Here is a 56,539-nt window from a genome sequence, read left to right on the forward strand (position 1 = left end):
CTGACAGGAGCTCTGTGAGAAGAACCCCACTACTCCACTGTGGGAGGTATCGCCAGCTATAACTGGAGCTGTCCAGATGTTGCTCTTGGCACCTGTCCAGAGCCAGGGGTTCCACAGGAGCTACCCCTGGGGGTAGGAGCCAGTACACCCTGCCAGGCTTCTTTCTCTCTGGACATCCAGAAGGAACCAGGGTGAGGGTGAGGAGAATCCTGCCTGCAGACCTCCTGTCAGCCACTCACTGCAGGCTCTGTCCTTGCGTAGCACTTTGGCTGAGCTGGGAGTCCTGAGCAGACCCCATGCCATCCTGCTTCAGGGCCTTGCCATCTGTGGTGGTCCTTTGACCTGGGGAGCCCCACCCATCCCTTTTACACTTGTTAAAACCTATCCTAAGATCAAGGCCTCCCTCAGAGTAACATTTCCTTTATCACAACCTTCCTGATTTCTCCCTCTCTGTTCCAGTCCTTAAAGTGTTGGGAGAGCTGTCATTGTTGGCGGCCCTCCCCACAATCTGGGTGATCTCCTGAGCCTCTTGGGGATTTATGAGCTCTTTGAGAGGAATCAAGGGTGTATGCCGAACACAAACTCAGGTCCAGGCCCCGCTCACCTCAGCTTTGAAGTGGTTGGTGTGGAATCAGACCTTTTTCATTGCACCATTTTTGTACAGCTTGAGGAATTTTCTAGTAGTCGTCATGTCGTAGTTGGACTCTCACTGTCATACCTGCTTTGGTAAGGTTACAGATGATTTCTCACTTCAAGCCCACCTTTGTGGATTGTAGCATTTCAGGATTAATGTTTCAGAATTACTCCTCATCCTGTAATTTTCTTAACTTTATCCTATTTCCCCCCCCTCACAGGAAATGACTTAGAGGCCTTACAAATACATCTGCGCATTCTTGCTTCAGACTTTACAACTGAGGGCCAGCCCAGTCTCGGAAGCACCTCTTATTACTGTTACAAGGAAACTGCTACCTCAGCAAACAGAAGGAAAGGAGGAGAAGACTTAGAATAACAAATGGCATTTTTGGGAAAAACACTTGTTTTCAGAAAACAGTAAAGGAAATTTGGAAATTTTTCGCATTGAGAAGATTTGCGGGTGAATGGATTTGGCAGGCAGGCTCTGTCAAACTAACGCAGTGTTTGATCTTCCCTCCCAAGGACTTCATGTGAAGTCACCATACTGCTTTTTAAATCGCTGTTGATCAGCTTGTGGGTTTTGGGGCTCTAATTTTTCTGGTATATTGAAGATACATTATATTACATTTTTTAAAGTTAAGTTATTTTTCTGCCATTGTAAATACAAGTATCGAAATATTCTTTTGCAAAGCAATGATAGGTAAACATTTTTCTCTGCAAGCATATCTTTTTATTGAGAGAGTGGAATGCTAACAGTTCTTACACAGCATTTCGGACACACTTTTATTTTTTGGTCAGAGGTCCTCCTGCCTACCCTGAAAACATTCATCGTATAAACCTGTTGTTCTCCCACTGACGTTGGATCACATGGGCTCCTGTCTCATGGAAATGCCTTTTTCAAAACTTAGATTTGCAGAACTCCACTATTTTTATACCTAGCTACGGTCTCGGGGGGAAAAAGAGGAATCCGAACCCTGCCCCGCCCGCGGTCCCTGGGACAGCTCCCGCTCCCGCATGTATTGCTGCAGCGCCCAGGACAGTAAAATGGACTACAAGCGGCGCTTCCTGCTTGGCGGGTCCAAGCAGAAGGTGCAGCAGCACCAGCAGTACCCGCTGCCTGAGCTGGGCCGAGCGCTGAGTGCTCCCCTGGCGTCGGCGGCCCCCGCGGCCCCCCTGGGCAGTCTGAGCGCCGCAGGCAGCTGCCACCATGCCGTGCCCCACTCCACTCCCATCGCCGACATCCAGCAGGGCATCTCCAAGTACCTGGACGCCCTCAATGTCTTCTGCCGGGCCAGCACCTTCCTCACGGATCTCTTCAGCACTGTGTTCAGGAACTCGCACTACTCCAAGGCCGCCATGCAGCTTAAAGACGTGCAGGAGCATGTCATGGAAGCGGCCAGTCGGCTGACTTCCGCCATAAAGCCCGAGATCGCCAAGATGCTGATGGAACTCAGTGCCGGGGCGGCAAACTTCACAGACCAGAAGGAGTTCAGCCTCCAGGATATTGAGGTAGAGTATCTTGTCTGTGATACTTGGGTAGGAGAATGTGTCCCAGAGGTAAGTGAGAGTGTCACCTTCATGGCTTCCCAAATGACCGCAATGATGATCTCCATCTTCTCTCTGTCGTTACTCTGTCCTTGGTGAGAAATGGGTGCACGCCACGTTCTGAATTGCTCTCGACTCAAGTGAAGTAGGTTCAAAGACTGTGAAACAAACAAGCAAATCAGCCTGTACTTTATGTTCTTTACATTTTGAAAGTGAAACTTTATTTCCAAATAACATCTTGCTAAAAGTATCTAGTGGGGACTGAGATTTCGAAATATGATTATGAGCTTTGTGAATTGGCATTCTCTAGAACCACTGGTTTAATGTAGAAAGTTCACACATATTTACAGGATAAATTATTTTTCCAGTTCTGCATTCACAGTTGTTCCCATTTGGTTGAGTCTGATTCTTCCTCAGTACATTTCTTAGGGTCTTTCATAATCAAAATGAAATATCCTCCCTCTTTCAGGGCTCTAGGTTAGAATGTAAGATTAGAATATTGATTTCATTCAGAATAAAGTTGACCTTTTCCCTTCCTTCATTTAGGAAATCATTTATTCAACTGCCAACTAATCTGCTGCTAGATTAGTGTCACTGGTGTAACTGCTAAATTTTAAAAATTATTGTTATCTTCTCAAAGAGTTCTTCTGAGTTTCATGTCTTGAGTCCTTGTACATTTTAGCAGCACATCAGAGGTTAAGTTCCTGGATGCTAGGAGAGAGAATGTCTCTTTCCCATCCTGGGGCTGAATTTGATTTTAGGAAGTCATGTCTGAGCCAACTCTGATGGCCTGGGTAGCTAAGCAAGCTAATTTATACTGCTGTGGGTTTAAGGGGGGGAATAGGTAAGCTGTTAAGTAACATGACTAATTTTTATTGTGTTTAAAAGTGATTTTAAAGGTATTTCCAAGAGAATTTAGAACTATATTTGAGGGGCACCTGGTTGGCTCAGTCAGTAGAGCATGTAGTTCTCCATCCCAAGGTCATGAGTTCAAGCCCAATGCTGGGCACAGAGCCTGCTTTAAAAAAAAAAAGACCCACTGGGTGGCTCAGTGGGTTAGGGCCTCTGCTTTCGGCTCAGGTCATGATCCCAGGGTCCTGGGATCGAGTCCCGCATTGGGCTCTCTGCTCAACAGGGAACCTGCTTCCTCCTCTCTCTCTGCCTGCCTCTCTGCCTACTTGTGATCTCTGTCTGTCAAATAAATAAATAAAATCTTTAAAAAAAAAAAAAAAAGAACCATACTTGAAAAGACACAGTATTATTGGTGTAAATTGGGGATCACCAAACTTTTTCTGTTTAGAGCAAATAGTAAATTCTAGAAATTGTGGACCACATGTGGTCTCCGTCACATCTTCTTCTTTTTTTTAAATAATCCTTTAAAAATGTAAAAACCAAGGGCGCCTGGGTGGCTCAGTGGGTTAAAGTCTCTGCCTTCGGTTCAGGTCATGATCCCAGGGTCCTGGGATCCAGCCCCGCATCCCATCCCGCTCTCTGCTCAATGGGGAGCCTGCTTCCTCTTCTCTCTGTGATGTCTGTCTGTCAAATAAATTTTAAAAATCTTAAAAAAAAAAAAAAAAGTAAAAACCAGTCTTACCTTGTGGACCTGTCTGTTGAACTGGATTTGGCCCATGGGCTGTTGTTTGCTGAACCTGCTGGTAGAAATATATAATAGCCTCCTTGGGTCATTCTGTTTTGAATCTATCCCAAGTATATTTTATTTTTTTTTTAAGATTTTATTTATTTATTTGACAGATAGAGATCACAAGTATGCAGAGAGGCAGGCAGAGAGAGAGAGGAGGAAGCAGGCTACCGGCTGAGCAGAGAGCCCGATGCGGGGCTCGATCCCAGGACCCTGAGATCATGACCTGAGCCGAAGGCAGAGGCTTAACCCACTGAGCCACCCAGGCGCCCCCCAAGTATATTTTAAATTTCTGATTATTTCTATTATCACATTTTGTATTTAGAGAAATTACCATTTTGAAGTGCTTTTAAAATGGCTGTGTAAAGTGTTTTTGGAGTTAACACATGTAAAGCATACATAAAGCAAAAATTTTTTTTTAATGCACTTCTCAAAAGAAATTCAAAGGGTGAAACGTGAAACTGCTGACTTTCTCTCCCATCTTGTCCTATTTCCCAAAACTGCTGATTTACTTTCCCATCCCTTTCTGTTTCCCAGAAGTGGCAGCCGTTAGTTAGCTGGCCGGCGTGTGCCGTTCCAGACTACCGTCTGGATACACACGTGCGCATGCACAAGTGGACAGCTTTCGCTTCTGTTTGCTTTACAGAAAGGACTACATTGTTCAGCCACCAGTGTGCCTGCCTGCTGCTTTGCAGAGATGTAGCAAGACAGCAGTTAGGGACTCTGCCCTCTCAGAAAGGGTTATACACTATTAGATCCAGCCTGTTAACAGCTCTCGTCCTGTCGTGACGTCAGCGCTTTCAGTTTTATTTAAAATTTCAAGCAAGAGTAGTTTGAAAAATAAGGCCAAATGCTTTTATTTTAACCTGAACATCGTTGAGCTCTTTTTCAGGCCATGCCTCCAGGTGCTGGTGGAGACAGAGCTAGACATGCATGGCCCTTTGTGCTCCAGCCCTGCTGGAGGGACCACTAGAGCAGGATGAACCGACCCTGAGGACTGGGGGTTTAGGAAGCCACTGGGCTGAAGTTTCCCCTCTCTTGGCCTTTCTGCTTTCTTGAGACCAGCATGGACCACTTGAGCTGAGAAGGAGAAATATTTCTAATTGATGTGGTTTGGAACTTTGACTTGGCTTTCGCCATTGAAATGCGATTAGGATAGCTGGAATACTACCATGTTTTTGTACATAATAGGCTAAACAGGCTTTGGAGGCTAGACTGGAAACTAAGTGCTGTTGATGGGTTTTAGAATCTATGGGTGTATTCTGAGTTTCAAACAGCTGACTTATAAGTAAATTCTAAAATGTGATTGCCAATTGTAGGCCTGCTTGCCTTTTCCACAAAGCAGTGTTTGTTGTTTCTGGAATTTATGTGCTGCCATGGGCCAATAAGGGTCTCACTCTCAGAATATTCACCAGTTCAGATGGAATGGCTGGCCATTTGGGTTTTTCCCTGTTGGTTTTTTTAGGGTTTTATCAGAAGGGCCCTGAGAAACTCTAATGTTCATCCCTGGGGCCTAACAATGCTTAACTTGACTGGCTAGGTACGGACCTCTGCTGAGGACCTTAGTCCAGGGCTGTGAGTGAGGAAAGCCCTGAACTCAGTGTTCAAATATGTGAAAACCCCCCCCCTTTTTTTTTAAGATTTTATGTATTTATTAGAGAGAGAGAGAGAGCAGAGCAGGGGCAGGGGCAGAGGGAGAGGGAGAAGCAGACTCCCTGCTGAGCAGGGAGCCTGACATGGGGCTCAACGCCCCACCAAAGGTAGACGTTTAACCAACTGAGCCACCCACGTGAGCCTCAAATGCTTGACCATTTTAAACCTAAAAGAAAGCACTGATCCTACTGGCCCACCTCTCGTGGGGGAGGGGCCAAAGATGCTTTTCATGTTCCCTTACTTAGAGCCAGGTTTGGGATGTGCTTATTGATCCCAGTGCATATCTCTAGGAATTCCGGTTGCTCACTCCATGCTCTGGAAAAGGCAGGTGTACATGGGTCCTGTCTTGTCTGTACTTGTCAGTGACTTTACCCCTTACCCTGCTGCTTCACCCTCACAATCTCACTGTCAGAATTAAACTTTCAGAGAGATGAGCTGTGACCATGGTGTTTCACTAGGTAATGGGCACCTGTGACACTGTTACAGGACATGGAGTCAGAAGATCTGGGTTTAGAAAATGACTCTATACTTCTTACCATCTGTCTGGCCTTGAGCAAATCTCCCAACATCTCTAAGCCTCACTTTGCCCATCTATAAAATGGAATTATCAGGGCTCCTGGCTGTCTCAGTTGGAAGAGCATAAGACTCTTGATTTTGGGATTGTGGGTTCGAGGCCCATGATGGGGGTAGATATTACTTTAAAAAAAAATATTTAAGAAATGAAATAAAATCAGGCACCTGGGTGGCTCAGTCGGATAAGTGTCTGCCGTCGGCTTAGGTCATGATCCCAGGGTTCTGGGATCCAGCCTGACATAGAGCTCCCTGCTTAGCAGAGATGCTACTCCTCCTTCTTCCTCTGCCACTCCTGCTTGTGTACGCACTCTCTCGCTCTCTCAAATAAATAAGTAAAATCTTTAAAAAATATATTAAATTAAATAAAATGGAATTGCCACCCACTGTCCAAGTTCTTGTGATAATCTGATGTGGTTAGTGTGTCTGAAAGGCTGTACCCAGTTAGTTGCCATCAACATTCTTATTGCTTCCAACATGGCTTGAAAGTGCTGTGAGCCCTTCTTTGAAGTACAGAGCACAATTATGTATAAACCCAACATCAGAGAGAGATGTTGGGCAAGTTATTTATTTATTTTTTAAGTGAGAGCGTGCTAGTGCAGGGTGGTGAGGGTGGGGCAGAAAGAGGCGAGAATCTCAAGCAGACTCTGTGCTGAGCCTAGAGCAGGAAGCAGGGTTCAATCTCACGACCCTGAGTTCATGACCTCAGCTGAAATCAAGAGTCAGATGTCTAACCTCCTGAGCCACCCAGGCACCCCAGCAAGTTATTCTTGTAACTGAAACCCTTTTAGGTGGAAAAAGTTACCACTCCCAGAACATTTGCTCTGCTCATTTCTTTCCTGGTTCTTGAAATAGGCACCTCCCTTGTAAGGCAGCAGCAGTATTTCCTGCCTAATGTAGGAACTGCCAGGGCCTTTTCATCATAAAAGCCAAGGGGACCTCTTTTACCAGCAGTCATTGCTGTTTGCCTTGTGCCTGGAATGGGACATCAGAGTAGGGAGTGGGGTATCCAGCAAATACACTTGGAGTAACGAAGAACCTTTGGGTAAGCCAGGTGACAGTTTAGGTAGGATTTGTCCTACTCTGGATTTATAGAAATTATATGGGGGCATCTGGGTGGTGCAGTCAGTGAAGCGTCTTGAGTCTTGGTTTCTGCTTGTCTCATGATCTTGGGGTCCTGGGATCAAGCCCCACATCGGGCTTCACTCTCAGCATGGAATCTGCTGGAGATTCTCCCTCTCCCTCTGCCCCTCCCACCTATCCGCTTGCTTGATCTCTCTCTCTCTCTCTCTCTCTGTAATAAATAAGTAAATCTTCACAAAAAATACACAGTTTATTTGTATATGAACTGGGATTTTGTCAAAATAGGAAATGTGATCACAATTGCTTCATGGGAATTCCTTTGTATAAGTCTCAAACTGTCAGTCCAGCCAGAATGTGCATTCAGGAAAAATATGGTTTCCCATACTGAATTCGTTCTTTATACAAAGCTTTGAATACTCCACCCACACATTTTTTTAGAAGTAGACTGCATGGGACCTGCTGTCTTTTCTCTGAGTCTAGGAGCATTTCCACTGGTCGTTGTTAGGTGATTGTTAATTCCAGTGCCTGTAAAATGCCAGGCTGGATAAATTGAGTGGCTGATTTCTCTTTGATTTTTATCTACCTCAGTATCATTTGTCAGAGAAATCTGTTATCCTTTTCAATTAAACCATGTAGTTTGTTTTAAAGCAGTATAGACAGCCCTGTAACGTGGTTTTCTATTCATTAGAAAGTCACAGATGTCCACCTCTTTTCACAAGCATCTGTCACTTGTCTTAAATGAAATTCTTTTTCAGTAGAAATGTAAGTAAAAGAATCAGCCTGGCTCATATCCTTGCCTTCATTCCACGGATAGTCATTGCACACTTTATTTGTACCAGGTACTGTCCCAGGTACAAAGGCTACAGTAGTGAGCAAGATGGAAATTCCTCTCTTCCGGTAGATGAAAGAGGACTACAGTCTCATCACTCAGGGCACCTGGGTGCCTCTGTCATTGGGTGGCTGCTTTCGGCTCAGGTCATGATCCCAGAGTCCTGGGATCGAGCCCCACATCGGGCTCCCTGCTCCGCAGGAGGCCTGCTTCTCCCTCTCCCGCTCCCCCTGCTTGTGTTCCCTCTCTCTCACTCTCTCTCTATCAAATAAATAGGTAAAATTAAAAAAAAAAAAAGAAAGAAAGAAAGAAAAGGAAGAGGCATCACTCAGGTGACATTTGAATTGTTAAAAAACAAAATTCAACTGAGTAAATGTTAAAGATTTTATTGGCTCTCTTCAGCTGTTCATGAGTCGGGCAGCATCCCATCTAGCAGACAGAAAGGAGTTCCAAAGAGCTGTTCAGAATAAAAGGCCTTTATAGGCAAAAAGCAGGAAAAGAAAGTTTCAAGCGGAGTGGATTGGTTTGGTGAAGACCACCTTCCTGTAGGAGAGGGAAGGCGTCTCTCCAGCGGATTACCTGACTAGGTCTTTCCAGTTGACAGGTTACAGGTTTCATTCCTGGGGGAGGCTGAAATTGCAGTTCGGTTGAGTGTTAAGTCTTGGTTTGCTGATGTGGGGCTTAGCAGAAGAGACTCCTCTGGAACTCCTTGTTTCTGTTTTTGAATGAAGACCTGAAGGAGGTCAAGGAGTAAAGCCTGTTGATAACCGGGAGCAGGAGCCCAGGCAGAGGAAAGAACTACTGCCGACTTTCTGAGGCCAGATGAACTGAGTGTTTAGAGAGCAGAGAGGATCTGTTGTGGCTGAAGCCGCAAAGGGGAGAGTACTGGGGGTGGGCTCAGCCTTTGTGGAGGGCGGACAGCAGGACAGGATCCCTGTGCAGTGAGTGGTGCTGTCACTTCTCCCGGTGGCCTCCTTCACCCCCTGACTGCTCTGGGCTCTGGTCTCATGCTGGGGCCTCAGGGTTGGAAGGGTGTGGCCCTCTGGGCAATTGCTTTGCCTTCCAGAAGCCCAGGGCAGCTATAGGGATCCCAGGAGTTGTAGTTCTTTAAGGGGACTATATTTTATATGTTCTGGCAAACTCAGTGGCTTTTCAAGTATCATCACCTTGTAAATGGGCAGGCAGAGTTTAAATCATATCTTCATGTAGTTGAACCTTGGCTTCCAGTTTGATGCACTAACAGATGTCTTTTGTGTACCTTGTGATTACCCGAGAATCTGTTTGAAATAACTGATTTGTGACCACTGACTGACTTTTAAGAACCTTAGTTCATAAGAACCAAATAATTTATTTGGGGTAGATATATGCCAGAAATACTGTAAAGCAACAGTAATGGAAAATATTAGGGATGGATTCAAAATATGATTTTCATTAACCTGAATGGAATTAAATTAGCATGTTCCTTTTTTTTTTTTTTTTTTTTTTTTTTTTGCCTAAAGGTAAAATTCAGTGTTACTTCTTTCTTTCCTTTCTTGTTTTGACTCGTAGATCTTCCATAATAGATTGTGGAGTAAATATTTCCTAACTGTATGTGCCAAATGAAAATCCAAGTTGCTATTAATCAGAAACTGAAGTTCACTTCATAAAAAGCTTATATAGTTGTAGTTTTCAGGCTGTTGCTAATTTCTAGCCACTCTTTTTGGCTTATTCTTTTATTGAGGTGGCTCTTCAATTATCTAAATTGTCTTCAGATTTTAGCCTTTAGAAGAACCTATAATTTAAGCAGTTGGAATTTGCGTGATTTTGTAAACTTCATTGTGGAACAACAAGATTTACTGCCTGCCCAGCCCATTCTGTGTGGGTGGAAGCCACTGTGGCCAGAGGGCATCTGCCACTCTGGAGGCACTGGATCCTTTGATTTTGACTGGCCAAGACACACTGTGCAACCACCTCATTATTCTGAAAATTGCTAATTAAAAGAAAAATAAGGAATTAAGTGAATTTCCTGCTTCTCTAGTACAACTGTTTTTCAGGGTAACCAAATAGCCCTAATGGATGGGGGAAGTTTCTTCTGCTTAAAAGAAACTCAGTATTCTTCTGTGTAGAAGGGATGATACAATTAGGAAAATCACCATTTTGCACACCATAATGAATTAACTGACTCAGGCAAGTAGTCAACCATGGAGGATAAAACCAGTTGATAAAAGGTCATTGGGGAAACAAGATGGGATATGGAGAGAGACAAACCATAAGAGACTCTTAATCTCATGAAACAAACTGAGGGTTGCTGGGGTTGGGGGAGGTATAGAGTGGCTGGGTTATGGACATTGGAGAAGGTATGTGCTAGGGTGAGTGCTGTGAAATGTGTAAGCCTGGTGATTCACAGACTTGCACCCCTGGGGCAAGTAATACATTATATGTTAATAAAAAAATTAACATTAGGGATCAGGGAAAAAAATGTCATTGGGGAACTTCATAAGGGAAAGATCAGGCGTTTTCCACCCAAATCCATTGGTCTACCTCAGCATCACGGAAAGTGAGGCCACCAGTTAGTTGATCATGAATCCTAGGAACCACACAGTACCCCATAGTATATTCTTCTATTTCTCCCCTCTCCCCAGGGTGGGAGGGGACCTGAAATAATCTCATTGATCCTCTAGAACAAATTCCCAGTCTAAATGACGTAAGGGGTGTAGTGGAGCAATCATAGAATACCACAAGGAAGCCATTAGACAAATCAGAATGTAGCAGATTCTATAGGCAGTTGACCTTGATTTGTTTAATAAAGTCAAGTAGCATGAGGAAAAGGAAAAAGAGAGAGAGAGAGAGAATGCAGTAGAAGGCATCTAAAAACAGAGTTAAGAGATATGACAACCAGGGGTGCCTGGCTGGCTCTGGCTGGCTCAGTCAGAAGAGCGTGCAACTGGATCTCAAGGTCCTAAGTTTGAGCCCCATGTTGGGTATAGAGATTACTTAAAAAAATAAATATTAAAAAAATATATATGTATATATGTAAAGAGATATGACAATCAAATAAGATGAGCTTTTGGGGATTGAAATTCAAACAAACAAAAGTACATAAAAAAAATACATTTTAAAAAATAGTTTGGGGGGGTGCCTGGGTGGCTCGGGGGGTTAAAGTCTCTGTCTTCAGCTCAGGTCATGATCCTGGGATGGAGCCCCGCATTGGGCTATATTCCCAGCAGGGAGCTTGCTTCCCTGTCTCTCTCTCTGCCTGCCTCTCTGCCTACTTGTGATCTCTGTCTGTCAAATAAATAAATAAAATCTTTAAAAAAAATAATTTGGGAAGTTTGAACATGTACTAGGTCTTGATTGATTGGGATTTGCTTCAAAACATTCCAGGGGTGCCTGGGTGGCTCAGTGGGTTAAAGCCTCTGCCTTTGGCTCAGGTCATGATCTCAGGGTCCTGGGATAGAGCCCCACATCAGGTCTCTGCTCAGCGGAGAGCCTGCTTCCTCCTCTCTCTCTCTGCCTGCCTCTCTGCCTACTTGTAATCTCTGTCAAATAAATAAAATCTTAAAAAAAAAAAAATTCCAGCAATAAAAGGTAGTGTTGAGGAGAAGGGTGAAAAAAAACATGGCAAATGTTAGTGGTTATTGAAGCTTTTTGATTGGTATATGAGGGTTTGTTATACTCCTTTTGTGTTTGGATATTTTCCAAGTTTAAAAAAAAGGAGCGAGAAACTTTTTTAGGAGGAGTGTATCAGAAATACCCCGTAAATGATTCCGTCCCGTGGAGGATTTGTGCATATGAAGTGGTCTTGTAACAGAACTCGGAGTGTTTAGGAAGACTCTTCTGTTTTCTGTCTACTCACAGAATAGTCCACTTCTGGCACTTCTGATCACCAAATGTGTGATGGGGGGTAAGGGTGGTTCTCATGTCAGGCAGTTCTGGGTCTGTTTTGACGCTGTTTCCCTGAAGCTAGGATCAGACCCCACAGCTTAAGGGCTCAGTCCCAAAGGAGTGTCCTCCTCACCTTTAGACACGAATTTCAAGGCCAGGGTGTTTATTACCTGTGCTTCTTACCAACTGGCTATAAAGCAGAGTATCTCATGACCCCCACCATGGGTTCCCTTAATTTGCTAGAGCAGCTCACAGAACTCAGGAAAACACTTTACTTACTGAATTATAAAAGGATATAACTCAGGAACAGCCAGGTAAAAGAGATGCGTAGGGCAAGGTATATGCGAAGGGGCAGCAGCTTCTGTGCCTTCCAGATACACGGCTTGTTCCTCGCACCTCCGTGTGTTCACCCACCCAGAAGTTCTCTGAACCCTACTTTGGGCTTTCTTGAGGCTTCATTCTATGGCTGTGATTGATTAGATTGTTGGCCATTGGTGAATGATTGGACCTCTAACCCCTCCCGTTCCCAAAGGGGTGGGGCTGAAAGTTCTAAATCTCTAATCGGTGGTTGGTTCCCCTGACAACTAGCGCTCCTTCTTAGGGGCTTTTCTCAAAAGTCACCTCATTGACATAAACTCAGGTCTGGTTTAGAGAGGCTTGTTATGAATAACAAAACACATTTTATTGCTCTTTTTTTTTTTTAAGATTTTATTTATTCGACAGAGAGAGACACAGTGAGAAGGAACACAAGCAGGGGGAGTGGGAGAGGGAAAAGCAGGCTTCCTGCCCAGCAGGGAGCCCGATGCTGGGGCTCAGTGCCAGGGCTCAATGCCAGGGCTCGATGCGGGTCTCGATGCGGGTCTCGATCCCAGGACCCTGGAATCAGGGCCGGAGCCAAAGGCAGATGCTTAACCAGTGAACCACCCAGGCGCCCCACACTTTATCTCTCTTATCACACAGAAAATTCCAAGGATTTTAGGAGCTCTGTGCCAGGAACCTTGGAAGAAGACCGAAATAGGTATTTCTTGCTGTAAATCACAATATCACAGAAGTATTATTGAGTAAGTTGTAGTGATGAAAAGAAAAGCAGGTATATTTCAGAAAAACTAAGAAAATAAAAGTGAATCAAGGAAAAAAATGAGAACAGAGAACCCACCCCATCCCCCGGGCAGGACCCCAACAAGCAGGTAGGAGTGCTCCTAATTTTGGTAACTGAAATGGCAATGTTGTTTTCCTTTAGGAAGAGAAGATTTAAAATTTCATATTTGCTAAAAAGATTTGAGTGGCCGTAAGGGAAGTACTGGGTTTGGTGGGTGAATTAGAAGGAGACAGAAACAAAAGAGCTCATGGAGTATAATTTACATAGAACTAGGTTTCCTGAATTATTCTTTACTCTAAATGTTTATGGTTACTGGTCAGCCTGTGAGATCTCACAGGATTGGATAATAGCCTGTTTTGGCAGCCTCCCTTGTCTTTACAAATCAAGATTCTGAATGTGTGTTAAGTGACATTTGCCTGCAGTCGAGGGACCAGCCTAGACAGGGCTTGTGTCTTCTGCCCCTCCACTGCCTCAGGCCCGTGCGCTCACTTGCCGTGTCCATTCCTCTGTGAGACTGCATCTCCTGGCCCTCCAGCTAATGCTGACATACCCAGAGCCAGAAAAGTAGAAAGAGTCTGATGTGAAGGAACCCCCATGAGTTCCTACTCACTGCAGGACCCCTCCTGAGGCCTCACCAGCCCCTGGAGAAGGTCTCAGTCCCTTGGTCGGCTTTCCTCTTCACCTAGCTGCTGCCACTCCCCCCTTCCTGGAGAAAACACCCAAGAGCTGGCTGCGAGCTGGCAGAGATGAGTGAGGACAGTCCAAAGTGCTCCAGGCTGGGGGCGCCAGGGTGGCTCATAGTCTTAATGTGTCGATGCAGATAACAGCAAGTAGATACGCACACAGAAACATACAGGGAAAATACATCTTTTATTCCCTTACGCATATCTCTAAACAGAATACCTACTCGTTACATACTGGCTCTTAGTTTGAAAGAATAAGAGTACAGGTATAACAAATGTTATACCTGATTGTTCATTCATGAGTGTTTTGCTTACAGGAAAGCCTTGCGTGGTTTGTAGACTTCCTTTCTCCACAGTAGTTGTGATCTCCCCTACGCCTGTTGGTGTTGTCACCCTTAAAGTCACCTCAGGGTTTGCAGCTGGTGTCTGTGGGCTGGTGGCAGAAGAGCTGTCCAGGGAAAGAAAGCAGGAAGAGTTTGGGGGGAAAGAATCAGATGTCATTTGCGCAAAAATACTGGCATTTTTGATGCCCTCAGCCCTGTAGTCACCATGCTGTTCCTGGCTTGGCTTGGCTTTTTTTTTTTTTTTTTTTTTTTTTAAGATTTATTTATTTATTTGAGAGATAGAAAGTGCATGTGAGCAGGAGGGAGAGAGAGCAAAACCTCAACCAGACTGCACTGAGCACAGAGCCCAACACAAGGCTCGATCCCAGGACCCCGAGATCATCATGACCTGAGCTGAAATCAAGAGTTGGACGCTCAACAGACTGAGCCACCCAGCGCCTCTTGACTTCGCGCTTTTATGTGGAGAGTAGCAACTGCTTCTTCAGCAAATACACAGGAGGGATTGTCTACTGTGCACCAGGCACTGAGAATGCAACAGAGAGCGAAACAAAGATCCTGCCTTCATCCAGCTTAGCCTCTAGGTGGGTAAATAGGCACAAAAAAACAAAACAACAACAACAACAAAAAACGTGCAAAGGTAATGTCAAGTAGTGGGGGGTGCTGTGAAGCAAAATGAAGGATAAGAGAAGAGAGAGAAAGAGGAAAGGATGGGACTCTTGAGCAAAGTCTATGAGAGCAACAGCTGTGTGAATTCCAGGGGAAAGTATGCTCCACATAGAGTAGTAGTTCATTCGCCACTGGGTCAGGGTAGGCTGTCCCTCAGAGGACACTTGGCAGTGTCTGGAAGTATTTTCAGTTGTCACAAAAATGACATCCCCCAGTTTTTTCCATGCTAGGGATAGGGTAAGAGGAGTCTTCCTCATTGAGAAGAACTTGACTGTTACCCCAGAGGGCCCAGAATGGTTTGAAGGAGCAGGTTTGAACTTGCATGCTAGGAAGTTAGAATTTTACTGACTCACTGTTATTTGGAGGACAACTTTTTGCCATCTCTGAAGACCTCAGTTTCCCTCTCTGCTTCTTTTTTTTGTTTTTAAGATGTTATTTATTTATTTGACAGACAGAGATCACAAGTAGGCAGAGAGGCAGGCAGAGAGAGAGAGAGAGGGAAGCAGGCTCCCGGCTGAGCAGAGAGCCCGATGCGGGGCTCCATCCCAGGACCCCGAGATCATGACCCAAGCCGAAGGCAGAGGCTCAACCCACTGAGCCACCCAGGCCCCCCTCCCTCTCTGCTTCTGACCAATATCCCAACCTTCTTATCCCACACAAGTACACCCATGGTGGGATGGTGTTTCTTGCAGGAAGTATAGAACAGTAGGTAACCAGACTCAGGCCCCAGCTCATGAAAGACATAAGTTTGCAGGAGCACAAAGCTCTTCAATTTGTCTGATTTTCAACTCAAATTTATTTGGAGAAGGCAGAATCTTGGTATTTCTCTCCTCATAGCCCGTCAGGTTGTATTTCAGTCCTGCAACGGAACAGAAGTGTGGCTGCTCAAAAGCTCCCCTCTGCTGCCCCATTTGTGCTCTCCTACAGCTCTTCGTCTCTCAGAAGTCACCCTAGGAGGAAGGGATTGCCCTCCTTTTGCTTTAACAAGATAAACAGTAACGATTTGAAAATGTATTCCAAACAGTATGATCTGAGAGGCTGTGGTTACTGCACCTCCCGCCAGTGCTGCTGGCGTCTCTACAAGACCAGGGATGCTGCTGACAATGCACAGCCTCAAGTAGGAACTCCCCTCTCCCCCGCCACAACACTGACATCTCTGGCTCCAAATGCCGATAATGTTGATGCGGAGAAACTCTGAGGTGGTGGGAACTGGCTTGTGCCAAGACATGAGGCAGGAGCCGTGCTCAGAATTTCTGAGGAACAGGAAGAAAGCAGAGTGGCCAGAGCTGAGGGGAGGATAGGAGATGAGTTCAGAGAACAGTCAGGGCCCAGCTCATGCAGGGTATTGTAGGACAGAACGAAGATTGTAGATTTTCCTCTGATCGCAGTGAAAAGCCACTGGACAATTTTGAGCAGGGGAATGCAATAACCTGATTTCTGTTTTATAATAATGCGTTTCCTGTGTGGAAAGTAGACTCTAGGGGAGAGAGGAGATGCTGCTGGTTGCCTCCCAAAATCCAGTCTCCCCTCCTTCCTTAGCAACAGAACTCCAGGTTTGTTTCTGTTTTGTTTTGTTTTGTTTTGTTTTCAGGCATACTGTGCCCGGAAAAGGGAGTATACTCCCAGCCTTCCTTACATCCAGGGGTCACTTGAATAAGTTCTGGTCTGTGAAGATGTAACTAGAGGTTTGGGATGAGTCTGCTGCCCTAGTTTGCTGCTGTCTAGGATGCAGGCGGATGGCCGAAGGTCATTTAGCCCTTTGACCTATGAGGCGGTGAAGAATGTCGGCCTGGCGAGAGGATGCAGAGCAGAAAGATGGGAACTGGGCTCCTTGTGGTACCCGGGAGTCCCCATCCCAGCTCTGGACGGCCGAACCCTAGGTTTATTTTTTACCTTAGAAAAAAGAAAGAAGTAAACATCACTCTTGCTTAAGCCACTGCATTTGTTGTTGTTGTGTATAGACAGACCTAATCCTAATTGAGTGGGACAGGAAGATCAGTTAAGAGGCTATTATAGTAATTAATCCAAGCAAGAGATGATCATAGCTCAGAACAGAATGCTAGCAGAGGAGGCGACTGGAAGCGGTTGGACTTGTTTTTCAGTGTCCGGCTCAGAGGCATTAGGCGTATTCACACTGGCGTGCGGCCCTCAGCGCCATCCGTCTCCAGAACGTCCTCATCTGCCCAGACTGAAACCCTGCTCCTTTAAGCAATACCCTCCATTCCCGCCTGCTCCCAACCCCAGAAAACCACCTTTGTTCTACCTTCTGTCTCTGTCAGTTCACCTGTTCTCGGTACCGCGTATCGGTGGGATGTACAGTATTTGTCTCTCTGTGCCGGCTGCTTTCATTTACCTTTATGTCTTTAAGGCTCACCCATGCTGTAGTAAGTGTCAGCGCTTCCCTCCTTGTTAAGGCTGATTGATATTCTAGCAGTTTTATTTGAACGTAGCACTATGGGACACTGTGTGTGCATGAGAGAGAGAAAGAGGGGTCGACGATGACTCCGGGGTTTACCACATGAGCACCTGGACCACTGGTCGTGCCCTTTACTGAAATGGGGCGAGAGTAGGTTGGAATAATAGGTCTGCAGTGCCTGTTAGACCTCTCAGGGGCAATGTCAAGTAGACAGTCGGGTATATAGATTTGGAGTTCAAGGCTGAGGTCCGGACAGGAGATAGGAACTTGGGAACAGTTGAGTCAACAGATGGTATTTAAAGCTGTAAAACTGGACCAGGTCATCAAGGGAGTGAATATAACCAGGGAACCCGAGGGAGAATTGAAGGATGAGTGAGCCCTGGGGCACTCCAGTATTTAGAGGGAAGAGATAACCCGGAGCAGCTGGAGAGTGAGGTAGAGATAGAGCAAGTGCAGTGTCTTGGAAGCTAAGAGAAGCAGGTGTTTCAGGAAGGGGGAAGGGGCCCCCTGTCTCAGATGCTGCTGGGAGGAGGTAGAGGACCCCCTTCCCTGCCTCAGCCTGAGACTTGCCACAGCGCTCACCAGTAGGAATACCACATGCATGCCAGAGCCTGTCAGTCACACGGGCATGGTGAACCCCAGCTCAGCGAAGGAGCACAGGGGAGGCCTGGCCTGCCACATCACCTGGGATGCAGAGGGCTTCTGCTCAGTGTTGTACGGTGGAGATGATGTTGATGGAGTGGATTTCCGCTTGTGAGTTCCCCATTTGTCTTTTTAATCATTTTTTCCATTGAGATAGTGTTGTTTTGGGTTTTTTTTAAAGATTTATTTATTTGAGAGAGAGACAGCATGAGGAAGGGGGGGCAGAGGGAGGAGAGAGAATCTCAAGCAGACTCCACACTGAGCGTAGAGCCCGACCCAGGACCGCAAAATCCTGACCTGAGCTGAAACCAAGAGTCGGATCCTTAACCGACTGAGCCCCCCAGGTGCCTCCAGTTGAGATAGTTTAGTATGTTCTTCTTCTTTTTTTTTTTTTTTAAGATTTTATTTATGTATTTGACAGACAGAGGTCACAAGCAGGAAGAGAGGCAGGCAGAGAGAGAGGGAGGAAGCAGGCTCCCTGCCGAGCAGAGGGCCCAATGCGGGGCTCCATCCCAGGACCCTGAGACCATGACCTGAGCCGAAGGCGGAGGCTTTAACCCACTGAGCCATCCAGGCGCCCCTAGTATTTTCTTCTTAAGTCAGTGCCTTAACCACTCAGATGTCACAGTGATAATATTTTCTTCTTGATTGAAGTGACAACTTTTTTTCTTAAAGATTTTACTTATTTATTTGTCGGGGGTGGGGGGGAGTGTGTGCACAAGCAGGGAGAGCGGCAGAAAGAGGGAGAAACAGGCTCCCCGCTGAGCAGGGAGCCCGATGCAGGACTCGATCCCAGGACCCTGGGATCTGACCTGAGCTAAAGTCAGATGCTTAACCACCCAGGCACCCCTGACATGTTAACTTTTAAAGAAAAATACACTCCTATCAACAAAAAGAATTTTCTGAATTCTGATAGGCTCCCAGGCCATAAGCTTGTCTGGGTAACTTAAATATATTTTATCTCTGCCTGTAGAAACCCATAATATTACTTTGCTTTATTTATGGAGGAAACTTGCATTTTCAATGGGAAAAATTACTGGAAGAGCAGTCCTTTGTTTACCATAATTAATGTGGACTTAGTTACCTTGAGTAGCCTTTCACGTTTTCATGTCCTGAGTGACATTTTATAATTATCCTTATTAGTTATGTTAAGATTTATAGCAATGTACGGTGCCTGGGTATAGCAATGTACAGTTGGTTAAGCAACCGCCTTCGGCTCAGGTCATGATCCTGGAGTCCTGGGACTGAGTCCTGCATCAGGCTCCCTGCTTAGCAGGGAGTCTTCTTCTCCCTCTAACCCTCCCCCTTCTCATGCTTTCTCTCTCTCTCTCTCTCTCTCAAATAAATAAATAAAATCTTAAAAAAAAGATTTATAGCAATGTAGCTAAAATATAAAACTTCCTATGTGTGTTGGCATCGCATTAAATTGTTGATATATTTTATTTTGGAAAGCAGGCTGTAAAAGAGAGTATATAAATATAGTTTTTGCAAAAAAAAATCCATCTATAGGTACAAACGTAGGCTGTAGAGGAAACATGTAATCAGTGGTTATATCTATTTAGTGATATTTAGTAGATTTTTATTTAGTTGATCTTTTTTCCCCTAATTTGTTTGCAGTGATTATGTATTACTGTTGTAAAAAAATTTTGTGCACCAGAGTGCTCAGCCCATAAAGTAGGAGTTCTGAAACTGTCTCTGTTGATATTTTCACCAGCAGGCAAGGGCAGCATGTCCAGAGGCAGAATATATATAATCTTGTGTGAATAATTAGCATTTGGTGTTGGTTCGGCCACCCTTGGGCACGCATTAGCTTTTCTTCCCTTTCTTCGTTCTCTCTCCTATACGTAGCATGGCAGCTTGCTCTAGGTTAATACTGACTGCAAAGAGATCTTTGTTGTTTTGTTAGTTGCCTGTTTTAAAATTTTTAAATATTTAAACACTCAACTGTAATTGGTTTTAGGTCAGACTATACATAGTTTCAGTAAGTTTGTTTTTTACATTTTTATACTGTAATCTAATCTTTGCAGAGCACTTTCCGTAGCCTGGCCATGGTCCGCTGCATTCTCTATTTCTCTGGAGACACATTTATGTCTCTATATCACATTCTGCTCTATTGGTTAGATCATTATGTAATAACTCTGGAATTATCATATGAACAAAAGAGCAAGGTTGAGGATACTTGGAACCAACTGTTGTGTTTAAGGTAAAAGTAAATATTGCAGAGAAAGAAATGATTGAATGACTTTGGAATTTCTAATAAAAACGGCCAATCCAGATCGACTCCATTTCATTCACTCTAGACTTTTAAACTGATCAGAAATAAATGTTAGAATTCCTGGAAATGTTTGACAGGGTGTGTTTGTGACAGTTTTATTTGTTCTTCACTCCGGGGATTTGAGAAAGACAGATTGTTAAGTGAGGTTGAGTAGGAAATGAACTGGGCGAGACACTGTGTGTTTTAATGTGAAAATCACAAGGCATGTTGGGAGATGGAGTAGATTTGGGTATTCCATCATCCCAACACAGGCGTGTGTTCAGGGCTGAGTCAGGTCTTGCTTGGCCTCGAACAGCCATAACTAAAACCAAATTTTGAAATATGTCTAGGAAGGTAGAGTTCCATTGATCCTCAGCATCAATGGGGGCGTAGGAAGCATGGTCTTTTGGGATTCAAAATAGGGTTACCTTAAACTAAAATCTGTTTTAATTAGTAAAATGTAAACATCACCAAAAAGAAAAGGTTTTCTGGTTCTGTCCATCAACACAACACCCTTAGCAGCAGATGTGGTATGTGTACGTGGATATGGGAACGTGAACTCCTACCCTTTCCCGCTGCCATCAGGGAGTTCCAGAAAACAAGGTTTCCTTTTGGTAGATCCTTAAAGGCTGATTATATCCAGAATGCTCCATGGACATTGAGAAGCAAGAGGGTCAAGGTCACTGATGGTCTCTATTCAGGAATTGGGCCTTTATGGGGAATTTAAGTCACATTGAAAGGTTTCTTTTAATGCAGAAGTCTGAAATTGGCCTGAAATTCCATCAACTTGGAATGCTTTGGATAGATAAATCTTTTTTTTTTTTTTACGTTTTATTTATTTAAGTAATCTCTACGCCCAACTTGGGGCTCAAACTCACGACCCTGAGATCTAGGGTCTCACGCTTCTCCGACAGAGCCAGCCAGGCACCCCTAGATTAATCTTTTAAAAATGCAAATGTCAATTAATTCCACTTCCTTTATTCATAATTCTTAAATGAGACTGATGTGCTAAAGGACTGAACAGATGTTTTTGGATTTGGAATTCCTCAGTAGGCGGGAGAAGCTGCTCTTTCTCCCAAGCCCCTTGCACCCTCTCCCAGTTTCAAATTGCTGTTTCCAGCCGGTCTTAGCAGCTGCTCTCTGCTGTGGAATCATTAACTTTTGAGACTCATGCCATCTAGGAGTGCCTGCCGCAGGCTATCCCGCTTGATACTTTTGTCCCAGTCCCTTTTCTACAGCCAGAGAAGACAGAGCCATGCCTCTCAGTCTCCGTGTGGAGAGTCCACCATGTGGGAGAAGTCATGGCTCCTGCACAGGGCTCCTCCCCTCTTCTTAGGAGCCACCACTATTGTGACTGCGTCCTGGATCGTATCCTAGGGAGACAGTGGCCTGGTGGTTAGGAACACAGCTTTTGGAGTTGAATATAACCTGGTGTCAGGTCTCTGCTCCACCTCTTATCACATACATGGCATTGAAGCAGGCTTCTTTCTTGAAGCTTCAGTGTTATCATCTGTAAAGTGGGTACATTTCTCTTACCCACAGAGTTGCTTCCCTGAAGTAAAGTGCTTGGTATGGGTTAGGCACTCAATAAACAGAACCTGCTATTGGAGCTGCAGGTGTCTGTCCGCTGACATTTTAAACTCCAGTGTCTCTGACCTCCCCACTCTCCTGTTTCCCCAATCCACAGTCCAGGCAGTGCTCTCCATGCGAAGGACAAAATACCTGCCCACGGCCCTGAGGTCACATGCTTTCGAATCCACAGCGTTAGAGTCTGTATTTCCTTCCAGGTTTGTCAGGAAGCCCCAAGGACTGGCCCAGGTCTGGGTAGAGGCCGGTGGGGTCTGTCACAGGAGGAAACCTGGACTGTGACAGGAGATGTACCAGTAGAGGCAAGCTGGAGGTTGAGCTGTGTCCTCTCTCAAGATATTTTGTTGCAGCTGTAATTGGGACTGATGCTGCATCTATCCTGGGGAAGGGCGGGGAGAAGGGGCAGGGAAGAGATTGCTGAGCTCTGGTTCTCATCATTCCTTGTTTACAGAGCAGAAATTTAAATTAAATGACTCATCCAAGGTCCAACATGTAAAAATGGTGGAGACAACATACCGAATGTCTGCCTTTTAAACTGTCCTGCATCTTCCCCCCTTATCCCTGCAGCAACAGCATCCTCCTCCCACAAGAGGAACGCACCCCAGCCCCCTCCTCCCATCAGGCAGCACGGGCCTATTCTGGACCTGGGGACCCCGCATCAGGCTATCCCCAGAATTTTCCCTTTTAGAAGGGGGAAAAGTAGTTTCCTGTTCCCTTAGTCCTTCCCTCAGAGAGCTTTTTCCTTTCCACCTCGCCCCTTTGTTTTCCATCTCCAGCAGCCCCCGACATACAATATTGACTTAGCAGTTTGTTCCCCACCATTAGAAAGTACGATTGAGCCTCCGACTCTTGATTTCAGCTCAGGTGGTGATCTCAGGGTCCAGAGATCGAGTCCTGCATGGAGTCCTGCGTCCCACTCTGTGCTCAGCGGGGAGTGTGCTTCACTCCCTCTCCCTTAAATAAATAAATAAATAAATAAATAAATAAATAAATAAATAAATCTTTTCTAAAAACACAAAGAAAGAAAGAAACAAACCCTCATGAGGACAAGGACTTGCTCACTGTCTCTTTTATAGTGTCCTTTGGCCTTTTGTTGTGCTTTGTATTCGTGTACTACATACATGTTGAACAAATGAATGTCTTGATTGTATTTGTCAGAAGCTGTAAGAACGTGACCCCAGAGCACATGGTACCTGGCGTCTCCACTTCCTCCTCTTCCCACCTCCCCAGAGCCTGCTAAGAGGCTGAGGAAGGAGGAGGAGGAAGAGTTTGTGTCTGAGGAGTCAGCTCCACTCCCCCTGTGTTTGCACTGCGTGGGGCTTCAGGATACCCTCATTCCGGCCTAGGCCAGTTAAGGTTGAGTTTATCATGCGCCTGGTCTTGGTGCTGCCAGTCCACAGCTGTATCCAGCTGTTGCAAGCCTGTTGGAGGCAGTGGGGCACAGGGGCCAAGAGCATAGACACTTGAGCCAAGTGACCACTTTGTTACAACCAGTGTGTGTTCCTTTGACAAAGTTTCATAACCTTTCTGTGCCTCGGTCTTACTGTCTGTAAAATGGGAATAACTTCATACAGTTGTTCCGATGATGAAATGAGGTGCTCCATGGTAGACCTTTAGGATAGGTGAAGTACACACGGAGTGTTCCGTGAAAGCCAACTGCTGCTACGTACAATACGAAATATATGCTGTTCAGTCTCTTCCTGTCACGTGACTCTGGGGGTTGCTAGGACGCTTCCTCTGTGTCCCTCACCCTGTTCCATCTGGCATAGATCAGTCATGGGAAGGAGCTTTGAGGCAGGTATGAGTGGAAACCCAGGAGGTTTGGGTGGGAGTTCAGCCTCTAATTGTTCTCCATAGAGGGCTGATGGTTTGGTGTGAGATTTGTGTGAGTTTATTTGTTTTAGTCTGGCCCTGGTGACTTCCACAGGGGAGAATCAGAGCGAACAAATGTTACCATTGAAACTTGCCTGACTTTCTCCAGGAAGCAGCGCTCTGACCAGTGGCGATGGAAAAGGGCAGCATCTAAAATGTGTGCTGGGAGGTGAGAAGGCCCAACTCAAGTCTTACTTTTAGGGGCTTCAGGGGACAGGACTGGGCCAGAGGGTGGGCACTGGGATCAGATTTTAGTTCCTTGTAAAGGCAATGGAAACAGTTCCCCAACCTTTCCCACCTCCCCAAGGCAGTGCACCGAGTGCTGGCAGCAAGCAGGCCCTCTCAGCTGTGCTCCTACCGGTTGAATAAATTGCAAACTCAATAAAGTAATTTCTTGAGTAAGTAATCTACTGTGTGAACCAATGAAATATGATAGACCCTCCACGGAAAATACGGTGAATGTTATGGAACATGATAAAAGAGTTGCAGATAGTTTTGTTGTTATTGTCAAATTTAGTATGGACAAAACAACTAAAAATTTAAGAGAACTTGTCAGTAATCTGGAAGTTCTCTGCTCAAGTTGCTTTGCATGTGACAAGTTCTTACTCTCTCCACTTAGCGGAAGCCTGCTTCTCCTTCTCCCTCTGCTTGTCACTCCCCTTGGAGTCACTCCCCTCTCTCTCTCTCTCTCTCTCTGTCAAATAAATAAATAAAATCTTAAAAAAAAAATGAGAGAATAGTTTTGGCCATTGCCAAGGGTGGCATTGCACAGTTATATCTTAAAATATTAATGGTATATAGTATTTTTGGCATATAAATTATTATAGTTACATATTAACAGTATTATTAGCATAGTATTATGTATATAGTATTTTTTTGAAGATTTTATTTATTTATTTGATAGAGAGAGATCACAAGTAGGCAGAGAGGCAGGCAGAGAGAGAGAGGGAGAAGCAGGCTCCCTGCTGAGCAGAGAGCCCGATGCGGGGCTCGATCCCAGGACCCTGAGATCATGACCTGAGCTGAAGGCAGAGGCTTAACCCACTGAGCCACCCAGGCACCCCTATAGTATTTTTTTTTTTAAAGATTTTATTGATTTACTTGAGTGAGGAGAGAGAGAGCACAAGAGCAGGGAGGAACAGAGGGAGAAGGAGAAGCAGACTCAGCTGAGCAAGGATTCCCGATGCAGGGCTCCATCCCAGGACCCCAGGATCATGACCTGAGTCAGAGGCAGATGCTTCACTGACTGAGCCACCCAGGCACCGCTGTGTATAGTATCTGCTGATGGACAGCTCCATCAACCAACTACCTACTGATAGGTATCAGGAGAGTGAGTTTCGACTGTTGTGACAAATAGGGTCATCCAGTACGTTTTGTTGACTCCTAGAAGACTGGTCTGTCAGCTTTGTTTCTTTGTTTCCTAAGACTGGAATTATGACATACAGCTATGTTAATAACACTGTTACCAAAATAACTTGTATCTTTGGATTCCATTTCTAATAGCATTCTTATGGTCAAACTGACCTTTCAGATTTTCATTCGCATGGCTTTTACTGTGCCTTCTGAATCCTGTGTACACATAACTGGAACTGTGGGTTCCTCTGGTTTGTTAGGAGCCCAAAGACAACCAGGGTTAGGGTGAGCCAGAGTCCACCTGAGGGGAGTGGGGGGCGGTGGGAACTGGGAAGGCCCATTTGAAACTTGGGCTTTGCTATTTGGTTGCAACATTTTGGCTTGTAGACATGAGGCACCCAGGTGCAGACAGACGTGAGAACAAAGATCGTGCTGAAGCAGGGTGACTGTCGAACGTGCTGTGATTTCACATTTCCGGGTTCTGTTAATCTCCTGCTCACACTGACGGTTAACAGGGTGCTGCGCTGATGTGGTGGCGACCCACATGCTAACCCCCCCGGCTCTCTTGTTTTCACAGGTGTTGGGGCGATGTTTCCTGACGGTGGTGCAGGTCCATTTCCAGTTTTTGACCCAGGCCTTACAGAAGGTCCAGCCCGTGGCTCACTCCTGCTTTGCCGAGGTGGTTGTGCCAGAGAAGAAGAACGGCGGCGGCGGCTTATCCGGCGTGAGCCACACGCCCGAGTTGGAGGAAGCTGTGCGCTCCTGGCGGGGCGCTGCAGAGGTAACCCTGGCTTGGGGGAGCTGGGTGCCCTGTGTTCAAATAGTGGAGGCTCCAGTCGACCTTTGCCTGTTGGTTCCTAAAAGCAGTGTTTCATTTAGAGGTGTTAGATTTGAATGTTATCATTCCCTCTTTCCTTCATTTGACGGTGAATGCCTCTGTGAAGGGGCCCGCTGGGTGCTGAACATGGGCCAGGCACTGGGGTGACAGCTTCCACTCCTATCCTCCGAGAGGAAAGGCCTACAAAAACGGGGTGAAAGAGCTGTGATGGAGGTGTGCAGGGTGCAGGAGCCCAGAGAAAAGGCCCTGTCTCCAACCAGGAGCCATGCAGCAGAGCTTCAAGGAAGAGGGACCAGGGAGAAAAGGCTGGAGCCTCAGTCTGGAAAGACAGGCCAGAGCTGGCTGCAAGGGTCCGTGCTCGGCCAGGCGGCCAGGTGGGGTGTGGGCAGTGACAGCGCATTTCTTGTAGGCACTTTAATACTCTTTGGTATCCAGAGATGTCCTGCCCTGTTTCTCTGCTCTTTTCACAGCCAACTTCTTTTTTCTTTTTTTTTTTTTAAAGATTTTATTTATTTATTTGACAGACAGAGATCACAAGTAGGCAGAGAGGCAGGCAGAGAGAGAGGGAGAAGCAGGCTCCCCGCTGAGCAGAGAGCCCGATGTGGGGCTCGATCCCAGGACCCTGGGATCATGACCTGAGCCGAAGGCAGAGGCTTTAACCCACTGAGCCACCCAGGTGCCCCCTCACAGCCAACTTCTTGGAAGAATTGTCCACCACACCTTTGAGTCGTTCTAAAAAAGATTATTATGGGGGCGCCTGGGTGGCTCAGTGGGTTGGGCCGCTGCCTTCGGCTCGGGTCATGATCCCAGGGTCCTGGGATCGAGTCCCGCATCGGGCTCTCTGCTCGGCGGGGAGCCTGCTTCCCTCTCTCTCTGCCTGCCTCTCTGTCTACTTGTAATCTCTGTCAAATAAATAAATAAAATCTTTAAAAAAAAAAAAAAAGATTATTATGAAACACTTCAAGCATTTAGGAAATGTCCCATTTACCCTCTGTCTTCCTTTTAGCTTCATCAAGTGAATCTTAACTTTTTACCAGTTGCTGCTTCGTGCCTTTTGTTTACTTACTTACTCACTTACTTATTTTTAAGTAAGCTCTGTGCCCAACGTGGGGCATGACCTCACAACCCCGAGATTAAGAGTCACATGCTCTACCGTGTCAAACAGGTGCCCCTTTCGTGCCTGTTATTTTTAACAGAAAAAAATATTATTTACAAATGTAGCTGAGTTCCCTTTGTACCTTTTTACTGTCTTACTCACATCCCTTCCTTTGTAGTGATAGCCTCTTTTGAATTAGGAGTTTGTGAGTCCTGTGTATATTTTTGTATTTTTACTCTGTATGCATGCATCTGTGGAGAACATCAGTAATTATTTTGCACAGTACAAAACTGTATATAAATGGCATCATTCAGGTCACTGAAATCCGGCTTCCATTCCTGCACAAGAACAGGCTTTCTCTTCTCAGGGTCACTGGGACCTTCTGTGTGGCCAAATCCGGGAAACTGTCTGACTCTATCCAGCCCTCATGGCAACATGGGCCCTTGGAGATCCTCTCTTCCTGTGGCATTCCCTGAACCCGGCGTTAACCTCCTGGCCCATCCTCTCCATCTACTTCGCTAGCTTCCCCTCTTTAACACAATTTATGAATGTCAGTTTCTCAAGACTCAGCTGTGGGCCCCCTTCCTCCTATAGGGTCTCCATCTAGCCTTGGACTTTAAAAACTGCCTGTGTGCCGGGGGCCCTCAAATATGTGTGACCAGTCCACTTCTGGTCACTGGAATACAGGAACTCCAGGCCCCTGTATTCAGCGGTTGCTCACCTCAGGTATCCTTATGGCTCAGTCTTAGCTTTCCCCATACCTCTGGTGCTCCCCAGATTTTCCCCATGCTAGCAAGTGCTGCCATCCCACACTGGGTCCTTCATGCCAAAAAACTTGAGACTTGCCTTCCTGTCTTTGTATCATATCTGCATCCAATCCATAAGCCCTGAAGGTCCCACCCCCAAAGTATTATCCCAGATCTGTCCCTTTCTGTCACTCCCCTCATTTAGGGAATCACTACTCTTCCCTGACACCTGCAGTAAATGAACTCCCTTCTCTCCTCCCTGTCTTATCATCCTTCATCACTCTCCATTTAAAAGTGGATGGTGTTGAGGTGCCTGGGTGGCTCAGTTGGTTAAAGCCTCTGCCTTCGACTTGGGTCATGATCTCAGGGTCCTGGGATCGAGCCCCGCATCAGGTTCTCTGCTCAGCGGGGAGTCTGCTTCCTCCTCACTCTCTGCCTGCCTCTCTGCCTACTTGTGATCTCTGCCTGTCAAATAAATAAATAAAAATATTTTTTTAAAAAGTATTTTAAATAAAAGTGGATGGTGTTGCTATTTCCTTAGGGTAAAGTATAGACCCTTCACCTTGACCTGCCTCATCCCACAGTCTGGTTCCTGCCTTGCTCAGTAACCTTATCGGTGGCCACTGTCCCCCTTGCTCACTGGGTTCGGGTTTCTTTGCTGACATGTCTGCTCATCCATCCCACACTTCTGCTGACCGCCTCCTCCACTGTGAACTCATAACTGAAATGCTGATGTCTCAGGGTCTGGGGTTTTCCTCCATTTTAAATGTCTTAAATGTTTTAGTTTGGCCCCTGGGGCTATCAGCTCCAGGATGGTAGGGACCAGGCTGTGGGCTTGACTGCCTATCCAGTGACACCCAACACAGGACCTTGCAGGTTAAATAATTGAGTGATGGGGCACCTGGGTGGCTCAGTGGGTTAAGCCTCTGCCTTTGGCTCAGGTCGTGATCTCAGGGTCCTGGGATCGAGCCCCGCATCGGGCTCTCTGCTCGGCGGGGAGCCTGCTTCCTCCTCTCGCTCTGCCTGCCTCTCTGCCTACCTATGATCTCTCTCTCTGTCAAATAAATAAAAAATTTAAAATAATTAATTAATTAATTAATTGAGTGAAAGAGTCTTAGAAAGAGAGTCAGATGGTTTTAAACTGTGGACTGTTAGGACTCAGGGACTGGATGGAATGGTAGTCATAGGTCATTTGTGGAGCTTTGGAACTTTATAGCATTATAGCTGCTAATTACCTTACTGCAATTTTGGTAAATATTACAACTCCTAAACCGGAAGAACAAAGAAGAACAAAAATCAGCTGTTAAAAAATGTCATTTGTTGTACAAATATTGTTGCAACAAAAATGGACATGGAAAAGTTGAAGGACAGTTCATTCTGAATTCTTCCTCCCATCTAAGAAATTAAATATATTTTTTTCTGTACTCTCTGGTCCTGACGCCCACGGATAGGTAACTTACATTTCATCACAGCAAGACATTGATTCATTTTTTTTCTTGTTTCTTGTTTCTCTGTCTTGATTATGTACCCTTCATAAACATTGAATGACCAAACAATAAGTTTTTAAATTTTTTGGTGCAGATTTAAAAATGTTATTTTCCCTTTAACATTCTAATGTACCTTTTTTTCCTGTCCTGTGTTGGCATGACTTTTTACTTTGGTGTAGAGGAGCACCTAACCTTACATGTTCTTTTTTATTATTATTATTCTGGAAAATCCAAGTGCCAATATTCTAGCCTCTCTGTATTTTAAAGCAGAGAAATTAAAAAATGTGATGGTTTGACATACAAAACAAAAAAAAATTTTTTTAAAGATTTTATCCATTTATTTGACAGAGAGAGAGAGAGATCACAAGTAGGAAGAGAGGCAGGCAGAGAGAGGAGGAAGCAGGCTCCCCGCTGAGCAGAGAGCCCGATGCGGGGCTCGATCCCAGGACCCTGGGACCATGACCCGAGCCGAAGGCAGAGGCTTTAACCCGCTGAGCCACCCAGGCGCCCCACAAAGCAAAATTAATAGCAGACAGGTGCGTCTTCTTTCCAGGGTTTCTTAAGTCAAGTGGTGCTGTGTCAGCTTTGCTTTCTCTCTCTCTCTTTTTTTTTTTTTTTTTTTTAAAGATTTTATTTATTTATTTGACAGACAGAAATCACAAGTAGGCAGAGAGGCAGGCAGAGAGAGGAGGAAGCAGGCTCCCTGCTGAGCAGAGAGCCCGAGCAGAGAGCCCGATGCGGGGCTCGATCCCAGGACCCTGGGATCATGACCTGAGCCGAAGGCAGAGGCTTTAACCCACTGAGCCACCCAGGCGCCCCTCTCTCTCTTTTTTTTAAAGATTTTATTTATTTATTTGACACACAGACAGAGAGAGATCACAAGTAGGCAGAGAGGCAGGCAGAAAGTGGGGAAAACAGGCTCCCCGCTGAGCAGAGAGCCTGATGCAGGGCTCGATCCCAGGACCCTGAGATCATGACCCCAGCTGAAGGCAGAGGCTTAACTCACTGAGCAACCCAGGTGCCCTGCTTTGCTCTCACTTCAAGATGCTTGATTTTGTCTTCCTAACTTTCTGGCTTCTCACCTGGTAATACAGACAATCCAGAATGTCTGGTGTACCTCTCACACTTAGAGAGTTTCTCGCTTTAACTAAGCTGTGTTTGATTTTTTGTTTCTTGTTCTCTAAATATTGCTCATGCCTTTCACATTCTCTGTCACCTACCAGCCACTGTTTCTTGTTGCAGGCGACATCCAGACTGAGGGAAAGAGGCTGTGACGGCCGCCTGGCAGGCATCGAGGTTCAGCAGCTCTTCTGTTCTCAGAGCGCGCCGATTCCTGAGCACCAGCTCAAAGAACTGAACGTGAAGATCGACAGTGCTTTGCAGGTCAGTGTTTTAGAACTGACATATAGTTATCCGGGGGCAGGAACACGGGAGGGAGTTCAAGTTGGGATGTTGAGCCAATTGGAAAGAATAGTAAGATGGTAGTTGGCCCGAAGCCTTTTAATTAACTATAGAACTTTTACATTTCTGTTGTCACTGGACGTTGTCATTTTATGATCTGCTGTATTCTTGATTCTTCACAAAACAATTTCTTTGCAGGCTTATAAAATAGCTCTGGAAAGTTTAGGCCACTGTGAATATGCAATGAAAGCTGGTTTCCACCTGAATCCAAAGGCAATTGAAGCCAGTTTACAGGTATGCTTTCCTTTCTGGTTGCTCTAGGAAGCTGTGGGGTGGCAGATCCACCACCCCAAGTGAGCCTGGTGTCTGGGGCTGGTGTGCCTTGGGTCACCTCTTCTCTCCTCCCCTCTCCTCTCCAAACCTCTCGCAGGGCTGCTGCAGCGAGGCTGAGGCACAGCAGACAGGGCGGCGGCAGACGCCCCCGCAGCCCATGCAGTGTGAGCTTCCCACCGTCCCCGTGCAGATAGGATCACACTTCCTGAAGGGTGTCTCCTTCAACGAATCGGCCGCCGACAACCTGAAACTTAAGACGGTAGCTTTCCATGGGGTTTCAGCAACCGGGTGTGAGCGTGGAAACAGTTCTTCAGGGACACCTAAGGGCTTTTAAAAAATAGATATTAAAAAACAAAACTGAAGTCAAGGCAGGAGGTATTAGTAAATTGGTGCCTAAAAGCAGACTGTGGTGACTTACCTTAATGAGACATTTACCAGGTTTTATTCGTAGTTGTGTTAAATGTTTAACATAAAGTGTTTTGAAAGTACTTTATAAAATACTGTTTATGATTGATGTTTTAGTGGACTTCTGCAAATTAAATAAGAAGTCTTGTCATACTACTGTAGTGACTGTGACTGTTCATGGGCCGTCTTGTGTGCTGGGCATGGCGCCAAGGGTTCACGTGCACGGTCTTGTTTAAAGCTCACCCTGAGGTGGGTGCTGCTCTGTTCTGTTCGATGGCTAGAGGAACTAAGGCCCGAGTTCACACAGCCAGAAAGGAGGAGACTGGAATTTGAGGTTATGCAGTCTGTTTCCAGAGCCTGCATACCTGACCACTTGGTCATCCAAAATAAAGTTGAGGTTTTCATTGGTATTTGTTTTTACCAGATGATTTTGTCTCCTTATTTAGAGGGATTCAGAATTTCCAAATTGCTCACCAATTTGCATCAGCAAATGGCTATATGATGCTGTATTTTGTGCTAGTATAGAAATCCCATGCACGTATTAATGCACGTGTGTCCATATTCTCTGAGGGTATCTGATGACAATTGCTTGAGACACGAAAATGATGTGATGGGGGAGTGCACTGAAACAAAAGTGCATTTTTCTGGAGGACTGCTGTGTACCTGTCAATTCATTTCGACACATATGAGAATCTTGCACAGCTTTATCTTGGGTGGTGAGCTCTCGTCTTCTCAATCCGTAGCATACGATGTTACAGCTGATCAAGGAGGCGGGCTGCTACAATGGAATCACACCCAGGGATGAGCTTCCTGTGACCGAAGTACTGAACCAGGTGTGCCCGTCCACGTGGCGGGGCACCTGCAAGACTGCCGTGCAGCTGCTCTTTGGCCAGGCTGGACTGGTGAGTGGTCGTGTGGGATGCAGGGGAGAGAGAGCCGGGAGCCGTGTGTCCAGCATGGGGTATGTGGTGTGGGCACAGGTGTGTAAATACTGAATCATTTTGAAAGTTCATCAGTCCTGCAGGGTGCAGACCACGTGGAGAAGGTAAAGGAACAGCAGCCTTAAAAAGCCCTTTTGTTTCCTTTTATAGATTGATGGTATGTATTTGCCAGGATCCTAGCTCCAAAATGATGTTGCAGGTTTCCTCATTTTAAAGAAACAACATCCATAATGATTTGACAGGGAGGGCCTCTTTACCTGGCTCGCCTACCCTGGAGTGACAGTGGATGTCTCAGATGTGCCAGGCTTCTTCCTGTCTCAGGCGTTTGCACTTGGCTGCTCCTTTTACCCATGACTCCTTCTCTCTAGTGTTTATGTGACTTACTCCTTAGCTTCCTGATGTCAGCTCAAATACCACCTCCTCTGAGAAACCGCCATGGTGTAAGTCGTCCCCTGATCAGTCACTTTGTATCCCAGCTCTGTTTCTCTCCTTGGCTATGAAGTAAGTTTAGTCCTTTCACCTTTGGAGAGAAGAGTAACTTCTGCCAGAGTTGGGCAGGATCAGGAAATCAACATCTGAAATCACCATTTAGCTTTTTGGCATCTAAGACCCATATAACCTTACATACTTGATTCTACTTTCTAGAATTAAATGGCTACTTTTTGAAAAGATACAGCATTTTATTATTTTTTTAAAAGATTTTATTTATTTATTTGGCGGACAGAGATCACAAGTAGGCAGAGAGAGAGGGGGAAGCAGGCTCCCAGCTGAGCAGAGAGCCCGATGCAGAGCTCGATCCCAGGACCCTGAGATCATGACCCGAGCCAAAGGCAGAGAGAGGCTTAACCCACTGAGCCACCCAGGCACCCCAAGATACAGCATTTTAGTCAGAGGTTAAAGCAGACTAATTTGAGATTAAGAAAGTTTAAAGAACTGTTTCTTACTTTAATTCCTATTTTATTCGTGAATGGAGCCATGGGGAGGATGCTGTCCTCTTGTTTCACGTGGGTAGAGGGCTCAGGTGTCCTAGCTCAGGGGTGCGCTGCCTTGGATAGGGCCAGGTGACTTATGCTTCCTTTAGGTTCTAGTTCTTACTACAGGAACCCCTAAGAGGAGTAAGGAGTAAGCTGGAGATCCCCCTGCTGATGTGAGAGCCTACTGCCTCTAGGAAATTGATCCATATTCCCAGAGGTCATTTTAGCTGAAACTAGGAGAACCATGGCATAAGTTCTCCAAAAAGGAGTGAGTAAAGTAAGGCAGAAGGACACAGACTGTTCTGGGAAAACACTGTAGGTTTAAAAAAAAAAAAAAAAAAGTCCCATGTTATTGAGAGAGCAGAAACTTCTTCCAGTTCCTTACTCCTTGCTCCCAGGGCACCTTTGTGTGCGATTGACAAAGAACCTTTAGATTATGGCTCTGGAGATGGGCGGAGAGAGGAAACACCTGCCTGGTCTAACAATGGCTATTACTTGGACAGGAAGTCTTTTCCAAAGGACATTGCAGACCAGCTCTGGGAATTCTGTTTGCAACAGTGGAAATCAGCTCCATTAGAGGCTGAATTTGGAATCAAAATAAGCAGCTTTGCATGACTTTGGCAGTATAACAGATTTATTTATTTATTTTTAAGTAATCTCTATACTCAATGTGGGGCTTGAACTCATGACCCTGAGATCAAGAGTCGGATGCTCCACCGACTAAGCCAGCCAGGTGCCTCATAACAGATTTATTTTTAAAGTGCTTTATGCTTATTTTCTTAAATTCTTTTAGTTATTTGAAAATATATTCATCATTTTGTCGAAATCTCTACCTAGGCTACTACATCATCTGTGTAATGTTAAAGACTCTATTCCAAATAAGAAGAAATCGTTGGGGCATCTGGTTGGCTCTGTCAGTTGAGCCTCTGACTCCTGATTTTGCCTCAAGTCATGACTTCAGGGTTGTGAGATCCAGCCCCACGTTAGGCTCCATGCTGGGTATGGAGCCTGTTTGGGCTTCTCTCTCTTCCTCTGCCCCTCATTACCTACTCCCTGCTCATGTGTTCTCTTTCTCTCTCTCTCTTAAAAAAAAAAAAAAAAAAAAAAAATGGCACGAAAAGAAAAGAAGAAATCAGTGAGAGAAGAATCATCTTTACCTTTCTGAACTAATTCTGTTTTTATTGGTGGCTGAGGATAAAATGATCCATTAAAAAAAGCTTCATTCGGGGCGCCTGGGTGGCTCAGTGGGTTAAGCCGCTGCCTTCGGCTCGGGTCATGATCTCGGGGTCCTGGGATCGAGCCCCGCATCGGGCTCTTTGCTCAGCGGGGAGCCTGCTTCTCTCTCTCTGCCTGCCTCTCTGCCTACTTGTGATCTCTGTCTGTCAAGTAAATAAATAAAATCTTTAAAAAAAAAAAAAAAGCTTCATCCACTTTTAGCTTGTATTCAGTCATTATAAATGGACTTTTCTGAAGCTGTGGTTAGATTTTTAATGATGGTTTTACTTCTTTCAAGTTCATAAAGTAAAAAAAAAAAACTAAAGGAAACAAAATAATTCCTAATTAACATATTTATGGTTTGGAAAAAGTACTGAAAGTCCTTACAGAGTTCAGTACATCCTATACCCAGAATTTGGTTTCTGCTCATTAAAGTATAACTATCTTCAGTCATCTTTATTACTTGTGCTTGTCTTCCTTGGGCTCTGGAGTAGCCTCTGCATTGAGTCACTTGCCAGAGTCACTCACATCAGTAGGCTCATGTATTAGATTTGTTTGTGATCCGTTTGCCTCTCGGAAAGCTGACTGTTGTTTTTATTCTTTCTTTCTCTTAGGTGGTAGTTGACACAGCACAGATTGAAAATAAAGAAGCTTATGCCCCCCAGATCAGTTTAGAGGGCTCCAGAATTGTGGTTCAAGTCCCGTCCACATGGTAATGTGACTCTTCTATTAACACAAGCGTAGGCTCTGATTGAAGTGTACACATCTTTGAAAAGATTGCTTTGTTTTGGACAAACCCCATGTTGGGTAGCATGTCAGGTCTTGCTGCTTGGGCGGGTACACGGGCAGTGGTTATCGGTCCATGAGAAGGAAGCCAAGATGTCTGAAAAATAGTCTTTTGACCAATAATATAAGTAAAATGTTACGTACTCATGTATCATAATGACCAATATTATCTTCTCTTTATTACTGGGTCTACAGCTTTTGAACAGAGTACCTCATTTTCCCTAAATCTCTAAAGCTGAGCATAGAACATAGAATCCCTTCTCCTCCTTTGTTCCAGTAACAACCCTGATGAGCTTGAGCTCGTGCCATTAGAAGTGTGGGGACAGACTGAGCCATTTTTATTTTTTATTATTTAATTACATTTATAAATTTACAACAGATAAAGTATTCTTCTTAGTTTATTTTATTTATTTATTTTTAAAAGATTTTATTTATTTATTTGACAGAGATATCAAGTGATCAGAGAGGCAGGCAGAGAGAGAGAGAGGAGGAAGCAGGCTCCCCGCCGAGCAGAGAGCCCGATTCGGGGCTCGATCCCAGGACCCTGGGATCATGACCTGAGCCAAAAACAGAGGCTTTAACCCCCTGAGCCATCCAGGTGCCCCTCTTCTTAGTTTATTAAAACAGAAGCTCCTACAAAGGAGTAAGAAAATGGACAAGGTGCATGAATAGGTAGCCAAAAAATAATGTAAACAACACAGCTGTCAACAAATAGATGAAGAAAATGTGCAATCTCACCTGATAAGGTGAGTAAAGAAACAATATGCCGTCATTTTGCCCAGATGTTGTTAAGTTGGTTTAGAATAATAATTTTTTAAAAAAATAAATAAAAATATAAAAGTTTGGCCAGACTGTGCAAAAACAGGCACAGTAGGTGGATAAATCACACGGCCTTTCTGGAGGGCAGTTCAGTGTATCAGAAGCCTAAAATAAGAAATCTGACCTCAGGAGTTCTACAGTTCTGCCTCTGGGGATTTATCCTTGTGATGTGCATAGATCCAGCTAACAGAGCAGCATCATAACTTTATTAATAAATAGCAAAAACTGAGCTATTGAAAGTGTTGGAAGACTTCTGTTATTAAGATTATGATATGAGGGGGGCACCTGGGTGGCTCAGTGGGTTAAAGCCTCTGCCTTCTGCTCAGGTCACGATCCCGGCGTCTTGGGATTGAGCCCCGCATCGGGCTCTCTGCTCGGTGGGGAGGCTGCTATCCCCTCTCTCTCTCTCTCTCTGCCTGCCTCTCTGCCTACTTGTGATCTCTGTCTGTCAAATAAATAAATAAAATCTTAAAAAAAAAAAAAGATTATGATATGAGGGGCACCTGGGTGGCTCAGAGGGTTAAGCCTCTGCCTTCAGCTCAGGTCATGGTCTTAGGGTCCTGGAATCAAGCCCCGCATCGGGCTCTCTGCTCAGCGGGGAGCGTGCTTCCCTCCCTCTTCTCTGCCTGCCTCTCTGCCTACTTGTGATATCTCTCTCTCTGTCAAATAAATAAATAAAATCTTAAAAAAAAAGGTTATGATATGAATGAGTATTTAACCCTATAGATAAATTTTGAAACATTCTGGTAGGAAGAAAGAGAGAGGGAGTAAGGCATGATGGCACGCTTGGTGCCTGTATGGACCAGGATGGTAGCTGGGTCATACATTCGAGTTTTATTTAAACCATTTCTCCTTGAAATGTGAGGGTCCAGTGATAGACTCTGCCAAAGTCTTAGGACTTGTTGATATATGAGGTGAGGGTGAGAAGTTTACTTCATGTCCCAAAATCTCCCTTCTTTCAGTTTCCTCCCCCACTAAGTTTTTTATTTGATTATTGAGATGACATATTGTTGATTTATATACATTTCTTCATTCCTATCAAACAACAAACCAAAAGCTCACTTTTCTGTAAGATTTTTGTGTCCCTGAATTCCCTTTTTTTTTCTTTTAAGATTTTATTTTATTTATTTGACAGAGATCACAAGTAGGCAGAGAGGCAGGCGGAGAGAGAGGGGGAAGCAGGCTCCCTGCTGAGCAGAGAGTCCAATGTGGAGCCTGCAATCCTGAGGTGACCTGAGCTGAAGGCAGAGGCTTAACCCACTGAGCCACCCAGGCACCCCGAGTGTCCCTGAATTCTTAATTTGTTTTCCAACTCAGGTTCTTACTGAAAAATACTAAACTTAACCAGGATTCTCATTTTAGAGAAAATAGTTTGAACTTTTGAATAATTGAGTGAATATAAATGACTAGTACTAAAATGGTGAACGCTGCAATTTACTTCCAGAACTCTCCATGTATCATGAGTAATTCATTGAGAGTAATTGATTCTTTGTAATTCATTGAACCTCCATGAAAGACCTTGTAGACTATAATTTCTTGGAGAGGCTCCCTCTGGTGGTTGCTTTTGGTAAAAGTACAGAGCTTTCAAAATACGTATTTTTGTTTCTTTCGAAGTATAAACTATGTGCTTGTTGAGAATGCCAAAAGAAGTGATTGCTTTACTCCACCTTCGGAAAAATGAAATAGTTAGCAAAGGCAGTCAAGAATTTATGATATGCTTTGCGTTTAATAAAATGGAGTGTCCCATTGCCAGATGTGTTTTTTTTCCAAATTAAGTAATACCTTATTTAGATTTTTTAACTGTCTTATTTTAGTCCATCCATTCTTTCTTTCAACAAATACTTACTAAATACCTTCTATGTGGCAGATACTGCCTGGGCTCTGGGAATTTAAGTCTGAGCAAGACAGATGGGCTCTCTGTCCCTAGTAGAGACGACTTTGTAATGGGAGGGATGGTGAGGGGACAGCTAGCAAGCGTAAGAGTTCAGTTCAAACCCTGGCACAAGTTTGAGGGGCTAGGAGCAGAATAATGTCATATGATGGAGAATGACAGGGGTGGTGCTGGGGAGGCTGTTTGGGATGAGGTCAATCACGAAGGGTCCTTCCTTGAAGATAAGACATTGGAAAGGAGCTGGCCATGCAGCAGAGAGCAGATGGGGAAAGGATTTCTGAGGAGTGAACTGGCATGGCTGGAGATGTGGTGGGTGGTCATGAAGAGAGAGACTCACAGAAGCCAGGACTTGCAGGGTCCCCAAGGGACTTGGATTTTCTAAGAACAGGTAGAAGGTTTTAAGCAAGTCTACGTGACTTGCCAAAAGAATGGGTTTAGTCTCTTAAGGGGATTCTATCCATCAACTCTCAGGACTGAAGAATTAATAAAAGTGCCGATTTGTTGATTTTCAGAAAGAAAAATTATTCTCCCCAGCAAATGTAGTACTTCTTTCCGCATGACCAGCAAATGCTCTCCTAGTGGGCAAACATATGTGACCAGCCAAATCACAGCCAGGAGTGGCTTGGGAGCACAGAGCAAAGATGTCCTAATAATCAGGAATTCCAGGCTGAGAGACTCGGGTACATGAACCCTGGCCAGGTCCACTGGCCAAGATTCTCTCCCAGGAGTCCAGGGTCTGGTTGGGCACTGGCAGAGCTTGCCTTTCGCAGTGTTGCTGAGGCTGGCTGGCTCATATCCTCAGAGACCTATTTCTTTGCAAGCCCTCAGTCACGCTGGGGAGTGCTGCTGCCTTCTTAGGATGGCTTTGCAAGTTGTCGACTTTACCACTTATTTGCCAGAGTGCCTAGCAGCAGACAGACAACATCTTCCTGGTTCTGCCTCTCAGAAGAGGCCTCTTGGTGGAGGTACCCTGAATGGGCACCGTGGACCTGAATGGTGGGAAGCAGGTCTCAGGAGAGAAGGCTGGGCAGAAGCAGCAGAAGCAAAAGTCCTGAGATGTGGGCAAATCCATCATATTCAGGGAGCAAGCCAAAGCCTGTGACTGGGACAAGGGTAATGGAGGTGACAGTGGAGAGAGGTGTGGTCAGAGAAACCGGGGGGATAAGGTCACAGAAACCCCCAAGGGTTGAATAGATTTTATTTCAGTCCTGATGGGATGCCGCTGGAGGGTTTTAAACAGGGAAGTCATGTGTTCTGATTGGCGCTACCGACTCACTCTGGTTCTGTGTGGAGGGTGGGCTGGGAGGGATAGCAATAGGGGAGAGGAGACCAGCTGGGAGGTTGGTCCTGAGACACAGATGCGGGTGGTTTCTTGGAGTAGAGCTGTAATAAAAGAGGTGGCGAGAAGTGCTTGGTTTGGTGGTGGACTGGCACGGGTTGCAGGTAGCCAGAGATGATGTGTAGGTTTGGGGTAGATGGCTGTGTTGTGTACTTACAGAGGAAGTGTATAGGTTTCAGAGTGGTTTTTGATGGAGAGGAGAGGAAGCACTTGTGCTGACCAAGCTGCCTGTTAGATGTACCCAAGAGATGTCAAGTGTGCAGTTAGATTCAGGAGAGTGGGGTTCGGGAGGAGGGGGTCGGCTGGTGAAGGAAATTTGAGTCTTCTGTGGAAGATGGTCTGTACAGCTGCAGGACCAGATGCAGTATTGTGGGGAGAAAGAACAAAGCCTAGGACACGCCGCCATACCGAGGTCGGGGAAGCAGAGCAGGAGGAGTCAACAGAGGAGACCAGGAAGGAGCTTGCCAGCCAGGTGGGAGGAAAGTTGAGCAAGTCTGGGGTCACCGAGCTACAGATGATAGTGCTCTGGGAGGAAAGAAGCATTGCACAAGTTGCTGAGAGATTGAGTAAGATAGAGACCAGTAATTGACCTCTGACACTGACGAGATCAAAGGTGTTAGATAAAAGCTATTCTAGTGGAGTTATGGGGACCAAAGCCCAGCAGGAGTGGGGTGAGGGGAGACTAGGAGGTCAGGAAGAGGAGGAGACAAAGTGTTTTGCTAAAAGGGGGAGTAGGGAACTTGGCAGTATCTGGAGGGGAATGTGGGGCTGAGAGAAAGAAGCTGGTCTGTGAGGCCAGTTTGTTGGCCCAGGTGAATGTCATGGGGCGGGGGGATTAGGTGAGCAGGGGTCCTCAGGAAAGCAGGAGGGTACAGAGCATGCAGTGCTCGGCTGGAGAGTCAGCCGGTGGCAGAGCAGGCCTTGTCTTCCACCCTGACCATGACCGGAGGGGCAGGCTGGTAGTGCAGGCACGGGCACTCGAAGGGGTGGATTAGTGGTAAGGGGAGGGACCAGATCTCCTCTTGGTGACATGAGGGTTGTGATGGGAAAGAAGGGGAGAAACGGCAGGGATGGCCAAGCTCAGAGGAGAGGGGATGCGGGCTGAAGTGGTCAGCTTGGAAAGGGAAAACATTCACTCATGTGGGAAGACCATGTTTGCTGCTTACCTGAAGTTTGCGGTGAGTCCACGTTTGTCCCTCCATTGACCTTTAGTTTCTTGGGGACAAGGGTGTTTTGGAAAGGGTGTCAGATCCCGGAATCTGAACACAGCAAGACAGAAAGTCAAGGGCGGAGCCGGTGTGGACCGTAAGAGGGCTTCAGGGCCCCCAGAACGTAGCCCCTCCACTGAACCCTTCTCTTCCTACCAGACTCAAGAGAATTAGAAATCTAGGGTGATCTCAGCCCCTGTGGCTTTCTCTTCCCGTTGCACAGCAGAAAGTTCCAGTGTTAGCCTTGTCATTCTCTAACTGGTCTTTAATTACTGAATTTTCATTTGGTGCCAAAAGCATGTAAACATTGTAGCCTTTTGTACGAAACCTACTTGGGACCCTTTTCCAGAGCAGTGCTGCGCAGACTGACGCAGCCTGCCTCCTGCCTAGGTGCCTGAAGGAAGACCCTGCTACCATGTCCCTGCTGCAGAGAAGCCTCGATCCTGAGAAGACCCTGGGGCTGGTGGACGTGCTCTACACGGCCGTGCTGGACCTCAGCCGCTGGAGGGCAGGGAGGTGGGTGTCCCTGCTGATCCCCTGAAGTAGCTCACATTCAGGCCCATAGTCAGGGACAGTGTGCCCGTGTACCGTCTCCTGCATGCTCACATCGCTGATCCTTTGTGAGGAAGTAAGGCAAGAAAGAGAACTTTTTGGTCACTTAAATTTGGAATCATTTCGAACTTACTGATAAGTTGCATTCGTACCGAGCATTGCTCTCTGCCCTTTATCCAGATTCCTCGGTTACTTAACATGTTTGCCTTCATTGGTTTTACCATTTGAGAGTAAGTCCATCAAAAGGATTTTAGCCCAGCTCATATTCTCCTCATGAACGAAGACCAGAGAAACGTGTAGAAAATTTACTTAATATCCTACATGAAATTTATTTCTATCTGAAAGCAGCTGATAGTCACAAGACTGTCTCTGGGAATTATGAACTTCAGAATGGTAGGGACCTTGAACATCCAGCTGTGGGACCCCTTTCTGAACTCACAAGTGCCAAGGCCCAGAACACTGCGGTGGCTTGTCCCGGGTCACAGCAGCCGTCGCCTGCCTCAGCCCCACACCCTTTTCATCTCTGGGGCTCTCTTTCGGTACTAGGAAAGTTTTCGGAAAACCCTGGAAGTAACAGGCGTCTGTTCTTGGCACTGTCTGTAAGTTCCTTCCAAGGACAACAGTGCTGCATGGTGTCACTGAGTTCTGCCCACTGCCCTACCCCTACCCACATCCCTCTGCTGAATCAGTCTTATGTACACTTAAAAGTCAGGGTGTTCATTTTATTTCTCTATAAAATAGGTGAACATGACACCAGGCAACTAGAGAGACTGTTTTTGTCCTTAAAGTCTTTTTTAGATGCAAAGAGATCCAGTTTGTATTTTGTCTTTTTTTAATTTTTAATATGTTTCTGTTGAAATAGGGAACAAGCTTTACCCTGCATACAGATCCAGCTTCAAAGGGAGATCTGCGATTTTGGGAATCAGGCTGACCTGCCTTCTGGGAACGGGAACAAATCCTCAGGCGGCCTGCAGAAGACGTTCTCCAAGCTAACATCCCGGTTCACCAAGAAAGCTTCATGCACCAGCTCTAGCAGCAGCACAAATTATTCCATCCCAAATACCCCTTCCAAAAACCTCTTCATAGCTGGGTGTTCAGAAGAGAAGGCCAAAATGCCCAGCAATATTGATTCAAGGTTACAAAGCATTTTGAACATTGGTAATTTCCCTAGGACTACAGACCCTTCACAGTCAGCGCAGAATTCCAGTAATCAGATGGCCAATGGTTTTCTCCTGGAGAGACGTGACAACTTCCTGCCAGGGGATGATGGCAAGGATGAGAAGGGCATGAACTTACCGACTGATCAGGAAATGCAGGAGGTGATCGATTTTCTCTCGGGCTTTAACATGGGCCAGTCACATCAGGGCTCCCCATTGGTGACAAGGCGTAATTCTGCTGCCACAGCCATGGTGACTGAACAGAAGGCAGGAGCCATGCCGCCACAGCAGCCACCACTGCCAGTGCCCCCTCCACCGCGGCCACCCCAGGCTGGAGCCCACACCCCTCTGACCCCCCAGCCCGGCCTGGCACCTCAGCAGCCATCCCCAAAGCAGCAACAACCCCAGGTCCAGTACTATCAACACCTGCTCCAGCCTATTGGACCTCAGCAGCCTCCTCCCCAGCCTCGGGCCCCTGGGAAGTGGGTGCATGGCTCAGCCCAGCAGCCCGCCCAGCCAGTCGGAGCAGGTCTGTCTCCTCTCGGCCAGTGGCCTGGCATATCTGATCTCAGTTCTGACTTGTACAGCTTGGGTCTGGTGAGCAGCTATATGGATAATGTGATGTCGGAGGTTTTGGGGCAGAAGCCGCAGGGACCTAGAAATAACACCTGGCCAAACCGTGACCAAAGTGATGGCGTCTTTGGGATGTTGGGAGAGATTCTGCCCTTTGATCCTGCAGGTATGTGGACCGCCCCCGCCCTGCGCCGACCCTGGGGTTTTCACAGAAATGTAATCACTGGGACTTCATAGGGCCCATCTGATACAGCCTTACTTGTGGGGGCAAGTGAACTGCTAATTTCCCTTTAAAGACCTTTTCTCGCTGTTGGATGGCAAGTATGGGACACATCCAGCAAAGGTAGGAAGCCATGGTGAGAATGAGCCTAGGAAGGTAAGGACCACTAGTTTTATCTCTGTGCAGAGGCTGGGATCGAGGCCAAGAGAAGTTCCTCGAATGGCTCCACGTCCCAAAGTTGAAGTGGGCTTCTGTCTGGGCCCTCCTATTCGTGCGAGCCAAGGCATCAGGCCCTTTGTGAGCTGTTCTTTTCCTGATTACATGACCTGGTCTATGATTCTTCTTTGCTTAAACGCTAGGACCTATGAAAGGTGGTAGAGCATCCTCCTGCCTTCAGAGAATGCGGCTTCTCCTGGCCTCAACAGTGTGAAAATACCACCAGAGTTATCTCACAAAATTAGAAAAAGAACTTAGAAATAGACAAAAATAAACTAGGAGAAGGAAGTAATTAAGGAGAAAAGCCAAGATTAATTGAATTTAGAAGAAAAGTATAGTAGAAATTATAAATAAAATCTAAAAGGGTCTCTTGAAGGCCGACAGAATAGATAAGCCAATTTATTGTAAGTCTCAGTAAGAGAGAGCAAAGAGAAACAAGATTAGGAAAGAGAAAGGAGGGGCGCCTGGATGGCTCAGTTGGTTAAACCTCTGCCTTCGGCTCTGGTCATAATCCTGGCGTCCTAGATCAAGTCCTGCATTGAGCTCCTTGCTCAGCGGGGAGCCTCATTTTCCCTCTGCCTCTGCCTGCTGCTCCCCCTGCTTTTGCCCTCTCTCTCCCTCTCTCTCTCTCTGACAAATAAATAAATTTTTAAAATAAATAAATAAAATATTTAAAAAAGAAAGAAGATATCATTTCAGAAATAGAGATTAAAAGAAGTTTAAGATGTTACTACGTATGACTCAATGACAACATATTTGAAAACTGAATGGAAAAATGACTTCTTTCCTAATAAAATACACATCACCAAAATTGTGCCAAGAAGTGGAAAACCTGCCTAGCTCTGTTTCAGTGGAAGAAATGGGAACAGTAATTATGAAGCCAACATGATTTTCCCATAAAAACTTCATAAGGGTTATTTAGAAAGCAAACCGTAGTCCTCTCTTTATGAGTGTGCATAGAGGTGGGGTGACGGAGCCGTGATGGGAAGGCAGTTCTCTGTTACTACCGCCGGCGTAGGCAGGTGGGACCATGGAAGGACTGCTGCTGCTCAGTAACCCATGGTGTCACCCCACTGCACGAGAGGTCACACAACAATAGAAGTTATAAAGACATTTGATAAAAGCCACCAGTGATTTAAAAAAAAAAACAAAAGACAAAACAAAACAAAAAAGAAGAAGAAAGAAAAACCTCCAAGTAAGACAGGAATAGAAAGAAATTTCTTTAAAAAAAAAGAAAGAAATTTCTTGAATATTAAAAAGACTGTCTACCAAAAGCCAGGAGCAAGAATTACTCTGTATAGTGAAACAGAATCATTCCAGTTTAAATCAAGACCCAGACAGAGTAGCAACTGTTACTGCCAATAGCGTGTAAGTTTGTCTTGGACTTTCTAGCAAATACAGCCAGACATGTGTAATAAACTTTAGAAAAAGATAAACTGAAAAGCACATCTCTTTGCTGGCAATAGAATTGGACAGGGGGAAAAAACCAACAAGACTCCTTAATAAAAAAAAAAAAAAAAAAAACGAATTAGCGCATCTGATAAGGTGGGTGGTTACAAGATAAATATATAGAAATGCATTACTCTTTAACGTAGCAGAAGGTATACAGGTGGAAAATATATTCCATTTAAGGAGAATACTGTAAGGGGCGCCTGGGTGGCTCAGTGGGTTAAAGCCTCTGCCTTCGGCTCAGGTCGTGATCCCAGGGTCCTGGGATCGAGCCCCTCATTGGGCTCTCTGCTCCTCAAGGAGCCTGCTTCCTCCTCTCTCTCTGCCTGCTTCTCTACCTGCTTGTGATCTCTGTCTGTTAAATAAATAAAATCTTTAAAAAAAATAAAAGAATACTGTAAAATATATAAATAACTATAGCAAATATTTATATAAATAACCAGCAGAAGAGGAATTCCCTGCTCAAACAGCCCAGCATTAGCTACTAATGGAAAGTAGTGTTTCCTTAGGTCATCTAAAAATCCCTCATACTGCTGCTCACGCTTTCTTGTTCTCTGGTAGACGTGGGCAACCTTGGACCCCGGGGCACAGGAAGGGCCCACGGTTCCACCCTGCTCTGGAAAAGCAGGCCCCACCTGGCTGCCACTGACTGGGGTGGGCGCAGTGCCGCACGGGGCATTTTTTTCAACTGCTCTTAGACAGTCTGTACATCTTTTAATAGTCATGTAATTAAGTCCAGAGTATAAACACTACTTGGCAGAATTTTACCGTTTTTGACCTTTGTTGAGTCCTGGATGGCCTCTATGTCTTTAAGCCACAAATGCTATAGCTTCATCTTCTGCCTGTCCTTTCTGATCTGCAGGTCCTTGATGGACCTTCCTGCAGACGCCGCCCTGAGGGCATAAGATCTGCATCTCCCTTTCCCCAGATGAAGGAAGGGCACTCCTCTGGATAGATGAAATCACAGAAGGCCCCATCTCGGGCAAGGCCAGTTCTCTCGCAGAGTACCCCTTCTAGACAGGGCACACTTAGTCCCTGGAGGCATAGCTTGACTGGCTTTGATTTCAGCCCAGCCCCTCCCCTCCCTTGTTGTGGGCATCTTTGTGCAATGCGCGCAGTCTTACCAGCAGTCCTGTGGCAGTGCCCTGAGGATGAGCTAAGAATGAGATTTTGCCCTAGTATCTTTCCCAGCTTGAAGCTTTAAGTATACACTGCTGAGTCATATTCAGCTTGTGAACCATAGATACCTTCCTGCCATATCTTCTTTTTTTTTTTTTTTTTAAGATTTTATTTATTTATTTGGGAGAGAGAGATAGAGATAGCCAGAGAGAGCATGAGCGGGAGGAGAGGGAGAAGCAGGCCTCCTGCTGAGCAGAGAGCCCGATGCAGGGCTCAATCCCAGGACCCCAGGATCATGACCTGAGCTGAAGGCAGACACTTAACCAACTGAGCCACCCAGGCGCCCCCTCACACGCCCTCCCCCACCCCCGCTGTATCTTCTTGTTTGACTTTTTCTCTCAGTGTCCTCTATGCTGTTTTTTCCTCCCACTCGTACTGTCCTGCCCATCCTTACTCAGCTCTGGCCAGTATGTTTCGAGTCACCTCTTTTTTTTTTTTTTTTTAAGATTTTATTTATTTATTTGACACACAGAGAGAGAGGGAACACAAGCCGGGGGAGTGGGAGAGGGAGAAGGGGATTCCCCACTAAGCAGGGAGCCCCATCTGAGGCTCAGTCCCAGGACTTTTTGAGCCAAAGGCAAATGCTTAACTGACTGAGTCACCCAGGCGCCCCTCTGGTCACCTCTTAATACCTCTGAAATTCTGAAATTTCATCTCATTCATTACTCACTGTCTTCACACAGAGTGAGTAGATCTGCCATCCAATATCCAGGAAAATCCTGGATTCAGATTGGGCCAAGTGACAATGACACTGATGCTTTGACAACTTTAAGGTTACTAGTTCACTTAAAGACATCAATCATATGATTTTCTAAGTTGTTATGTAGGTAGCACCAGACATGGGAACATTGTTAAGTATCTGGTATTTGTCTTTAAACTTTAACCATGGATCCTTTTTTGTTCTCTGTCTTTCGGTCCCACTCAGCCCACCTCTGTCCTAGGCCTAACCCTTCTTGACAGTCCCTGTGCACACCCCGTTCCCCAGGTCAGATGTCCGGCTGAAAACCCCAGTCCTACAGCTCTTGGGGCCACCAGCCTGGCAGCACCTCCCCACTTTTCACTGTGTGTGTGACCAGCACGTGCTCGGGCAGCAGGGAAGGAAACAAGAGGCCAGTGTGTCCCCAACCCCTCTCTCCCCCTTTGTCTTAACACAGTGGGTTCAGACCCCGAGTTTGCTCGCTACGTGGCAGGAGTGAGCCAGGCAATGCAGCAGAAGCGGCAAGTGCAACATGGCCGCCGCCCAGGCCACCCCCGGGGCCACTGGCCCCCCATGGATGATGCCCATCGGACCTGGCCTTTCCCAGAGTTCTTCACAGAAGGGTGAGTGCTGGGGGTGGAGGGAAGCTGAGTTTGGGGCCTGGGGATCCCAAGGGGCCCTCTGCACTCTTATCAGACAACTTGATTCCAAGCCCATCTGGTCAGATCTTCAGGTGGTCAGAGTTTTGTGACAGCCCCAAAGATGCCGAGTGCCATGATATGCCCCGGTGAACACACCATTGGTAGAAATTGATGATTTTTGGCACCTACTCTTCTGCCCGGAACTTACCTGATGGTGTTTGTGAGGTCACTGAATGTTTAACACAGTCTCTGTGCTGAAATGGGCACGGCTGTGAACCCCAGGCGATTCATGGAATGCAAATCTTGTAAACTCCAAAAAGCAAATGTGTATGGTTCAGATACCAATGTATCCAAAGAACTGTGGATTTGCATGTCTCTTACTGCCACCCAGTTAATAAATCTGGACAGCTAAAGACCATTTCGGCTTTTTGCTCTAACATGAATTTCACATGCAAACCAAAGGCTTCCAAGAAGAGTACGGGGCAGCGAAGAGTACATGTTACTTTTGAAATAAGGGACAGGAAGGAAAGCTCGGGTTTTTAGAAGGGGAGACAAGAGACCACGATCTGGTTGTTAGATGAATGCGGGGTAGTGGGGAAAGCTTCGGGCATGTCTGGCTGGTGTCCAGGCTGGCTGTAGGAGGCCCGGGACCAGCTTCTCTCTCTGGCTTTCAGGGACGGCCTGCACAGCGGCTGGTCTGGTGCTCAGGGGGACTCCGCCAGCTCAAGTGATGAGACATCCTCCGCCAACGGGGACAGTTTGTTCTCCATGTTTTCAGGGCCTGACCTCGTGGCTGCTGTCAAGCAGAGAAGGTATGAAGAGATTTTTAAAAGCAAAGGATAAAGGGGCACATGAATGTGTTCCCCAGCTCATTCCTCTGGAAAGCTGAGGACCGCCATGGCTTCCAGTCAGCCTGGTGTGAGAGAGGCAGAGGGCCTCTGTTAGCACGGCCTCACTGTAGCCCAGGCTCCCTGTGGGCTTGCTTATAGCCCAGGTGACTTAACATTGGGTTGAAGCTTCACTGGCAGAAGAGTTTCATGCACACGGGAGCCAGAAATACCAGTAGGAGGCAAGGGAGGGTTCTGGAGATGGGTCTGGATACTGGTCTGAGCCTTACAAGAGGCAGCCCTTTCTGTGGAAGGAGCAGGACCAGGATGACCAGGTTCTAATCAGGACTCACCAATAGGCTTTGCAACTCCAAACAAGGACCTGGCCCTCTCTGTTCCTTAGTTTCTTCATCAAAGTTGAAAAGAAAACATTAATAGAATATATTCAGGTCTAAGAAGTTTTTGAAAGTAGGGGTGCTTGACTGGCTCATTTGGTAGAGCATGAGACTCCTGGTGTCAGGGTCATGAGTTCAAGCCCCTCGTTGGGCATCATGACTAGTCAAAAAAAAATAAAAAAGAAAAAAGAAAAAAGAAGGGAAGGGAAAAGAAAAAAGGAAAGAAAAAAATCAAACATGTTAGGTTTAGTTAGTTGCTATGATGAAAAATATGGTGGGCGCCAGGGTGGCTCAGTCGGTTAAGCATCAGACTCTTGATATCGGCTCGTAATCTCAAGAGTCATGAGTTCAGGCTCTACATTGGGTTCCACACTGGGCGTGGAGCCTACTTAAAAAAAGAAAATATATATATATATATATGTACACACACACACACATATATATATGTATATATATAGGAGTCAGGGAGGCCTCTGATGAGCAGACAGCCGAACACAATGAGGGAGCAACTGGTGAGAGACTGGCAGTGGGGTGTGTGTGAGAGAGAAGAATCAGGAATGATATGCAAAGTTTTGGCTGGAGTATCTGTCTGAAAGGAGGTGCCAAGGAGCTGAGACTGGAGGAGCAGGATTGAGCCAGGGGTAACATTTAAGATATCTGCGTTAGACAAGGGAAATCGGAGAGGCCGATGAGACGGCGAGGAAGCCACCAGGAGCATGGCCTCTGTAGAGACCGCTGTCTGCAGGTGGGAGCATGGAAGACTGATTTACTTGGCTTGGAGCTTGCGCCATCCTCCCTTTTTTGTTCAACATTATAACAAATTTTTCATGTTTGTAGTTAAAACTAACAGTCTTTTAAGTCCCACTTCCCCAGGGCATGGTAAACAGTCAATATCCATTGACTACATTAACAAAAGCCAGAGCCAGCAGACTCAAAGCTGCTGGAAGAGCCAGCCCCCCACCCCAAGCCCAGAGGCCTCCTGGAAGTGCTCCATTCACTGCCCTCCCACCCGATCCCCTGCGTGCAGTGGACCCAGGGTCTCCCCACCTAGAACCAGTGCCCAGAACCAGGTGGCCAGCGTGTCAAGGTCAGCAGGGCAGCAAGCCAGACGCCCACTGCACTGAGCTCTTGGTTCTTTCAGGAAACACAGCAGCGGAGAGCAGGAGACCAGCACGCTCCCCTCACCGCCTCTTCTTACCACAGTGGAGGATGTGAACCAGGTACCATGGGCCCTGCTCTGGCCACGGAGGGCCAGCTGTGTGGGGTACAAACCATGATCGAGGTTCCAAAGCTTAAGTTTCAAGAGGGCTTCAAAGACGGGTTCTTTGTGGTGAACAACTTTTTTCCCTGTGATTAACCATCTCACCTGACTCAGAGCCAGATGTAGAGGAGCACCTGGGGTTGTGCTGTGCACTGTGATAGCCAGTAGCCACATTTGGCTATTTAAATTGGAATGGATCCGATATAAATACAAATTGAGTTCCTTAGTAGCACGGGCCACATGCCGGGAGTGTCTGCTGCATTGAACAGCACAGGCACAGAACGTTTCTGTCACTGCAAGTTCAGCTGGATGGTGCTGCTCCAGGTCTGTGGGAAGGGTGAGGGGCTCCTCCCCTGTCTCCCATGTAGGGATAAGGACCAGAGACCTGGGGAGGTGGGAAAAGATGACGGATTGCCAGAAATGCCACTAAGAACCCTCTTCTGTCTCTCAGGATAACAAAACCAAAACGTGGCCCCCCAAAGCGCCCTGGCAGCACCCGGCCCCGCTGCCCAGCACACTGCCCAGCCCAAGCGCCCCACTCTACGCAGTTGCCAGCCCCGGCAGCCAGTGGAACGACACCATGCAGATGCTGCAGTCGCCAGTGTGGGCCGCGACCAGCGACTGCAGCGCCGCCTCCTTTACCTATGTGCAGACCCCACCGCAGCCCCCACCCCCACCAGCACACAAGGCAGCACCCAAGGGCTTCAAGGCCTTCCCCGGGAAGGCTGAGCGCCGGCCGGCCTACTTGCCCCAGTACTGACCCAGGGCCAGCCTGCCTGCCTTGCCCAGAGCTATTGGGGCCAGCGTCCCCACCCCAGGGCTGACTAGCTGGCACCAGCCCCCCCAGAGGACCAGTGCACCCCTGTCCCAGGCAGGGATCCCTGGGGATGCGGGTAGTTGGCAGCTCCAAGCCTTTAAGGCCTGGCTTCTCAAACTTTGGAGGCATCAGAGCCCTGGAGGGCCAGCTGGAAATAGCTTTCTGACCCTCAGGGAGATGCTGGGGGATCTTTGAGCTCTAAGCTCCCCCAGTAATTCTGATGCAGGTCACACTTTGAGAAACACAGCTCTCAAGTTTGTAGTCCCACTGTGTGTGCTGGGAAGGCCTCAGGCCTGAAGGCTGAGAGCAAAACTGACCATTCTTCCGAAACCCTCTCCCTCCTCCTCCTTAACACGTTGAGTGATGACCACATCAATCACTGTATTTTATAGCTATTTTTCATATAGGTTTTTAGTTAAAACATCTCCCGCCTAAAACGCATTGAATATTTTAAGATAACAAATATAGAGGCTGGATGTTTGTTCAACACTATCTTTATTTAAGCTTACACAAAACGGGCAGAGTATAGAATACTTGTGATTGGAAGCAATCACCTGTTTTTTCTGTGGGTGGGCAGCCAGCCCTTCGCCACCCTAAGCAGCACCCCAGGGGTGCAGTCCTGACTGGATTTACAAAACCAGGATCGTTTGAGAGGCATATTCCTGATGGTGCATGGAGATGAGCCAGCTGGCTGCTGTCTGTGTGCGGGAAGATGTTGCACCTGCTGCCCTCAGATCCACACGTGGCCAGAGGCTTTGACACAGTCTCCAAACTTGGGGGTGTGGTCAAGAGGCTGCACAGAGACATCTGCACTTGAACTTGCAGTAACATTTGTGAGCTGGCTCAAGACAAACAATTAAGATGTAGATAGGAATTAATTTAAAGTCTTGTCTTTAAAAAAAAAAAAAAAACACAAGAACAAAAAACCACCTCATTTTCAGTTGACATGTGCCATTAAAGAGGTAACATCCTGTGGATTTAGAGATATTTTCCAGCCAGAATGGATCCAGAAGAATTGAATGGTGCTTAAATTGAGAAATAATGATACATATATCTCTACAGAGTAGACATATCCCGCTGTATATTAATTGAGGTTACAGAAGTTCTTTATATAAAACTTATTTAAATTTTTCATATTTCATCTTTGAAAAAGTCTAATTGAGAAAAATCCATAATATTTTCTGGTATGAAAGTTGGACAGTATTAATATTTTTTTTTATATTTTCTTAAATCATTAAACCATTTTAATATATATGTTAACTACTAATAAATGGTTTATTCTTTCTAACTCCATATAAGCTTTTCCAGCAGAGATTGTAATAACACATTTATGTTCTCATTTTTCTACAGATATAAGTAAATTTATATTTAAAAATACCAAAAAGAAAAAATATATATGTATATGTATGTATACACACTAATGATAGAGGCCCCCTGGGGTGTCTGAGCCCAGCCATCTGAATTTTTAGTACTGTGTTGCCAGACTGTTTGCAGGCCTCGGGTGTCGTCTTTTGTGCTGTGTGGGGATGCCGTTGCTGCCTGTACTTCTGATCCTTTCACCGTGGCTTCCGAACATTCACCTCACCATGTTTACAGAGAACTATTTTGTACATAGACTTCTCCAGGCACGTGCTTTGCACCAACCCTGCGTGGCTCTTGTCTCTGTTCACTGTCCCAGTGTGTATCTGTCTGAGCGTGTTCGTGGCTGTTTTCCTTGTAAGGTAGTTTTCTGTTTTCCTTCCGTAACGTGTCCACAGTACCTTGTATTTTCAAGTTCGATTATACTGAAGTACTCTTGTTTTAATAGTGCCTCCCCAAAGACCTCACCCTGGACAGAGGTCAGCCCTTGACGCCCCAGTGCAGGTGACCTTGACACTGCTACATTGTCACTCTCTGGTCTGTTTTTCTCGATTAAGCGGGACGTTTTGTAATCGCATCTCCGTGGGCTGTGAGACTGTGTGAAGCTGTTTGTGTGGTCTCCTTGTAGGTGCTGTGTTCTCAGCACCGCCTTGCTCTGAACACTGGTAATTCCAGGTGCTGCGCTCGGCAGAGGGGTCTTGCCAAAGCGCATGTGTGTGCGTGTGTGAGTGTGTGTGTCCTTTGCATGGCCGGGCGTGACTGCCTTGCTCGGGCATCAGCAGGACATCGTGTGAATAGTTACAACGCTTCCAAACTGGAACTCTACATTTTGTATCTTACTTTTAAAGCTCCTATAAGTAAAATAACTATTGGCTTTATTAAAAATATACATTTAATAATACTTTGTATCTCTGTTTGAAATGAACTGCAGCAGACACATGAGAAGCCCTGCCTGGTTCATGACTTTGAAAAGGGACACCCGCATTGCTTTTTAGGTCAGCCCGGCCCCTGGTTCTGAGACCTCACGAGAGGAAAGACCACCGGGAATATTAAGATGAGCTGGGGTGGGTGAGCAGGAAGCAGATGACCTACTACACCTCTCCATTCGGCTTCCCTAAGGCCAATTGCTGGAAGAGGCTTCTGTAGGGACAGAGCCAATGTTATGGTGAAGGAGACCACCTGGAAGGATGCAGGTTCTCTCCTTGGGTTGTGGCCTGCCAACACCCACCCTCCACCAACCCTGGGCACTATGAGCCGCCCAGCCAGCCTTTCCAAGGAGGGGACCCAGGGATGAGCTCTCCCCCTGCTCTGCAGGGACCCCATATCTGGCAAAGACACCATACCTTTCAGGGACAAGGACTAGTCTCATTGGATGATATCATCCTGCTCAGCAAAAGGAAAGCTTGTTCAATGTGAACCACAAAGGGAGGATGGGTTACAGGGGAATTTCAGCTTCTTTTCACTTAGAGCAAGACACTATTTGATCAAAACTTCTTTTCAGGAGCTCAGGAAAATGGATATGAGCATTAATCTATAACCTACCAGTGTAAGTATCGCTCAGGCTTTTTTCTGCTGAAATGCCCAGAAGCTGGGCATGGGGACCAAGACCCAGAGCCTTCTAAGTGCACCCCAGGACAAGGCTGCTTAGTAACAGCTACGTTGCATGAGTGTGCTAGGAAATACACTAGAAGTGCATATTAAAATGCTAGCCTTTTATTCAAGCATGTTACTCTTCAACACTAGTTACATGGTGCTGTTCACTGACTTCGATTCACGGCAGTGGATGAGACAAGAGGAGTCCCGGGGCCTGGCTACATGCACGATGGTTGAGTGGAAACCTGAACAGATGTTACACCTGAGCTGCAAGAGGGTCCTTGGGAGGCTGGTGACCCTTCCTTTGTCACCCGGGGGACCCTGGCAAAGTAGGGCATCCAACTCAAGGAGTATTGCTGAAACACGGCATGCCAGCCACGGCACTCTGAGGGGATAGTCCTTTGTGCATTGTGTGGCCACTGTTGTGACCTGCTTCCTGATCTGGAGGCACAGAGGAAATAAACCCTTCCAATGGCCAACTCCTCAAGTGCCAAAAAGCCATGTCCAAGGAAAGCATGACTGGCTGCCTCCCGGCCACATATGCTGAGGAACATCCGGGGGCAGGCTCCCGGAAGTATCACCCACAGTTGGCCTTCTGACTCCACAAGGGGAGGCTGGCTGGACTCAGGCCTCTGTGAGTGTGGTGGGGGGACTGCATGTGGCTAGTACTGGGACTGGATTCAGGATGTGGGCTTAAGTGAGAAGGAAGGATTGTTTCAGGAGGTCATGCTCCTTGCAACATCTAAAGTCACCTAGGGGCAAGGCTCTTGCTAGGAGCCAGGGCTGAAAAGAAAATCCAGTCTCTGCTTTCAAAACTCAGTCTTCACAGCCCCATCTTTTCCATACTTCTGAGGATGTGCCACCATCCATTCACCCAACCGCTTTGGCAGAAATCTTAGAAGACATTCTTAATTCTTTCCTTTACTCTCCTCAACTGGCAGGTTCTGTAAGTCTATCTACAAGCACATTTGGATTCCATCATGTTCTTACACATATGCTACCAACAACCTGGTCCTCACTTGGCTCCTGCCTCTTCCTCTCTGGTCTTAGGGTTTCATACACTTTTGCCAACCTCAGTGCCCCTCCCCCAGTGCCCACCTGCCTGCTGCTCCCACGATGCTCCCTGCTTCTGCCTCCATCTGTTCTCTTTTGGGTGGAAGCCCAGCCTTTACTCGCTTTGTTTTTCATTATAGCACTTAGCGCTCCCCTGGAATCGAGTCTGCCTTCGCCCCTCTCACTAGAATGAAGGCCTCCTAAGAGAAGGGAACAAGTCTTGTTCGTGGCCACATGGCCAGAGTGCAGAACAGCGCGAAACAATTCCAGAGGAGCCAGACCAAACGAGGTGTTGATGAGCAAATTATTGAGCAAGTTCTAATGCCAAAAAATAATAATAATAACGACTTAGAATTAGCTCTCACATCAAACTAGAAGAATAATACACGATGCCAGAGTTTGTACCAGAACTGTGAAACGAGATTGACATTGGGAACTGCAGGCAGGATTTATGCACCTTTTAATAACTATGGAGTTTTCTATTCTCGTGGAAACCCTAAGGAATTTTTTTCAAGCACTTAACAATGGAGTCACAGGGAAAATCTGGGGCGACATCCCAAAGCGACAATCTGTCGCGCAAACACCGCGATGCAAGATGAGCTCGCCGCCTGCGGGGGGCGCCGATGACCCCACTCGCGTTTCTGCTCGCGTACGCACGCGCACATCCACCCTACTTGGACTTTGCGCACATGCGCGCGCACGTCCATTCCAGACGTGCGGACGGGGACGTTTGCTAGTGCTCCCTGCATCCTGCTCCCCACCCGGCGCGAGGACATGCGCACACGTGCACCCCGTACGTGCCAGCCCACACGCAGACGCGTGCGCGCCGCCGCCCCCAACCTGCGCCGATCCCGCCTCGCCTACACGTAGATGCGTGCGCACCGCCTCTCCCGAGAGTGGCTTGAGCGCGAGTGGCTTGAGCGCAAGGACCTCCGCGCAGCTCCTTGGAGGCGCAGTTCCCAGGCTTCGCCAGGTCGCCATGACTCAGCATCCCGGTGGGTGCGCTTCCCCGGAACAGCTGGCGAAAATCCCTCGGCGTCCATCGCCCCGCGCCCGACCTCCTGTGGGCTACTTCATCTCAGCCTCAGAACTGTCCCGCCCTTCTCCCCCCGCACTGTCTCCGACCTTAGCGGGTGATTCCCTAGTCTCCAGATTCTGCTTGAATCCTGTCCCGAATGAAGGCCTGCCTTAACTGAATGCCCATGCCTCAGTTTCCCCATTTACAGAACAGGGCTCCCGTTTGGAACTCTGCTTGCTCGCTGGCCGCAGGCTAAGTGCTAGTTCCGCAAATATTCAGTGGGACCCAACAGGTTTTCCAAGGCTGCACTAGGCTCTGAGCCAACCAGGTTTTCTTTGGGTTGTGGCTTAGTCCATCCCTCCAAGCTTCACTGCCACAGGATCCTCAGGTATCTGAGCCCTGTACTCTAGGTAGTTGTAGACAGGGCTTGGCACAACATGTGGCGATGGTGATCATGGTGGTGGAAAACAGTAAGGTTTCACTTTTGTGATAACGTAAAATTACCTTACACTGAAAAATTTTCAAACTCCAAATCCCAAACCATCCCGTGAGATTTGATCTGGGATGCTAACCTCACACTCCAGTAACTGATCACTCTCCCGCTCACCGCACCTTTCCTGGAGGGTGTCTCCCCGTTGCCCTACACAAATCCTTAGATCCGGTATAGAGGGACCAGTGTTAACGCAGTGCAGTGGTTGGATTTTCCTACTTCTCTGACTTTTTCCGTGCTGCTGTCCTTTCTTTTTATTTTATTTAAATTCCGTTAATTTATATATAATGTATTATTTGTTTCAGGGGTACAGGTCTGTGGTTCATCAGTCTTATATAATACCCAGTGCTGGTTACAACACAAACCCTCCCCAGTGTCCATCACTCCCCCTCCCCTGAGCAACCCTCAGTTTGTTGCCTATGATTAAGCTGCTGTCTTTTCTGTTTGAGATGCCCTTCTTGGCCTTTTCCACTTGTAAAATTCTACCCTGTCGATTGGAATTAATATCATAGAGGCCTAATTGAGGTTAAAACAGAACTGGGATGATGGGGAATTGCCAGAAAGTGGCAGGCAAGACAGGGTTGTGATAAAGATCAGGGCTCAGAAATCAGGCAACCTTAGATTGATTCTCCACCTAGCAATAGGGTGGCTATTTTCAGATTTCTTAACCTGCCTGTTTAATGGGGAGGACAGCAGGATAACAGGGCTGCTCTGAGAATTATATGGGCGAGCATTTGGCGCAGAACTCCAAACATAGTATACCAGCGGGAGTAGTAACAATGCTAGTAGTTGGTTGATGAATCATCTTCAAGTAATAATGATCTTCTTTGT

At 46.3% G+C, this 56,539-nt stretch overlaps 1 protein-coding gene across 1 annotated transcript; it reads left to right on the forward strand.

The window, feature by feature from the left end:
* Window positions 1-1,531: 1,531 nt before the first annotated feature.
* On the forward strand, window positions 1,532-51,565 carry GARRE1 (granule associated Rac and RHOG effector 1). The gene is made up of 13 exons (XM_080828664.1): window positions 1,532-2,142; window positions 25,310-25,513; window positions 30,142-30,282; window positions 30,499-30,594; window positions 30,731-30,892; window positions 31,782-31,940; window positions 34,783-34,880; window positions 40,602-40,727; window positions 41,626-42,659; window positions 46,712-46,877; window positions 47,570-47,707; window positions 49,259-49,337; window positions 49,830-51,565. Exons 1-13 carry the CDS (start codon window positions 1,648-1,650, stop codon window positions 50,136-50,138), a joined length of 3,207 nt encoding a protein of 1,068 aa, XP_080684790.1. The 5' UTR covers window positions 1,532-1,647; the 3' UTR covers window positions 50,139-51,565.
* Window positions 51,566-56,539: the final 4,974 nt, after the last annotated feature.

The sequence above is a fragment of the Martes martes genome (genome assembly GCF_963455335.1).
Source record: "Martes martes genome assembly, chromosome: 17".
Lineage (NCBI taxonomy): Eukaryota > Metazoa > Chordata > Mammalia > Carnivora > Mustelidae > Martes > Martes martes.

Excerpts from the sequence above, each read along its gene's own strand:
- GARRE1 (XM_080828664.1), top strand. The coding sequence starts at position 1,648 with ATGTATTGCTGCAGCGCCCAGGACAGTAAAATGGACTACAAGCGGCGC. Across the intron at positions 31,941-34,782 it reads TCTTTGGCCAGGCTGGACTG|GTGGTAGTTGACACAGCACA; the intron begins GTGAGTGGTCGT and ends TCTTTCTCTTAG. Across the intron at positions 42,660-46,711 it reads TCTGCCCTTTGATCCTGCAG|TGGGTTCAGACCCCGAGTTT; the intron begins GTATGTGGACCG and ends GTCTTAACACAG.